The sequence below is a fragment of the Sinohyriopsis cumingii genome, unplaced genomic scaffold (assembly GCF_028554795.1).
Source record: "Sinohyriopsis cumingii isolate HCF-2022 unplaced genomic scaffold, ASM2855479v2 utg001437l, whole genome shotgun sequence".
NCBI lineage: Eukaryota > Metazoa > Mollusca > Bivalvia > Unionida > Unionidae > Sinohyriopsis > Sinohyriopsis cumingii.
Window position 1 is genome coordinate 1,681,303 of NW_028315999.1, and position 66,542 is coordinate 1,747,844.

The 66,542-nt window shown below is 33.8% G+C and overlaps 2 protein-coding genes and 1 pseudogene across 2 annotated transcripts; 1 reads left to right on the forward strand and 2 right to left on the reverse strand.

The window, feature by feature from the left end:
• Nucleotides 1-20,373: 20,373 nt before the first annotated feature.
• Nucleotides 20,374-23,217, reverse strand: LOC149772497 (putative polyketide synthase 16). The gene has a single exon (XM_089947707.1). The coding sequence runs from the start codon at nt 23,215-23,217 to the stop codon at nt 20,374-20,376; it is 2,844 nt and encodes a 947-aa protein (XP_089803833.1).
• A 134-nt stretch (nt 23,218-23,351) lies between these two features.
• Nucleotides 23,352-38,541, reverse strand: LOC149772498 (uncharacterized). Its single transcript, XM_089947708.1, has 7 exons — nt 38,441-38,541; nt 35,869-35,931; nt 29,418-29,578; nt 27,871-28,077; nt 26,633-26,814; nt 24,752-24,926; nt 23,352-24,034 (listed from the first exon to the last, which is right to left on the reverse strand). Exons 1-7 carry the CDS (start codon nt 38,539-38,541, stop codon nt 23,352-23,354), a joined length of 1,572 nt encoding a protein of 523 aa, XP_089803834.1.
• Nucleotides 38,542-47,608: 9,067 nt separating this feature from the next.
• On the forward strand, nt 47,609-51,858 carry LOC149772499 (patched domain-containing protein 3-like; annotated as a pseudogene).
• Nucleotides 51,859-66,542: the final 14,684 nt, after the last annotated feature.

Genomic DNA, 66,542 nt, shown 5'->3' on the forward strand with positions numbered 1-66,542 from the left:
CTGCTTGTTTAAAAAGAGCGCTTCTGTTTATTTTGAAACGATAACAAGTTGACAGTGTTAGACAATCCACTCTTGGGTGCGAATACTATATGTTGCTTGTTGTTGGCCAAGGTACGGAGGTTATAATCGTAGTACTTATACTATAGTGTGTTATTATGCGCGTATGTACTACTTGGTCTTACTCCGCGTCCCCACGTAAGCACACATACGCAGACCTCAACCCCCTCCGTGCGTACTTACTACATAGACAACCTTTTATCACATTGTCCATGGCAGCCTATATATAATGGCGTATAGTGAGACCACCTTATAATGAAAGACATTATACACATAATTTAATAACTATATAATTAAACGGGTTCCAATAGCTAACCTGCTATAAAATGATATTATAATATGTGATCATATAGTAAGGGATTAATTTATATCACTGATATTTCACTGACATATCAAGAATGGCTTCAAATTTGTACTCCAGACAAGTATGTTATACAGGTTGGTGTCTTTGTTTGTTTTTGTTTTTTTGTTGTTGTTTTTTCCGTGTAATTTTTATATTGAGACAGCATATGTGGCTGTGGTATATGTATTAACAACACTATCTGGTCATTATATGTAATTGGCTTGGCCAAAATGTCATTAAAATATATTCAGTAGTTTAAAAGCAAAATTCTGGACATAGATACATGACCCTAAATCACATTTTCCCTTCACATGACACGGACATACAGGACTTCCTATGGTACTTGACCAATTGTCTGGTCCTAATTTATACATCAGAAATGTTTCATCAAAATCTTTTTAAGTGTAGCAGACTTGAGCAATCCACAAGAAAACATTTACATTTGGATGGAAGGATTGACAAACAGTGCAAAAACACAATATACTGGAATATACAAATTAGCTAATTCCTCCCTTTTTAATGCCAGCGTGTGTTTTACTTGCCTCAACAACTGGTGTGATCGTACACAATGCTTAGTATTTAATTTCTCTATTATTTCATCATTGTGAATTGTCAATGCACTGGTTCCTAACCAAATCAATATTTTGGGCATGTATTGGTAAATTGGCATTTCTAAATACCCCGTCCTGTGATGAAACAATGTTCAAGTCCAACTTTAACACAGTGCTTATACAACAGATGTATTTCCTATAGAGCAAGGTAAATATATATATATATATATATATATATATATATATATATATATATATATATATATATATATATATATATATATATATATTGCTTAAATTCAAAGCCTTCATTGTCCACACCAACATCACACTGCCATATGGCTTCATCAATAGCCCTATGTTTTGATTAGGATATGCACAGACCGATTGGGCCAATTATCAATATCATTGTCGCTACACAAATTCCAGTGCGTCCCTGTTCTGCCTAACCACCAACCGTCTGTGGCACAAAGGGTAAATCTAAAATGTGATACCAAATTTAGTTGCATATATCTGGAGTAATCTCGTAAGGACCCAATAAGTAGATATGGGCGTACTATACGACCCAGGATGAAGATCCCTTCCCAATGGGTATAAGTTCTTAGGTACCAAAAATAAAAGGGCCCAAATATTTTAAAATAGAATTTCCAAAATTTCATAAATTTGTAATAAATAAAATATTGATTGGTTTAGAAAAATACATTATACATCTAGTACCAGTTTATGACAATTCAGCACAAAGATGACTATGTGATGCCCATTAAAGATAAAGGTTAAACAATGCAAAAATTCACAGCACACAAATATAGGAAGATACGCCCTTCCAAATAAATGTAAATATTAGAACAATAAGGTAAATATTAAAATATAAAGATGTTAAAAATGTACAAAAAATTACAGACAACGGTTAAAAATAACATCCTTTAAACATTAATAAAGTTTGTTGTATAAAAAGTCAAAGATTTTCTTTCTCAGTCTACGTTTAGCATCTGAGGACATGGCCCCCGGAGGGTTGGGAATTGTATTTTAATGGCTCATATATATATATATATATATATATATATATATATATATATATATATATATATATATATATATATATATATATATATATATATATATAGTTTTGTTGGTATGAGTGGTGATATTCTAGGCGAAATAGTCTTCCCCCAAATCAATTTTATTGTCTGAGAAAGAACAATGATGATTTCAACTATTTATAAATCCTAAAGAGTTATGTATACAACAATTGCTACAGAAAAAGCAACATAAATCGATTATCTGCAAACATTAATAAAAACTGAGATTATTACGAGTATTGATTCAAAACAATTCACTCATATGCAGTCAGGAATTCCGTTGAAAGTGCTCATAATTGACATGAGTTTAACTAATTCGTAAGAATAAAGGAAAATATATTTAGATTAAGAAGCAACTATCAAATGTGAAAACATATTTTGGCTACATGTTTCCGCGTAAATGGGAACTAAGCCTTTATTAAGGGCACATAACACATTGTCTTCGCTGGGAAGGTATCGGACCAGAGGTGTAATGATGAGCCTGACGCTCTATGAGCTGAGGTATCGAGGCTGTCTTATATGATAATACAATATAGATCTTTCTCAAAAAATGGATTCGAGATGATATAAACCGCGTAGTCACTCAAAGTTAACGATTCGATCAAGTTGCCTTATTTTACTCTGGCAGTAAGAAAGAACACAATGCAGCATTATAATAGAACTGGTCTGATCGATTCTACGATATGCATACTGTATCATTAACAAATTATAAACAGGAGCATACACTCACTGCGCACTTTGTTGCTGGTTTAAAGCCAGGAACATTATCCCTGATATACCCCAGAGAGTTTATTTGGCCTTACTAATCATCCTACGCTAATTTTAGAAACTGCATTTATACCGTACCATGGGGACCAAGATAACACGATCAATCTGTCAACACATTTCAATTCTAGAGCCAAGAACGAAAGCCTCAACTTACCTGTAAATCAATAATGAATCAAACATGTAGGCGAATAGACCACCACTTCTCTATGGTGCAATAAACACATAATGTACACCTGAGACACTACTATTTCTGCATTGGAAAAGATTCACAATGTGTAACTGTCACCGTCTGGACTTGGAACCAGATTGTCTCTTTCTATTATTTGACTTCAAGCGCCGAACTCGGAAAGCGGGAGAATACATGGTTGACAAACAACACCCGCTACATTACTCCGACGATTTCATTTTAAACATTTCCTATTGGTTTATTTCAAATCAAACACCGGGAACCAAACCCAATCAAACAAGGACATACAAATCATTTATGATTTTCTCAATAAACCGCAGCATATGAAATGTATATGGTAGTGAAATAAATATGATGAACGTAGAAGCAAATAAGGTCAATCTACAAGAATGAAATATTATCTGCATAGACATTGAAAGTGTAGCTTTTATCACATGTTTCTTGATCTTCCTATTTTTGCCATTCTTCCATTTAATACATGTATCTCTGTTCGTACTAACTTGTATTTCTTTGGTACTTATTTGATCTCTTCTCTATCGTTGTTTTTCTTTCATTGGATATCTCTGTTGGCATTACTTGTATTTGTCTGATATTTCATTTCCATGTACAGGTTCAGGATCACGATTTATGAATTTCAATAAGTAAACATTTATGAAACAAAAAAACACTCGAATATATTGTCTTATTCGAAAAAGAAATGATAAATAAAACTACACTCTGAGAAATATCAAATAACTGAATGGATCAAAGTCATTTATTGAAAACCGCCAGTTTTGACTTTCAATTTCATCATTTGGTAAAATAAGTCAAATGCAGGGAGGAATATAATTTTTAGTAATTAGAAAAAGCCATATATGTTCACCGAGCGCCAATCTATTTGGACAGTAATTCTTATAGTATGTTTCTTAGAGAAAACGTACTTGATCAGATTAACGTTAGGAATAGGTATACCTGCCTAATCTAGCCATCATAGAAGGATGAAAATGTCTATACTTCATTTACAGAACTCTTGTTTGTTTACCAGCATAAGCTAAGCAAAACATCAAAACATCTGTAGAAAGGTTTGAGAGGGTTTAATAGTAATATGACTGTAAAAACGTTTGCAGAAACATAATTTCCTAAATAAAATTGAGTAGCAAGTAACCATCCCCCAGTCGCTTCATAGTATTATAGTTTTAACAGCACAATACTTGCCCTATATACACTGTGGCAGAGAACAAAAGTAAGGACTGCTCTGGTAATCAAGAAACTGAGTAGTCCGTCTGATTGTTTATATAGAGAGCTACTAAGTATTGTGAAACGCCAGTACGTTGACAGTGTGAGCTCCCCGCTCCCCCCGCCTTTGCGGGAAGACAATCGGTTTATAAATTATAAATTGATAAATGAAAAGACTAAGTTAATGCATTTATTTGTATGATTGATTTTTCGTTCTTAAATTCGGTAGTGGGGTACAAACAATCGAGAACGTGCGCGAATACTAAATGCTGTTTGTTGTCGGATAAGGCTCAGATGTTATACTCGTAGTACTAAATAATACAGTGTTATTATGTGTATTAGTACTACTTGGTCTTACTCCGTCTCCCCACGTAAGCACACATACGCAGACCTCAACCCCCTCCGTACGTACATACTACATAGACGACCTTTTATCACATTGTCCATGGCAGCCTACGTATAATGTCTTATAGTGAGACCACCATATAATGAAAGACATTATACACAGAATTTAATTACTATATAATTAAACGGGATCCAATAGCTAACCTGCTATAAAATGATGTCATAATATGTGACCTTATGGTAAGAGATTTATTTATATAAATGTCTGATATTTCAGTGAAATATCAAGAGTGGTTTCAAATTTGTACTCCAGACAAGTATGTTTTACAGGTTGGTGACTTATACTGAGACAGGGGTGTGACTCGTATGCACTACACTATCTAGTCGTTATACATAATTGGCTTGGCCAAATGTTTATTTAAATATATTCAGTGATTCAAAAGTACTATTTTGGACATAGATACAGGTAACTAAAATACATTTTCCCTTTGCATGAGACAGACATACAAGACTTCCATGGTACTTGACCAACTGTTTGGTCTTAATTTATACCTGTGTAAGGTTTCATCAAAATGTCTTTAAGTGTGGCAGACTAAGCTTTCCATAAGAAAAGAGTGATTAAAATTACTGATCGCACAGGTGCTCTACCTGTAAACACCGCCGCGCTGACCGAAACAGAAGCGTCTGACCCTATCGTTTATCGATCCGCAGAATCTGGAGCCACTGCATACCTGATTGAGTCGATGACCGCAGTTTCTGCAGGATCTGTCAATGTGAGGAACGCCAGAACATCCACGTTAGCACAGGCACGTACTGGAAATTTCAATCAGGGATTTGACACGTGGAGAAATCTAATTGATTCAGGCAGTGAAAATTACATGATTATTTATCTAAGCAGGGTTTCAGAGTGTAGAGCGATACCCGTACCATATTCGAAAGCGTCAAGCATACTCTGATCCTGGAAAGAGATTCTCCCATGATACACAAAGCGTCTGGAAATGGTCAATGGGCTGTTTACCATAACGTAACTCGCACTGTGGGTGCTTTAAATCACCCCATCGACGTACCATGCACTCGAGTTAGAAACCACGCTCGCTCGATTAAACAAAAAGCATTATTTCGAGCAACACCGGATTACGTGTCCAAAACGTACCAACCTATCATTAGAATAAGACAGATTATCTCAGATACTATGCATGTTTCCTTAGATGTACATGCATTAATCTGAAAAATAAAGGGATCTAAGTGTATACAAAAGCACAAAAAAACAACAAGAGCATCACAAGATTTGCCAGTGCCTTTCCTACTTAAACTCCTGGAGCTAGTGTGAAAAATCTGTAACTTTGCATTCAGTGAAGAACCCTACCAACAGTAATAGAAGCGCAATGGATATTAAAATGGCCTATGCTAATATTTTCATGGAAAACCTGGAGGATTAACTTTTAGCATCAGTAGAACTTGCACTATATCAGTGTAACATGAAAGAGAAAATCTCAGTGACTGAACATGAAAAGCAAAGAACGTCATCCTTCAGTAAAAATCATGTTCTCAGTTTCTAACTAAACGTGATGTTTTGGAGCCAACATCCAGACTGGTAGTAAACAAACTTCATAACAATATTTACTATAAACCAAATAACAAACACCAGCTATCTTTTCCCACGCAGCTGTGATCCAGATATTATCTCCGGAATATCCAGGATACCAAGACATTTAGGATACGCGAAATTTGCTCCGACAATGAAACAGTCCAGAAAGAGGTGTGACGGCTTGGCTGGGGAAAACATCAGACGTTACAACAAATACCTTTTAGCAATAGCAACACAAAGATCTAAAAACACATCCAAATGACCTACTAAAATATATAGAACAGAGTTTATCGGTTACCATTTATTATGACATAACATCAATACAACCCCAAAGTACTTATAAATCATCCAAAGATACTAACGCATCATTGAATCTTGTGACACGCACAAGTTAATCAAACAAAAACTAGTACATGTGTTATTCTGCCGCATACAGATAACCTCAAAGACATCACAACCAACACAAAAGGTGAATCACAAGCCAAGACCATGTTAGTACAGCTGGTGATAAAAACAAATCGCGTGGACTATGTAATTGCTTCGAAGTTCAAGAGCCGTGCGACGCGAAAGTGTTTTGTGTATTATCATGTTTTACTATGAGAAAATGCGTTAAATCACATAATTGTGGACAACTTAATTCTTGTACCCAAGATTTGGGGGTAGGGGTGGAGACGGACACATATAATCTGCTGCTTATTTCACATTCGGTAACAATAAGAAACAATTAGCCTTTTCTTCTTACATATTAAGATTTGGAAGTACTCATGTAAGACTGAGAGGATTGTTTACCAAAGAACTCTTATTGACAAATGATGCTTTGTGAGTCAAAGAATTGTATTTTTATAAAGTTTCTACATTAGATCATCAACATAGGTCTTGACGTCACTCTGGACGTACACGTACATCTACGTCTTTTCTATGTGTTTCTCATTCATAAAATCAAAAATTGAAAATGTGTTAGCATGTAAGGCTGAAATGATTAATTACGAAACTTAGAGGCTCCTGAGATATTTTTTCACCGACAATATTGATGTTCATCCTCTTCTTTACGGAAGTAAAAAATCTTCCTTCATTTGCAACAGTTTCCCTTAATTTCGTGGCAGTAGACACGCAAGACCGTATTTATTCCAGGCAGTTCTTATTTGTAGCTTTTGGAAAGAGAAAAAAGAGAGGTTACATGTCACATCTAATCTGTATCTTCAGTTACCTGACGAATGTGATCTTCCTCACGTACGAGGACCCTACTATATTCTATTGTCAATTAACACCTCTAAATCAACGATTCATTCTTGTCCTAATTACGATATACGTTGTCACAACAACTACATGTCTATGCCATATTATTTAAATATTCTTGGAGCTTTGGTCCCGTTATTCCAGTTGAAACAAATAGAGGGCAAGATTCGACAGAAGAGGTGAAATCAGCGAGGCAACCAATCGTTAAATGAGGCTATCTTTAGGGGACTGAAAATCGGTTAATGTGCTATCAAGGCCATTATCCATATAGGTGTTGTAAGGATATGCGATCACTTATTCGTACTCGCCAATAAAGATAACAATGGAGAGAAGTATGGTAGAATGGATTCGCAATAAAATATTAATTATGTCCGAGACAAAACAGTACAAGCACTTAGTAAATAGTACATATATCGATTTAACGGAGACAATGACTTTCAAATTCGCGATAGAAAATTACAAAGTTTTTATATTTTATGTTTGTTTGACCATGATAAAACAATAAGACTAGTTGACCAATTATATGTGGTCTTCAAATTTTGCATGTCCTGAGATATATTTTTTTTCAGATATGAAAAAATCAAAAAGCGTCTGAACTCATTTTCAGATGCACGTGGTATTTTGTTACAGTGACGGACTTAATAAAGAGAACTAATTAATGATAATATTTAACGATATGCTCTGTAAAAGCATTTGCCCAGTTGTAAAATAGAACACCAGTAGCTGTTGTAATAACAATAATAGAGCTTATGCATCAATCATTGTATTTTCTCACCAGTAAAAAAGACAAATAAAGGTGGATCGATGAATCAGAATTGCCATTCCAACGAGAAATTATTAAATGCCTTTCTTAACAATTATAAGTTGTGATTATTTCTTTATTTCTTCGTATTTCGTTTCATTATTCAGTGTGATATGCAAAAATATTTAAAAAAATAGGTCGAGTCAGTTTTATTTTGAGCAACAAATAGTTATGTTTTTCATTTTGTATTATATTAAACGTATTCTCTGCAAAAATCTATTCGTAGTTTGACGTATCTATATGTACATCGGTACTTTTTCAAAGCCATTTGAAATGTGAACTTTTTGAGTCAAATAAAAGTCAAAATATGTGGTTAAAAAGTAACAAAAGAATGAAATGTCCAGTGAACTGTTTGCACATAATAGTTTGACGTATCTTTATCTTGCATCGGTATTTTTGCAAGCCATTTGAAATGCGAACTTCTCTTCTTGATTCAAATTAAGAAAACTTCAAAAGATGTGGTTAAAAGGTAATACAAGAATTAAATGAATTATAAATGCTGATTATTTGATTGCTTCATCTCCTTTTCTAATATTCGCTGCCTCGATTAAAAATTTACGGGAAGTTATGGAACAGTCGAATAAGTTTTAATTGAGGCAACAAATAGTTGCTTTTCATTCGGAATTATATCAAACATATGCTCAGAAAAAATACATTGGTAGTTTGAAGTAGCTCTATCATACATCAATATGTTTTCAAACTCTTTGGAAACATGAATATCTGTTCTTGATTCAAGTAAAAACAAAAAATAAGAGGTTACAATTTAATAAATAAAATGATTCTTTTATATCTTAATCACTTGTTTCATTATTCATTTGCTTGCCTCACTTAAAAACTTACCCAGAGTAAAACACTATTTATACACTATTTATATCATACACTTAACAAAACAATACTTTCGTCATTGGACGTAATCAAATCGTACCTTGAGATATGGGAATCTTCCCAATTTTAACATATCAAAATACGAGGTTAAAAATAATAATAAATAAAATAACCATAAAACTCACCTTAAGTTTATACGATCATGTTTATGTTCTCGTTAATTGTTGTAAAAACAAAATGGCAATACGGTATTTTCAATCCTTCTTGCAAACGTAAGTCGTCTTTGTAGAACTTTTATGTGCAATAATTTAAAGGATTATCCGACATACACAAAGTGATATGTACTTCAAAATATGATGCAGTTAAATAATTATTATCTTACAGATGGATTATATACAAAAAATTTAAGGGTACAAATAAATCCACGAAATACGGAATAGTGATCAATATAAAATTGTTTAGACTTGTATTAATTATATTACTTGTATGTATCAGTTCATTATCACAGAACATTTAGATGCATCCGTACTATTTGATCTAATCTATTCTATTTTGAATAAAATATGTTAGATAATCTTCCTAAAGTGATCATTATTCTATTCTGCTGTAAGACTCATTATAAAACATTCATTATTGGTAAATAAAGTATAAGATTTTTTACGGTCATATCAACAGCAATACAAATAATTCTCTCCTTGTAAAACAATCATAAGAATTAAATTAACTTTTTGTTAATATTGCTCACAAAATTAGCAATATATCAGAATCAACCTTATCTGACTGGAGATAAATATGTTCCCATTCAAAATTTTAGCGTGTACCTTTATTAATTCAAACGTTTTGTTTTCGAGGCAATCATAAATCTCAAATTCTGAACTACATCAAACGGAATGCAGTGGTCAACCATTTCCTAGCATGCAAAACTTGAGAGGCAGTCTCAGTATGTTTAAGTATGCAATCAAGTGAACAGTTTCTATACCCGTGATTTGTTTATTAGCTGTTCCTGGTTCTAACTTTCTTTATTTGATACTTTCTCTATTGTATTTGTTACATAAGACGTGGCCACAAGTCATTAAACATCATAAAATGTTGCAATCATTCGGCACTTCAAAACATCATCAATGCCGTAAGAATCTGAATTCTAAAATCTTGTTTTCTTTCACTATAGTATTTGCATCTCATTTAAACTTTACATGGAACGCATAGAATAATATACCAGTTACATTAAAACAGTTGTCCCTAGCCTAGATATCACACCTTGCACATATTATTCAGGTTTTCTAGTACTTGGGGTGTGTAATGATTTCTTTTGGTATTGTTTTAAGAAATGTTCAATACCCTGTGGTGTTAATTTTCATGCTCGTTTATTTAATTCTATTTTTAGGATAATTGTTATAATTTATTAACAAACTTCTTAGCTCACATTACATAGTTTGAGCGACTTTTGCCATGAAAAAATGAAAATTATTATTCTGTCCCCACTTTGTAAACATAGATGTAAACCATCATGAATAGTATCTGCAACTTAAATTATACCATATTGACAGCTTCTTCCTAAAATGTTTTGTTGGTTGTAGTATAACGTTTAATCTGTAAGACTATGATGTCTCAAGTTAAAGAAAACTCCGTATATATAAATTAGATACATTGATTTCAATAAACATAATAATCATCAAATACAAAAGCATTTATGTGATCTTCTATTACATAAATCTATAAGTAATAATTTAATTTTTTGGTGTAATATCAACATTAAATAAATACAACAAAAATCATTGTGTTCCACTATTTGTGTTATCATATACAATATAAGTAGATACTTGTGTCTAAGGTGATATATAAAATCGTTACCAAAAAATAATAATAATATTTTGCAATCCATTTCAGATCATAAATTTATTGTCTAGATCTAATAATGTTAATGTTGTATATATTTCTTCTAAAGATGTTCTAAGTAAACCGATATTTTCACTCGGTGCTAAAAATGCTAAAAATGTATATGTGTTTGAATCTTAAGTTACAATGCTTTTGTTGTTATCAGTTGCTCGTTATAATTAATCATTCATTCTTTAAATTTAGTGTAGTTAATCGTTTAGATCCTCCTGGAATACTTCATGCAGTAACTTCTCTGATTTCTTTTATAAATGTGGTCTTTATTACAGTATAATTTCGCCCTATTGAAAAATATTTGGAACCAATGCACTTCTATGCCTTGTCGCTTTCCTCATCTTTGTTGGAGAGACCCTAGCTACATGACTTGTAATATGACTTGTATAATAAATTCAAACATTTCTCAAAAAGTAAAACAAGTAAAATTGAAAAGAAGCTGTGGTATGGGAGAATTTTTCTCAACGGAAAAAGGCATTTTCGTCATCTTGGTTTATTTTTCTTGACCCATCGACCCAATGGGAGCTACTGGCATGCTTTCTTCCATATCCACATTGGCCGAATTCGAGACTCGGACCCACTCAGATAGAGGTGAGATGGCAGTTATCGGTAAAGTTTAGGTCTTTCGACCACTCAGTTCCTTGGCTCTGGGACTCCTAGTTTCACCTAAAACCTGTCTTCTTTACATTTGTTTCGAATTTAGTGCTTGTACTGACTTGTACAATGAACAGTCTCTGAGACAGCTAACCCATAGCTTTAATAAGCATTTTTATGAGTTTTAAATAGACTCTAAAGAGTACAATTTATATTCTGAATCATATGATTTGCGAATCGTTATAAACCTGTTTGCTAAATAATTGGTTGAGTGATCAGAATGATATTTTCAAAACTGTCGTACAGCATAAATCAGTGGAGTACAGAAAAATACTACACTATCTTAACATATAAAATTAAATGAGGCAAAATAAGTTTACATTAATTAAATTTATAAGTCTTGAAATAATTCCGACTTATTTCTTGTAATAACAGGAAACTGCTAAGAAAACTCTGTAACGTACAACTTGTACTCAGTAAAATGCTAAAAAGCCTAGTTGTAAGTTGTGCTTAATGTCTGTGGTTTCTGATAACAGAAAGTGTTCTAACTTTCAATGCACTTCTTCCATGTTATTATTTTGTTGTTGTTGTTATGAAAGATTATTCTTGACAATTGTCACTTGTAACATTCTCGCACCAACTTTAAAATGTTCCAGATGTTTTTACGTCTGACATTTCAACCTTTCTCATTTGTCAAACTCGTTGAAAGCATTGCTGTATGTTTTCTACAGGCTTTATGTTCGATGTCACTGTAAAAGTTTGGATAACTTAACTTATAAATCGTTTGATAAAGTGATTGAATCTTAAGCATCTCAAATATTTTTCTTGTTATCATCCACCAGTTTTTACAGTTCTAATATATTAATAGATTTTTATTTGACACTCTGAGCCAAAGATGTTAATTTATTTTATTAACTTATTCTCTTTTCGACTCTGATCAAATTTGTACTTTGTCATTCTCTAATCGATGAATTTGAAAACTATGATTCGTTCTCGACCTGTCCCCCTTGAAAAATACAAATAGAAACTATTTCGTAATTTGGTTTTGCCATTTAAATAACTATAGTTATTTATGTTAACTTCTTCCCACTATTTGTTGCATTCACGAATTATCATGATAATTTCATTCTGACATGGACCATTATCGCTTTTATGATACTATATCAATAGCATTTAACTTTGTTGTGGCAAAAGTCATAATCTTATCATGTTTGAAAAATTTCTTGCGTGCCAGATTGTCTTTTAAAGCTTTTGCAGCAAATACTACTAACTTTACACGGTATAATAATTCCATGATCAGTGATAGATGCAACAAATATCACATTGAAAATATTACTTCGAGTAAATTATTTTTTCCATTAAATTATATAAATCTAAATTTAAATTATATGGTCATAAAACAACGAGAAACATGAAATATTGAAGAATTTTAGTGTTGGTTGCATAATTGGCTGAAATGAAGGTTCTGTTCATTTTAAACGGGCAGCACAAATTTGAATAATATACTCGATTGTCTTTTGCACCTACTATATAGAACACTATTGTGAGCTAATTTGACTTACCGAGGACGTCTTTGTCAATGAACAAAAACACGCTTTTCTTAACAGTCGTATTAATCAGGTTACATTTTTCCCAACGTGTTGTAATACCATCAATTCCTTGCATCGTGTCAATACCAGTATAATTTCCACATATAAATATTAAGTGTATAAATTGCATGGTAGAATAATGACCGAAGAAGCATCATTGTTTATCAGTGTGTGAGTATTTACTGATGTGGTTATAAGAATTACTATCCATATTAAATCAACGTCTAAGTTATTCTAAGTTTGTATTGAATTAAGTCAAGAAATGGGGATTTCCATTAAATATGAAAACTTAAAATTAATGAAAATGTTATTTATGAACTTTCTACAGTTATTGCAATACCCATATTCTTTATCATTGTATGTATCTAGTTATTCGAGCATTCCATAATCTGTCTAATGAACCCCCAAAAGTGGAAATGCAAGTTTGATGCATGTATTTATACAGGTTTTTCTACGGTACATATACGATTCCAATTACTATCGGATTTTCAAATAAATTGTATAGCCATCCATAAACAACATATACACCTCTGCAATACATAGTTTTGTATTGGTGTGAATTAATTGAATTCAATAAATTAACGTAATGATATGACGAAGTGGTGATTACGGGAGGAAAATAAATTCAGATAAATGAGTGAGAGAGACTTATGCAATAATGTTTACGGTTGTCAGGATGTTGGGGTTCGGACCAAGACAAGGAAATCCCAGTCAAGAGGTTGTATTATTTGTCTCCCCACGAGGTTATGTAACCCCACGACTGGGTGTTCCTTGTCTTCTTACAAAGGCCGACATAGATTATTTTTCTCACCCAAATATTTTAAATTAAAAGAAATAATTCAGCACTTTTGCAAGTTATTTGACAGATTCATGACAAATTATTCATCAGGTACTATTTTTGCTTCTCACTCTATATAAAGGTCATAAGGTTTTGTACTCTGTGATGAAAATCTGAATAATTATCTAAGCAGAATCTAGCTATATATACACTGTAGGAAAGACAAAATCAAGAATAAAAGGTTATAATTGTTAGGTGTTGGAAGTATTGCGCAACAAGTGTCTCGAACCACGTATTATAGTTGTTCAAAATATAGCACTGCTCATTTATATGCAATAGGGTGACATGTCGACCCTAAGTAAAAAAAAGTCTTATGCATGAGAAAATAGAAACATAAATACCATTTGATTTTATTACTGTATTATCACATTTAATCGATGAATGTCATATAAAAGTAATAAATAATTAATATCTTTTAATCGAATAACCTGTAACTTTGATCAGCTCTCATTTGGAGAAAGGTCTATGGTAGGCACAGGTACGATCCATTACTGGGTACAAACTGCCGTACAAAAAGTTCCAGGTTTTTTATGACGGAGGAGATATATAAAATATGGATGATTTATTTGTCACAAATTAGCGACGAGTAAATTTGTCCTAGTTAACTTTCGCATATACCGTACATTATATAATTATTTTCTTAAAGAAAAAATACTTATTAAAACTATTGTCACAGTTGTATTGCTGAGTTGGGCCGAATTGTCTTTCTAGTTGGGCTTTATTGTCTTCAAGTTCGGCCGAATTTGTTTTTCTTCAGTTCTTCAGAAGTCTAAGTTGGGCCGAATTGTTTCGGCCGAATAGCCTCCATACCCGTTTGACAAGAAAACAATTATCAGGAAGAAGATCGATCAGTCATCGTTTCATTTGAAAAAAGCAAACGGGGAAGTTAAGCTTAGTGAAATACATGATACAGGGGTAACTAGACATTTGCGGAATTGAATGTTGTGACTTAGTTGCGTTTGAACCGCTGAATGACATCATGGTAATCACTTTAAAAAGAGACAGATAAATTTTAAATATTATGATATGACCAAAACTTTCGATTATATGGTTCAAGAAACTGTTGCCACACTTTTTAAGTTAATATTCATGTGTTGGGTATATACTAGTCAAAATTCCTGAGTACCCACCCAAGAATATGTCAATAATATTCTCACTGTTTACACATCTTTATATCCATAACTCAATTGCGTTTAAATGCATGTTCATATGATAGTGTTGCTGACAATCTACTGTTATTTTGAAATGGCATGGGTTTGTCTATCTGTCTTTTCGTCCAAATACAATTGCGCATTCCGTACGAGAACTTCATTATTGTTCATCTAGAGTATATCTGGTTGATATAAAAGTCAAAATTGACAGTACTGAGGGGCCATCAGTTTATTACAATCGGAAGAATCTGGTAAAGCTTCGCGCCTCCCCTTCCCTGTAAACATGCGTACTTTTTTACACCCCCGCCTGCGTACGTACGCTTTACACACCACTCCCGCCAATTCTATAGAACGATTGATTATTAATAACATTAATGTGCTTAATAAAACAGATAGTCCATCAAAGTTGAATGTCTGGATGCATCAAATAAATAAGCTGCGTAACTTTAAACCAGACTGAGATAAGAAAAGTAAGGTTAGCAAAACAGCTAAATTTCCCTATGGCATGAGAATATAAGATATGTATGCAAGTAAAATCAACATACTGACAAGAGAAGGAAGGAACTTCAAATTCTTGTACGTATGGTGAAGAACTTTATTTATAAATGAATACAAATAATATTATGGAAAATGTGAATGGATGAAACCACATGAGCAAAATAAAGGAAGGGTAGTCAGAGAGAGAGACTTTAATGCCATGTTGCAACTCATGATGATTATATATGGCGGCCATTATATTTTAGTAGAAGACTAACCCGTTAAAACCGCGTGAAGAATCACCTACCCATGGGAAGCTACTGACAAGCTTTCTAACATACCCATGTTCGCCATGCCCAGACTCGAACCCTCTCAGAAAGAGGTGAGATGTCATTGATATTTATATGCAAGTGTCTTAGACCACTCGATTGCCCAGTCTCAGAGAGAGAGAGAGAGAGAGAGAGAGAGGGAGAGAGAGAGAGAGAGAGAGAGAGAGATAGAAAGAGAGAGAGAGAGAGAGGAATGTGTTTTAGGTATAAAGTCAAAACATCACTCATGGGAACTCTGTTTTGAAAGCCATGCACTATTCTACACTGGTTCGTTAGGATAACAGGACAATATAAATATAAATCTTTAAATGGTAATTTTTTTAATTAAATTTAGTATCAAAGCAATTTCAGTGTGTTATGATACATATATAATAACAATAAAAACTACCATATTTGTATAAATATATACCATATTTTTTTAAACTACTACATAAGTATATTTTCAGACAATCATTCTGTTTATATTTGCAAAATAATTCATTAATTCAGTTCATTAGTGTTTATACAAATATATTTCCATATTCTGTCCGAATAAATTAATATCCTGTTATATTTTTGATTAAAGCCTTTTACTATATAGGAGTACCAACATTAATAAACTAAACCATACAATACCCTGCTTTATCAACAACGAAATTGAAGGAAAGCGAGAATTGTATCACAAGAAGTTGAGGTTCTATCAGAAACACAACAAATACTTCCCAAATGGGATAGATATTTCAACATATTTGCATTTTACAAAAATGTCATTTCACATCTATCTCAAAATCTGTTTATTGAATATAGTTCAATGGAAGACATGAAAATTGCTCGTTGGAAAATCAAATAATTAATATGGAAATATCGTTTTCCATTCTCTGTTGGACTCTCCATACCAGCTTAAAAGTACAGAGTTTGAACAATCCGTTTTGGTGTATCGAATTATTTGATTCATTTCAAGAAATATTCACATGCGATGGACGCTAAAGATGAAACCACCCTCCGTATTATGCTAAATAAATTACTGTGTATATTAATGACGTATCTACCGTGGAAAAATATCCACATTGGAAAGTATATTGTCAAATATCTAATCAAAAATTCGAGATTGTGCAGGAAAATTTACATATTGTTACCTAAAATGTGACATGGTATTTTTATCTAAAATATATTCTCACATAAAATAATGATTACACTCTTATGATACGGAAATAGTTCTAATTAGGAAAGTCTTAAATATATACTGAATATAATGAGTTTGCTATGCAAATGTACATTTAAAATTCGAGAACATAGGCAATATCTATCAACTTATTTATTAAGTGATAGAATATACCTATGTATAATGAAAAGTTTTCCATCAATCAGATGAACATGATGAAAGAATGCAGTATAAAGTATATTATCAAATGATTTGTTTGATTATTCAAGGATATTTCATAGTGAAGGAAATATTAAAATTGACAGTAGCAAATGTAAAATTGTTTCTTCAAATAGAAACAAACTTAATTTTACCAAGAATTGTCTTTACTTTTTTGCAACAATTTGCATAGAAACTAAACTTGTTTTGTACGTACGTCTTTCACGAGGTCTTGCTTTTTATAAAGTTACCGTGCATTACGAGTATTAAATACTCAGTTTTGTTTAAAGCTCAGTCCAATACCTGTGTAATATATCATTAAAAGGAAACAATTCCTTTCTGCAAACTCTACGTAGATAATCTCTTTCAGAATCTTTATATATTCATTATGGATTTTAAGCTAGATCAATAATTTCCTCCGGTAATTACTTTCAAAATGTTCTGCGCTAATATGTGAAAAACATGTTTAAATATTTTGTCTGCTTGAAATTTAACGAAACTGGTGATGCCATTAATTCAATGCATTAAGGTAATATATGAAAGTGAATAATTCAAGCCTACAGTTTACATCTCCAAAACGTCGATTCTTCTATGTATGCTTGTTATTTCTAAACATAAAGCTAATACAAAAGTCATTTCAGCTGAACTTTAAGCAATCTGTCCTTTTAGGTATGTTCATTTTAACCATGTTTAGAATCATTTATAACAGCTAGGAGAATGCAGTTATAACAGATAATCACTGTGCTACAGTGGAGTTGATATTACGCAGATCGTTTTAGTTAACGAAATACAGCTCTTCCAGACAAATATGTATCACATTATTCTGTCCTTTTCCATGCAAAGTTCAGAGCAAAATGTCATAGAGAACTTGAAATCTTCTTTTCGAAGTCTTGCAATCATTGCTCCTATCATGTAAGGTCCATCCTGCAAATATCAAGGTAATGAAAATAAGTATAGTTTTATAAATTATAAAAAACTATAACAATCTGTAAAACAAACTATGCAAATGCAAAATATTGTATGCATATATAGGATAGTTTAAATAAATAACTAACCAACTTAGTATCTAATGATAAAATTAGTTTCTGAAAAAGATTATAGCGCAACATACAATAGTGAATTTGGCAATGTTGTGCTAAAACTAATACATATAAACAATATAATGAAAAATTCACATCGTATCACATGGTCTTCAACACTTTGATTAGAGGCATTTAGACGTCTTGTCAGAAAGTTTACAGTTACCAGATTGCCAAGACTTTTTATCTTAGTGCCTGTCAAACGTTCCATAAAACTATTTTCACTTACACATCAAAGTCTGGTGAAGACACCATCAGTTTCTGTTGAAACACAATAGACCGTATATTTTGGTCCATTTTGCTCCGACACTTCTTCTGTGTTTGCTGTTTGCTGTTTGACATGTGGCAAATATTCCGATTCCGAATCAAGAATCTTCTCGATATCCATGTTTCCCAGCAGGAACTCTGCAAGAACTTTAATTGTTTTATTTGGGGACATTGTTAAAGCTGTGGGAACCCTGCATTTGAATATATCAGAGAGAATATTTGTGAAATGAATTGCCGCCAGGGAATCAATGCCGCCATCTGATAGAACTGTACTTGGTTCAAGATCTGACAAGTCTACGTTTGAAACTTTTGATACCACCACACAAACAATATCTGTCAAAACCCTGAGTTTTTCTAGCTGTTCAGCTTTCCAAGATAGTTGCCAGTCTATCAATGGAGCTTCATCCGTCTCTGTGGTCTCCTCAGAAATTGTAAAATTCTTGCTTCGCAAAATTGGCTCAATTTCGTATGCAAGTCTATTTACGACCGCCTTTCGATGGTCGAGGGCAATGAGATCCCAGCTTACTTTCGTGTACACCACATGCGGAAGATTCTGCATTAGAGCATGCACAAAGCATTCCCTAATCTGCTCTTCATCGAGACGTAGATATCCTTTTGATTCAAAATTTTTCGCAAACTGATCCCCAGCTGCCATACCAACAACCAATCCACCCCAAGCGATGCTTTGCCCAGGAAGACCTTTCTTACGTCTGTAGAAAGCTAATGTATCCAGGAATTTATTTGCAGCACCATAGTTGCTATCACCACCTGTTCCTAGCACACCGGCTATAGATGAATGAAGTACAAAGTAGTTTAAAGGAAGATTTATCGAAAGAAGATGAAGGTTCCAAGATCCGGCGACTTTTGGAAGCATAACTGTCTCCAAATTCTTGTCCGTTAGGTTCAGAAATAATGTACTGTCAATGACTCCAGCTCCTTGAAATACTCCCTTCACTGGATGCCTCGGAAAGAGAACATTTAGTTCCCCAAGAGCCTGTCTTAAAGATTTCATGTCGGATACGTCGGCTTTAAGACAAATAATTTTACAACCTGTGTTTTCCTCGAGCTCCTTTATCAGGCTTTGCTTTTGTATCAAATTTCCTCTCCTTGAAAAAGTGGCTATCACACCTGCACCCATCTCGGCAATACGTTTCAAAAGAACCCAACCAAGTCCAGTCAATCCGCCCACAACTATGTAGGAAGACATTTTGTCAAAAAGTTGGGATTTTTCTAATTCCAATTTTAACAGGCCTTTGTCCGACTTCATTTTAATAACTGGGTCTTGTGTTGAATGCCCTATGGAAAGTTTGCATATCTTCTGTTTTATCCCATCTTGAAGCCACGTGATCACTTTAGGTACAATGTGAAGTCGATTGTCATTGCTGAATATGTTATTCCATTTCAGATAGGTGCATTTTGTATTAGTCTGAAGCTCTATCACGTCTTTAATTGTTTCACGCACATGGTATCCTATGAAAATGAGGTGTCTGCATTGTTTTAAGTGTGATAGAAAGGTCTGCTCGTGTTTCGGTTTTAGAACATCCAGGAGATCTGCTGTTGTTGTCGTGTCGATATTATGGTTTTGCATGTCAGAATGACTGATATCAAAATGTTCAATACTGCGCCCGCTGCACCCAAGAAGACTCAACATAAATGCGACTTTCGTATCATTGTGAGTTATAAAGGCCACAGTTTTCTGATGCTTTGGAAGATGTTGAACAAGCGTCCACGCTTGAACTGCAACAATCAGCATCCCTAGAAAATAGTTTGGAACTTCATCTTTTGTTGCCACACAAGATATTGGGACAGTCACAACTGACCCGATTTTCATCGGGTAACAGACGACAACATTTGCATTGCCATGATAATTATCGTTATCTGGAATGATCTCTGACTGACAACGACGGAAGAATTTTCTAATGAATGAAGACTTACGTATGTCAGCATATTGAACGTATCCAGTGATCTCAAGTGACACAACTTGGCGATCCTCTTTGCTGAAAATATCAAAATCAGAACCGCTTTTACCACCAGAAATGGAATATTTATCTTCCACATCTTGAAATAAATTGTGTCTACTTCAACATTGACCCAACCAGATATAGGCTCAACTGAAATTGTTTTGTTTGGAATTAGATAAAGATCCAGACAATTAATTCTGTTGCGTGTTTGCAGCAGAACCTGCTCAACTGATCTATACAATGTTGTCAGTATCTTTTTTTGTTTTTCAGTGGTAGGAGCGCACTGAAGCTGAGGTACAAACAGTTTAGCTTTATGTAGGATCATCTCTAAAGGAAAGGTCTTGAAATAATCTGTGGATTGAGACAAAAGACTTTGCAGAAGTGCCTCGTTCTCTGTCCAGGAGACTATGTCAAGCAGATATACATTCATGTATATCATCTCTCTAAGAAAACACCTTATCAGGCCCCACATCTCTGACCCATAAATGCTAATGGGCATTGTCATTGAGTCTACATGTCCTTGTGAGTTTTCTGTAATTACAAACATTGGTGGCTGTTGTGGTAGATCTTTTACAACCTTAACGATTTTTTTGAAGATAAGACAGTTTCTTTTCATTTTAGCCATTATGTGCATACCATCTCGTCTCTCATCTTCTTGGCTGGAGGAACCTGGCATAAAAATTATTTTTGAAACATCATACATTCCACCCCATTTATATATCGCTGTTTTCAGAAGAATGTCAGAAAAGTTGGTGTCAATCGACTTTGCCTGGATTGATGCAATGCTTGCAAGGTCTGAAATGATGTCTTTGGTCACATTGTCACCCTGCACGAAAATGATGTTTCCCACACCATTAGTTTTCCAAGCTTCGGTATGATGATGATACAGATTTGTTGTCATTACATATTTTAGTTCCTTTGGTATGAGAATGTCCTGTAATTTTCCAAAGACAGTGAAGTTTTCCACTTCAACCAGAGGATATCCGTCTTTGTCCAGAAGATAAATATTGGAATGATGCTCGATCACCGTTTCTGATACGATGGTGTCGGTCATGCGTAGGTATGAAAAGAGTACTTGATCACGAGGAGATTTCATTACCCTCAGCCTACCAATTCCTATTGGAAAGACTTGTATGGCTTCAGGTCTTGATGTGTTTATCTCATTTAAAGCAAACGCACTTGTTTGTAGCATGCAATCTAGTATGACTGGGTGAAGGTGCGTTTTAGATAGCGTTGACATAATGCTGCTGGTGACGTTTAGTTTCGCTAAACATTCACCAGATTTTGCCCAACATTCTTCCAACAATGCAAAATTGTCTCCATAGGTGAATCCAAATTCTCTCAGTTTTCTGTAGCAATCGTCTTTAGTAAGACGAAATGCAAATTTGGATTTTATATCCAAAATATCCAGCCGATTGTAGAACGCCTCATAACGAAGTTGGACCTGCCCTATGGCTCGAATTTTCCCATGACTTATTGCTTCAAAATGATAAGAACTGTCTCCAAGAGGATTTGAACTTTTTTCAACCGATATTAAAACTTCTGTAGTAGATGATGCACTTACTGGAAGAACTTTGATAAACTCCAATTCCACTTCTAAATCTTGCACTGGTTTATCAAAGTGACATTTGCCTACTTCAAATCCAACATCAGCATACATTGCACCAGGAACTATTACATTTCCTCTAACAAAATGTTCAAAAACAAATGAAGCTTCTTGTCCATCAATCTTTATTTTATATTGATGATTTATATTTTCTCCTTTTTGCTGCTTTATGTACAAGTGAGATGTTTCACTTTTCTGAGAGGTAGCAACCGTAAAACCACCTGGAGGCATCGCAACTTTCCCTGCAAATTGGTATTGTGGGATATCTGTGAGGCAGTTTGTCCTTTGAGAGACACATTCCCACTGGGGATTTAATCCTGCTACGAAAAGATCAACGAGCATTTGTCTCCAAGATATTGTATCATCGTTTGCCTTCATCGATGGAAGACATAACGTCTGGTGCTTAGGCAAGATATGTTTCAGATGTGGCGCCAAAACTGGTCGTGGCCCGATTTCTAAAAATATTGTTGTGCTATTTTCTTCTGCTGATGTTTGTATAGCCTTGGAAAACTGTACTTTTTCTCTTATGTTTCTTCCCCAATAAGAAGCCTTGGCAAATTCTTCATTTTTGACATAATCTCCGGTAACGGTGGAAACTACTGGTATTGATGGCCTACTTCCATGAATCATTGAAATAGATTCTAAGAAGTTTACTTTTGCATTTTCTACATGACAGCTATGATATGCGCAAGAGGTTTCCAATTCTTTCACCACAACAGTGTTTCCATTTTTCTGAAGGAGTGCTACTTCTCGTTTGATTGCTTCAATGCATTTAGTGTTCCCTGATACTGTAGCTGATACTGGGCTGTTGTGTACGGCGATGGCAACATTGTTTGCTTGGCACATATTTTCTAGACTGGTAATGTCTAATCCACTGACAACCATCATTTTGCCGCTGGTTACTTTAGAAAGATGAAATGATCGTTTGTAAATTATCTCTACGGCTGTCTCCATGCTGATAGCACCACAAGCATACGCTGCAGCTACTTCTCCTACCGACTGACCAACGATGAACTCTGCTGCAACACCAAAGGATTTCCACATCTCAAATAGGCACACCTGACAAGTGAAAATGGAGATATGACCAATCGAAGGGTCGGTCATAATTTCGTTGCTCATCATCTTTTCCACAATTGACCACCCAGTATGCAATTTTAAAAGCCTGTCAATTTCATTGAGAGTAGAGGCAAAAGCTCCATTCTTTGAAAGCTTATAGCACATTCCTGGCCATACGGTACCTACACTGCAAAAAAAACAAATACAACCTTCTTTTTCAATTTCTTTTCCGAGTCTTTACTTCTTGTGGCATTGAACAGTTTGCATTTTTCAGCCAAATCAGTTTGATCTCTAGCAACAAATCCAGCCCTCACAGGAAAGTGCTCTCGCTTGCACATGGATGTAAAAGAAAGTGCGTGTAGGTCATACCTTTCTACTTGTAACCTTTCAAGCATTTTGCTGATATTATCATGCAATCCATCTAAGGTGATGTCTGTTATCAAAACTATGACCGGTTCATTCTTTATTACCCCTGGTAGTTTGTCAGTAGGTTTCTGTTCGACGTAATCACAAATAATTGCATGAGCATTTGTTCCACCAAAGCCAAAGCTATTTACGCATGCCACTTTTGGTTTAGCTCCCAGAGATGACCATTCGACAGGTTCTGTTGGAACAATCAACCTATTCTTTTCTAAATTGTTCTTCATATTCAAACCTTCCTCTTTGACATGTAGGGATGGAACAATAATTGCCTTTTTCATCATAAGAAGAACCTTGATCAGTCCTGCAACACCAGCAGCAGATTCTAAATGCCCGATGTTTGACTTAACAGAACCAATGTATTTTCTTGGCGATGATGAATCGTCATTGAAAAATATTCCAAGTGAATTGGCCTCTACTGGATCCCCAACAGATGTGCCTGTACCTGCAATATATATGATTCTCATATCTGACAACGTATTTAACTTTTAAATTACATACGCATACAAATTAGAGAAAGCTAGCCTGAAGCTTTAGTCTTCATTCTAATGACTCCATCAGCAGACTTCTGTCGTCTCTACTGTCTGTCATAAGTCTCGCTGAAATTGCTTGAATAAACTTTCTGTGGTGATGAACTCATCTTAACATGAAGCAAACCTTTGCCAATCGTACATAATAAAGCCATATCTATGATTTTCGCTTTTCACAGACTGATCTAGTTCGTTTGTTGCAAGCTGATTCCCAAATCTCCATATATCTATAATCATCTACCGACAGACTGTTGCCTATTCGAGATTCAAATGAGTCACTGGATGATCTAGTTCAAAGAATTTTTTTTATCTGCTATGCAAATAACTCCAATAAAGAGATACAGTTTGACTTTGAAGAAAATACATTATCATGAGTTTTGGCTATGTGCCTCCTATGTAGAATTAATAAATGTGAATCTTGAACAGTGAAAATGATGTACTATATATACATCCATAGATTTAAAGCAAAATATTATTAACATATTATATTATATTATATTATATTATATTTTATATATATATGTATATATATATATATATATATATATATATATATATATATATATATATATATATATATATATATATATAACTGAACAAAAATGAAAATAACAAAACAATCGGTTTCTCACCGTGCGCTTCAGTAACTTGCACCGTTGATGCCGAAACGTTATATTCTGGGTAAATACGACGAAGAAGGGCCAACTGCTGCTCTCCTGATGGTGCTGTGATAGGCGTTGCCATATGGCCATCTTGATTGACACAGGTCCCTATAAGTCCCCATATTTTATTTCCATCTCTTATAGCCTTAAGAAAAAATATATTTATATAAAGTGCAAAGTTAAGGATTCGTGTCGCTAGAAAATAATTTGTCCATGATTTTGCTCTACAATGTTTATTACAGCATCCACAGATTACAGATCATATGAAATACCAGAAAAGATACTGGCACTATACAATATGTTTGCTGAGTCCAGGTTGCAAGCTTAACTTATTCTATCTTTAGAACAGATCTTATCAATCCATGTACTCTAGTTATGACATTGCTTTATATACATATACAAAGAATTGTGCTGGGCACACCCATACTGACACCATCCAAAAATGCTTACTTCGATTACACTGGCTTAGATTTAATTCATGATGTAGATATCATTCTGCTAAAGTAGTTTATAAGGCTCCCATTAATCTGATACAAATTTAAAAGAAACTTATTGCTAATGTTGTCCTATTTTGGTGCATATTAAGTATTATCTAGGACAAATAAGGAAACATACAATGTATCCTTCTAATAATACATTGCTTAAAGTGGGAGTCATCCAGCTGTATTTCCTTTTTCAGAGAAAAGGAAGCAAACAAAGAAAAAAGAAGACAAAGTAGATGTACACGAGATGAGTCGTTTAGAAGCTTCCCTTTGATAATTCTCATATGAGAGCGTTATGTTAATGATATAGTATATCGGGCATACAAGTCAATATCGAAAGGGAAATTTCCTACCCAGGAAATGCTGAATATATTCCTTGTCCTATATTATGAAGGAAGACATCTAAACGATTGTCCAGTTTATTTATGTGTCTTTGTCGCACAATTCTTTGACATCAATGCATGCATTATTACATATGTAGAAGATCAATTGCAATCTTTACAAACTTTCATCGTATTAATTGTATCGGAATGTTTACAAGGGATGTAAGTTAATGTAAATGTCTTGCTGTATTTGGAGTTTGCCATTAAATTGAGGGTTTTATAAAAGTAGGATATTGCTTAGTCTTTTGCAGGACATGTTAGTAAGGTACAAGTCTGTAATGTTTTCATACTTATGAGTAATATGCTTTATTGTTTCCATTTCATTTTCCTGGAAATATTTTGCTTCTAACAAAACTGTTAATAAATTCATAAAAGAATATTCATGCAAAACGTTAGATGTATAGGAAATAAAAAAACAATCCTTAGCAAAATACAAATGATACTTTCTCACAAAAATTAAATTTAGTTTTATGAATAAGGAAGCATGGGGACAAAAAGGTTGACAATAAATATAAGAGGAAAGAAATAACCCTGTATGATCTTTAGACATAACATAAAGTTAGAATGAACTAAAAGAAGCTGCAAGCTAAATCCAAATGCATTAAAATACATTTTGATATTTCTGATGTTTTGATATAGGCAGAGATAACAGGTCTTGTAGCTGAAATTCTAAATTATCCCTGACAATCTACTGAGGTCATATACGAGTAATACTAGAACTTATTAAATTGTATGCCTTTTCCAGATACTTGTATGTGAAGGTTGACCATAACAATCATACGGCTGGTGGTTATATCCAAAGTTTAGTTGTCAGAGATTATATCATATGTTGATAGATGTCCGATTATATAATATGGAAAGGCCAATCGGTAGGCCAATCTTTGTCTCTGTGCTTTATCTGAAAATATGTTTTCTGTATGCTTTCTGCAGTTTCATATCACTGATTCCATAATAGAGAACTGAATTAAACTGATATTCGATCTTACATCATGTAATCGCTTAAGAAGAACTATTCCACAACCCTCTCCTCTCGTATAACCATCAGCCTTCGAAGAGAATGAATGACATTGTCCACTGGGTGACAACATTCTTGCGTTTGCTAAGGTTACAAATACTCTTGGATCTAGGAGAAGGTTCACTCCACCGCAAATGGCCATTGAGCAATCTCCTGTTAAACAAATAAATGTGTAATCATGGCAAGATTTATCGCAAATTATAAAAACAATTGAATTATTTTTATATAAGTTACGTGTGATTGGCATACAAAAGTTACATCATTGATCTTCAATATTAACAATATTTTACTGTAAATTAATCTTCTAGAAACCAATGAACTGAGACAGTTTTCAATGTAATTTGCTTGAGGAATATTAATGCTCACCGACATATGCAATAACCATTTGTGTTCTATTAATAAACAACAAGAATACAGATTGATTTATTTCTGCACAAATTTTAAACAGTAGATCATGAAAATCAATCATATAGTTGTACTTCAAGATTTTAGATTTAAAACATAAATGCACAGTTAAAAAGTATCCAGTGGAACATTTATCCCTAAACAGGTGATGCACAGGGTTAATGTGAAGTGCAGTTGAGCAGCAAGTTCACTCGCATGAATGATGAGAGAGAGAAAAATACCATCCTCTACTCCAAATCATATCGAACACTCGAACAACCATAATTTCTCAACCTAGTGGCTAAGATCCATCAGAAACTTTAAACCATTTAACACTTGCAGACCGGACAACAACTGTGAATCTCTCTTAGGGAATGAGAGGTACTCAATCATGTTTCATCAAACGTTCATGCAGAGTCTTATTTGATCAGTGACATACAATAAATATATTGACATACTGACAGCGAGAATGTCAACTCTTGAATATGTGTAAACTAATTAGGAAAAAAGGGGAACAATGTTAAAAGTTTGGATGCAACACCTATCGCTTGACTGGAATACCTTTCAACTCGTATCTTTACTACATGTGTAAAGAAGTATATTATTGCATTTTGGAGAAGGCAATGTATCGGGAAGGTCCTATCAAATGTTATTTAAAGGAAATCATTATATAAGGTAACACAATACATTGACGAAAACTAGAGTAACATTCAAAAAGTAGCATTTGCCATGGGTATAAAGTTAACAACCATTTAAAATAACATCGAGGCATGAAACAAATGTTTACTTATCTAAGTAAAATCAAGTCAGAATAATTTACAGTACCTGCTCTAAGTGCTAGAGAACCTTGGTGTATCGCCACAAGGCTTGAAGAACAAGCGGTATCTATTGTCATCGAGGGGCCGAGTAAGTTATAAATGTAAGACACTCTTGCACTGATGATACTAAGGCTAAGTCCAGTGACCATATAACTACTTTCTTCACTATCTACGTCTTGTAAAATCGCATATTTGAAGTCGTCGTTCATCGCTCCTGCAAATATAAATGTTTGAAACATTATTCATTATTGGCTATTTTGTTTGTATTTACCAGCTCATTCTGCTATATATTACTGTAACAAAATTATATGCGCTCATTTAACTTCTGGAAGAAACAAACACCATTGTTTAACCATGCAGCATACGTGAGTCAATACAACCAATTAGGGCGTATTGCAGTTAGTTATGAATATTTCTATAAAACCCAAATTCTTTATGTAACACTTTTCTCCTAAATTAAATTTCGATTTCTGATTTAATATTCCTGATGTTTGTCACGTGTATACAATAAATTATAAAACTATTCTGAATATATGTACATGCCATAACAATGTCCTAAGTACTGTTTTATATTTTAATTTCAATTAATAGTAAAATTAGTGAACTTTTTAAGATGTCATCATATAATTACTGAAATAAAATTGAAAAAATCAAGACAAGTTTAGTTTCCATCATAACAAAGTGACAATTCCTGCACAACATTACAAGCAATTACATGAGGGAAATGAGATTGTGACAATTACTCGCTTTCTTTTGTTTGCTGTTAATGTTGTATGAAGGATATTGAAAAGGATGTGTGTGTGTGTGTGTGTGTGTGTGAGAGAGAGAGAGAGAGAGAGAGAGAGAGAGAGAGAGAGAGAAAGAGTGAGAGAGAAAGCTGCTTCCAAATGAAATCTTCTATGTAATTCCATATAACGATTTCAAATAAATTTTTCATCTACATGTAACATACTTTGCAAAATATGTGGAATGAAAACTGTGCAAATACTTTAATACACGTATGAGCGTAACTGTATGCATATATATATATATATATATATATATATATATATATATATATATATATATATATATATATATATATATATATATATATGGGGGCCTTAGTACTTTGGGGGTGCTTATGTGAATGAATATGTACTAATAAGTTCCAGAAAACCCAATTTGTTATTTGAAAGGATTATTTTCGCACAGAAGACATTATAAAGATATGGTTTGTTTGCCGACTTCACAATGATTCATCAATACCTACTGAAGGGTGAACCTAAAGCGCAGTGCATACCATGTCAGTGTGTACTGACAAAGGAACGAATCATCTTATATGCCTTTGAAGGATTTTACCAACTTCTCCTGTTATCTGTTAGTAAATTTCACATTTATTTGGAAGCTTCATCTTCATTCAATTTGTTTGAAATTATTTTACATTCTTTAGACTGTTACTTTTATCCAGAATCAGATAGTCAAGATTATGCTGGCATGCCATTAAATTCTAATGCATACATGCATAAAGCACCTTTAACTAAAGCTATGTTTAAATATTTGAAGTAGATTTACCAATATATACTCCCGTGTTTGTGCCACTGAGTTCTTTTCTCGTGATTCCTGCATCTTCTAGTGCCATATGCACACAGTCTAGTACAAACCGTTGTTGCGGATCGACCCATTTCGCTTCTTGATCTGTTATTCCAAATACTTTATTTTCCCATTGCGAAAATCTTTATTAATCAAAAGAAATGAAAAATAACAGACAAATGAGCATATAAATTAGTTCTAACTTAATTATATCACCAACACATACCATTCTGGTACAATCTATTTCAATCACCAATGTTCCATCCAAATTTGTGGAAGTCAAACTTTTTGGGCGTCTATATTGCAATGAACAACAGGCAAGGAAAATACTATTCAATGCACCGTGTAAATACAATGCTGTAAATCAAGGGGAAAGGTGCTTTCAAAAGGAAAAGAAAAGAACTGACACAACTGGCTGTTCTTGTCAGACACTATGCACGTCCTCCCCGTGAAAATATATGATAACAAGTAATACGATTAACCATACATGTGCAATTACTGGAATAAAAATTGCTAGCTGATTCATCATCTGATTATTCTCAAAATGCTACTCTTTAAAAAGTATCTCAAGACATGTAAATGAAATGATTTATACTATCGGAAATGATGAAAGAATCGTATCAGAAAGAGAAAATGTGAAAAATACTCTAAAATTTTAGTTTCTTTTTAAAACAACCTGTTTTGGTGATTGCATGCCGAAGTTTGTCAAAGAAACCAGAGAAACATAACAATACAGAACATCAAATCCAGTCACTGTTTTCTACAACTGCATCTAATTGTATAGAAGATAACAAAATCCATACTCTCAGTGATATTAAGGAAATAAGTATGTTTTCTAAAATTAAAAAATATTCAAAGGAAACAAAACCTAAAAATAATTCCTGAACATCAATTACATTTCAGCATATTAAGTTTCGATTTTTTAAATACTTTTTTCTTTCTTTAGTTTTCTTTGTAAATCTTTTGAAACTGTCTGAATACATGTATAAAACGTCCTGCAAAGCTAAGGTAACCATTGACACAGGTAACCGTTGACACAAAAGACAAGGTCGTAAACTCAGTATTACTAATTTCAATCTTTTGGTCAGATTTTATTTTTCAAAACTTCATCATTTTAACCTTTATAAGCAGATGTCGCTTGCCATAAAATAGTCAGAAAAAAACAGAAGAAAACTTATTACACATATCCATCACCCGTTTAGTTACATATTAAAAAATTCAGAAAGATTACAGAGGTAAACTCTGATTGCTTGGACTTTGATCAAGCAACGATTTAATCTATTTCCCTTTTCATATTGGCTGATAGGAAATGCAATGGCAAGAGTTCACTCATTGCTGGACTAACGGCGGAGTGCTGTCCTGGCGGCTACCAATATGTCCCCGCTTTATGATAATGTGCTACATTAACAATCTTGTAAGCTTTATAAATAATGCAATTTACAATTACTAACACAACCGAAAATACACGGCACTATCGTTTCGTGTCACTACCAATATGTTATACAAGTTAGTCGATAATGGCCGCTAAGTGTTTGCACATGACCATCATTGTTACTATTAGAAATAGTATTATTTTGTTCCTGACATGTATGTATTCATTACCCAAATATAAAGGCAGATTAGAATTGAGTGAAAATTACATTTCAATGGGGCCCGCTTTATACGCTTGTCTGAAATTAGGGTCATTTGGCTCAGTGATAAAATATGAATCAAATCCAGGGCGTTGTTTTCTTATTTCCGTAATATGATTTTCACCCTTTCAGAGAAGCTCCCAAAATTCTTCCTTGTTATTTGCGCCGGCAAATCGGCAGCCTATGCCGATAACGGCCACTGCCTTGTCTTTATCCATTATGTTACATCTGAAAATAGAGCAAATCACAGGCAGTCACTATAATTAATGCACAATTAACAAAAATTAAGGTACACTATCGTTTCAACTAAATCCTTTAGACTTAAAGGCACAGTAGTGCAGCTGAGAGTGAATTTCAAATGACCATATTGTGACATTTATGTATATTAATTGATTCAATATTGTGTTAAAGGCAATCTATGAATATTATTAAGTATATAGAGTTTCTCATTATGACATACGGGCACGAAGATATCGTCATACATAGCATAATAAATCCACCGTCTCCATCTTCAAACTCGCACTCGGCATTGTTTGTCAGATCCTAGGAAGAACGCAACCATATTACCAGATCGCACAACATGTCAGTAACAGTTGAGAAGGATATTCTTCTGTTTCTGATCCCTTTTTTCATTTATTTTTACTTTGAGAGGAAACGTTTAAATTTACTTAGAACTACTTTTTATAATTACATTTAAATAATTAATGTTGTACGATAATGATTCAAATCCGCGTGCTTTATAAACGATTCAAAAAATAGACTGATACTCGATTTGTTATAGCCTTATATAAAAAGGTACATTTCAGCTATGTCAGCGAATTTGTACGATATAAAAAACAAAATAATAATAATAAAAAACAATACACATCAGATGTAGGTGTTTTTACCATCTATCTATAGCAGCATGAAATGAAAGAGATACAAGCTGATTATGCACTAATAACGCTTATATGTCTATGTATATATATATATATATATATATATATATATATATATATATATATATATATATATATATATATATATATATATATATATGTGTGTGTGTGTGTGTGTGTGTGTGTGTGTTGCCCTGCTTCCTCAAGTTAATATGTTACAGACACAAGTACATTTTGAATATGTGGAAGTAGGCAAGGATTTGAGTTATTAAAATCTGGAGCTGGAGTAGGGAATCCAGGTCCAAAACTTCCATCAAAAAGGAACATTGAGTGTATTAATTTGTGACCGTCCATCAGCACTATATTATCAAAGATTTGAAACATACTTATGAATACACCAGTTAATATCGAAATTAATTACCATCACAAGCGGCACACACATGCAGTTATAATGGGCAATAGAGAAGATTCCCACACTAAAATAAACTCGAATGACGAAAATATGTCCAGTATGAAGAAATCAACTTGCTCGGAACTCCAGAATTACCTTTAAGAGTGAGAGAAAATTTGTTAAATGGCACAGATTCTAATATCTTGTATCAATAGTTTTGCATCAGTTAGTGAATGCATACTTCCACTGAAGTACTGTATATTTTAAAATATGTGCATGTTTAAACTGCTTTACTTTTTGTAGCCACTCACCCCCATAGCACTTAAAAAATGAATAATATTCACACAGATAACTTAGAAAAGTCAAGAGGCCACCTCTTGTATACAGCCACCTTTTCTGACACCAAATATAATGCATGGAATCAATTTTGTATTCGTCATGGAAGGCTACCCTTTATATATGATGCACAAATGATTTCCTTATAATCTGGGAATCACTGTATTTAATGACGTAGGACTTTTGGCTTAACAATTAAAGCAACCATACTTAACAAAATACATACAATGATGTAAATAAATGCTAGTGGCTGAATTTCTATTTCATGTGACAATCTAAACTTAATAAAATCATTATTAAGGTCGATTTATTCTTTCTACAATTTAAGTAAAAAGTGTAAAATTTTATTCAAAATACAAAATGATAACAAAGAAGCCATACTAGCTTGCTTTGGAGTCTAACAATTAGACCACGCTATGTAGACTGGCAATATTGATAAGAAGAAAACATACGCTTGTACACAACTAGTGTATCTAAAAAAAATGATATTAGTCTTGCAAAATAATGAATATACTTTTATTCTTCTGTTTAGAGCTTCATGCATGCCTTAAGGAATATTTAGATAAACCCTCAAAATATGTCACGTTAATACTATATATATATATATATATATATATATATATATATATATATATATATATATATATATATATATATATATATATATATATATATATATATATATATATATATATATGATATCATGGTAGTTATCAAGACTTTAAGAATCATAAAATGTATTACTTACCCAGAATTTAGAATGACATGAAGGCATAAAAGAAGAATAAATTTCCTTCATATTTCATAATACAATTTGGGTAATAATTTTAATTGCCCAGGTTGCTGTGCATTCAATTTTTCCACCTCTTAACATGTGATTACTGCAAATAACTTGTGTAATGATAATCTTATTTGATGCAATGAAAATTTTGAAACTTCTTTAATTGTTTCAAGACCTTGTATGTATTCCTTGAGCTTGTGCATGCCTAAGCTTACAGCTTTTATGTACACAGTGTTTCACAAAAAGGTACTGAATGACTTGTCAGGAATATGGGCTACATTACACAAAACTTACTTTTATGATATGTGTAACAGCTGAATGAGAAGCTTTCCCTCGGTAAAGATAAAATCAAAATACTGCACACGTTTACACACAGAATTAAAACTTTGGCAGTTAATAGTATAACACAACATTTACAAGCACTGAAGCATCTATATCCAAGGTGGAGTTGCGAAGATAGATACCTGATGTCATTATATGGTGTGGTAAGTGTTGAAGTTTCCATGGTATTGTGATTTAACTTTAAAGCTATCTGTACCACATGCATATAGGGGTTTTGTATGCATAATATCTGAAACAAATTCCAGATCATAAATATGTGAAGACAGGCAGAGGGATCGTTTCCTACAGATTTTCCAGTTATATCCCAGCCTTGTCTTTTATGTGTTGGAGCCATGTTCAAGGCAGAGTGGTGTTTATCACCCAGCCCCAGACACAGCATGTATGCAAGATGTAGGGAGATGCCTCCAGATCTGAAAATGGTGTGTTGTGAGAGTCAGCACTGAATGTCACTTCTGCTGATAATGAATATATAGCCTTTTGTGTTGAATTCGTAAAATCTCTTAATGGGTTGTGCACAATATGCTAAAGAGGGTATTTAACGTAAGCAATTTGATGACCAAATGAATCGGCTATTTCTTTGCAAACACTAAAATGAATTTTAAAATTATCAGCCATCCAAACACACATTCATATGCAAATGATACGGACTGATCTTAATCTAGTACATTCTTTTCACTAACCAGTTTCAATGTAGGTACTGCACGATGCTAAACAAATCTACGCTGACACTGATAGAATAACAAGCTTCTTTGTTGTTTAAATATCTTCATATCAAATCAGGGATTTCTTTCTGATCCAATTGCAGTAGTTTCTAACTTCTTGAAATGCTCGAAAAATACCGTTACAAATCCATTGTCTTCAACTAAGTATCATAAAAAATCAAAAACAAAGAAGTCTTGTAAAATTATAGATCTGAATAATGTTGATAAGCTAATAGTCTTGATGTATTACACTCACATAGTCCAAAAACATCTTTAAATGAATTCACAATAATTGTCAAATAGTCCTACGTTTATGTGTACCTTGTAATTCCAGTGAGTAATTGAAATAAATAAATCATTTTAAATAATGACTGAACACAACTGAATGACTGTCTCCACTACAGATGTTTAATACAGGAATAATACTTCTGTTATTCACTAATATAAAAGCCTAAGGCATAATTTCTAAACTAGGATGAGGGTCAAATGTTCATTTCCAAAACATTCCACTTGTCATCAAGCTCGGGTCCTTTAACAGTCAGCCAATCATACATCATATCAGCCAACATTTCTCCGGGGTGGGGGGGGACCCCAAAACCTGAACTTAGATTCCATCAAATGCATCAACAGTATTACATTTTACACCTTGAAAGGACAAAAGGCCACAAAAAAAACATGTTTACTAAGATGAAATTACCTCATCCCAAAATAACCCCTCCCTAATGGACAAAATTAGCTATTTAATACGTTGTCTACTAAATGACCTACATTCTATACTATAAAATTAATGTACATTATGGGCATGCATAACAGTACTTGTAACTGTCCATCTTAAATAAATATACTTAATATCAGTTACAGTCGTGATGGAACTCTCAGTGCTCTTATCAAAATAAAAAGCTAGAGCAATTTTAATCCCATACTGATCCATGTTTATTTTACAACGAAGCCTGGTTACGTAACATGAATATAATTTGAATATGTGCTTCTTTCTATTTGGTTTTTATTCATATTCTTTTACATTGTAGAAAATTCAAATTCTGGATGAGACTGACCTTGCCTTGGCCAGTATGTATAGATGACATATTCTAGTCCTTCACGATGACTTTTATCTGGTGAGCACCAATAGCCATGCTGCCTATAGGCAGTTCATACTATTGCATCATGGTTGGCTGTTGTCCGGACAGAGACCTGTAATTCCCTCTTGCTGTGCCTGGTGGATATGGGACAAATATCTTGACTCTTTTGGACAGTACACTGGCTTCATCTCCGCTTGACTCGCATGATCATTGACACTTTCTGGTGTTTAGGAATTTGTATATAAATGAATTCAAGTGACTTCTTTGTTTCGTTGTAACTGCAGATAATATTACCTTTTTTCTGCATCATACAATAATGTTTTATTCAGATTTATAAAACATTTGTCTATTTCTGCCCTATAAGCAATGTTATCAACAAAGTCAGAAATAATCATATAGAAAGAAAGTTTTCATAAATTGTGTATACTGTTATATTTTCATTTCTTTTCAACTGCTTTTATTTGCATAATATTATGTAACGTATAACCTGCCACAGCAGACAATTCATATTGTACATAGCTAATACAAAAATCAAATGATCTTCTTCACCAAAATTTAAGTTGATGGCTGTTCTTGAGGATCCAGGTTTCTACTTCTTGTTCCTGGGATCATCCTCCTTGAGTTCTCTCATCCATCCCATGACCTGAATGTCCCCAAGTAGAGAGATAAGACCTTTCTGCATAATCTCCCTGATGGGGGATGCTTTCTTCTCCTTGCATGGAAAGAAGGATCATCTGCTATATTTCTTGTTGTAGCATTGATGAAACCTGTTTTAACGAGAATAGTACTTACTTAACTTGTGTGATGAATATCCCCATGCCAACCCATACTGCGTTTTCACCCAATATTAGAGCAATGTTCTTTTAATATTCTACGTTATTTTACATCTCAAATAGATTTCTTCTCATCGATTACAAATGTATATCTATAAGACTGGGTGATGTATGAACATGAATAAGATACATATTAACAGAAATCAGAAGGTAATGATTGTGAAATGCAACTTGTTTTTCATAAAAAGATATATCATTATACCGTTGCAAGTGTTTACATTTATCTTTATATAAGGACGGAAATCTCATCAAAATTTTTTCATTGCTGCTGGCAGTCTTGCAAACCAAAAATAGTTTGTGATGTCTTTGAACCATTGTAACAAAATTACATTTTCCTTTTGTTTGGAAACCTTGAACAGAAGGCAGATACAATAAAGTAAAAAGTGCATGAACAACAATGCTCAAAACCGATATAGTCTTCAAATTTCAAAAGTTGTATCACAGGAATAATTGCCATTCTATAAACTAATCGTTTTGCTCAGTTTACCAATTGCCTGCAATAGTTGCCAAATATGATCCTAAAGTGGTCAACAAAAAGGTCAGATAGTTACTTCTTTTCTACAGGATAAGAGAGGCTGAACATGTTTTACATCTCATGTTCTCTAACTTTTTATTCCAATTTAAACTGGACTGGTACGTAGACGTGTGGGTCCAAATAATTATCTTCTTCAGTCACATCAAACATGTAGTTCAGTATGCATGATGTAACCTAAGCTGGGTCGAAATAATTAACTGAAGTCGTACCAAATATTTTGTACAGTATCTATGATACAACATACTAAGAAAATACACTAAAAGTTAAATTTCAATGTTTAATTTCTTATCTCTCTCTCTCTCTTTCTCTCTCTCTCTGACTTCGATTAAATTACAATGTAATTGGTATAATTGAGTAATTAATTACAATTACAACTGTGTTTGTAATTGTAATTGAACATCACTTATATATTCTTATTGTATTTGTAACTGCGGGTATAATTTGCACAATTGTTCAATTAGAAGTCAAGCACACAGCAAAGATAAATATATATTTTTACTATTCCAAAGAAATTATAAAAATTGAGAAATTATGTATATTTTCTTAACTGACAAGTGTTAGGTTAGCAGTATAAGAATTAATATAGAAAAAGCATTAAGGCTACGTTTTAGATAATAAAACTGTATACATAAATGAGCAAATATGTATTGAAATTTTGTTTTAGAAACATCATCAATACATGTAGCTAAAAGTTGATTCCGTTGAAATACTGAATCAGATGAAAATTGTTCCAGTTAGTAACAACAGCAAAGATAAATATAACTTGAATTCGAAACAAAATTATAAAATTGGGAATATATATATATATATATATATATATATATATATATATATATATATATATATATATATGTGTGTGTGTGTGTGTGTGTGTGTGTGTGTGTGTTAACCGGAGGTGTTTTTAGGCTAAAAATATAGGATTAATGTTGAACAAGCAGTAAGGTTAAGTTCTTATATAAGAAAACTTTGTATATAAATGATTTTATTTTACTGGTTTGCGTATAGGTACTACTTATAAAATATTTATTATAAATTATGTCAAATATGGATGGATGGGAGGAGGGTGTTAACGGGGTTTGAACATGGGACATAGCTACAAAGGGAAACTATGCAAAGAAACCATATTTAGGCATGAAACACAATTTCAAATTATCACTTATCACTGTTCCTCTAAGCATCGACTTACCAGAAGTGACACATGTGGGGGAAGTAGAGGGTGGGGGAAAATAGCTGTGAATACAAGATTAGCCAGCATAGTATACAGTATATCTAACTTAAACAGTAATACAATTTGTATGCATCATGTTCAGAGAAAGAAAACTTCATGGTATGTTTTTTCTTTCATAAAGAAAAGCAGTATGTGTGGACTAAACCTACTTGCACATAAACGTTATCAGCATTGCATTTGTTACGTTATTGTTTGCTGTGGAATGACGGTTGTAGCAATCAACAAAAAATAAAATAAATTAAAATGGTACAAGAAACGTCTAATTATTACCCTCCTTGCTCAATAGCTGACACATTAGGTGTCTTCCTCTCTGTGCATTGCAAAAAGTACTGGGCTAGTATTGATGCTGAGCATGGTGGTGTAGTCGCCATTGCTCCTGCTTTCTTGGGTAGATATGTTGCTACTTTTTAGTCAGTTTTTCACTGAAAAGAATGTATTAGAAAATTCATTTATATTATAATTTATAATTTAAATATGTTTCTTTGTGCTGTATAAGGCAAGTCAAGACTCACAATTGAAATACTTATCTTCCGTAATAGTACATTATGGTAGCAAATCTGAAATTTTTTACATTTATAAAACTACAGGTTAAAATAAGAACTAATGAAATATCAATGGCAGCCTTCAGCCCAATATGCTCTGGTAGCTGAGCACTATAACATCCTTTCGTATCATGACTAGGGATCCCTTCATGACTAATTTAATTTCAGTGCTGTATAATGAATTTACCATAGTAAAAGTCACACAGGTCATGTATATACATTTAGTCACTTTAAATCAAATATAAGTTTTTTAAAATTTAACACTAATTTTCTTTAACCAAAGTATATTTAACCCTGTTTATTGAATTCTCTCCATCTTAACTTTTAACTTTCATCAATGAAGTTCCAGATGAAAATTTTCTATCGCAATGAATTTTGCAATGGTGGCCATGTACTAGACTTGGGTCAAGAAAAGAACACATTTAATCCGGATTGTACTGGATCACACCATTAGGTTCATTTCGTCCAAAACTGACTAGGTATTTTAACATTGATTTTGCCGTATGCATTTTTGTCAGGGTGTCTAAATAATGACCTTGTAAAGGAATAGGTATGTATAAGAATTCAAATAAAGTAACTAATTACCACTTAAAAATATGCAGAATCAAATTCTAAAACCAAAAATGACACTGATATAGTGAGTGTTGAAGGATTTCGTGACCCTATGACTTTTACTACAGCAGCTGAAATATGTTGAATAAATCTTAGCATTCATCCTAAGCATGAGAGATGAAACATCTACAGAATCAGTTTTACAACCAGATCTAGAAAACCCCATGAACAATTCAAAATCAAAACTATATTATTTGTTCTACACATTTTCGTGCACATATAACTATGCAGCCTAGATTGGTAAGCTTTTGTGCAAGCAATGCACTTGTCCCATTGTTCCAAGGTCGGTTACTAAAAACACCGAAATGCACTGAAAAAACGAAATATACATGTATTTACCTGTTCTTGGTGTATATATCGGTGTACACACAGGAATTATGGTTTGGTTTTGTATGAATAGTAATGCGAAGTAAAATAAAATATGACTGGAGCGACTTTGATAATAAGTATTTACTTTATTCCAAGTTATAGCATTCGTCAGTCGGTCGTACTGGATTGGACACGTATTATAAATAGCTGATTATTTCGTTCGGAAAGGAGGTGCTATGATAAAGACTCCTCGTTCTGGAAAGGAGGTTATATCCGGAATGGATTTTGTAAGTCGGTTTAATTCATATTTATTTCTCAAAAGCTGTAGCATTAAAAATGAAAGAAAATATATAATATAATGTCGGCGTATTCTTTTGATTCTTTTCACTTTCCTGCTGTGTATGTATTACTACGTTTCTCTGTTGATCATATATGTCGAATCAAGTACGACTGAGTGACGCCATTACATGAATTTATCTATAAAATAGGAACAAATTAAGCTCTAAATAATTCATATCAAAATCACATAAAGTATATTTTGTTTTGTTTTATAGTATTGTCCAAGCAAAACCAAGTTATAATTCCTGTGTGTACACCGATAAATACGCAGAATATGTAAATACATGTGTATTTCAGTGCCTATTTCGTTTTTCAGTGTGTTTTGGTGTTTCTAGTAACCCTCTCTAAGGTGCGTGTCTGTGTGTGTGTGAGACGGGGAAGGGGGAAGAACATAAATATTAAGAAAAATTGCATATATACTTAAGTTATCCAACTTAATTTAAAGATCCGGTCTCACGAAGGTGATGTACATGTACACAAATGACCTTTATGATAATGCTCTGCACCCCTCACATAAGAACCGAGTGAAATATCGATCGGCGGATCATAGCGAGTTTTGGAATCTTACAAATCAAATATAATCATTGCCCAATGATAATAATAATACAAATGAACTTTGAAACAATATAACAAGATATATGACAAGTGGAGAACACTTTCTATGTAGACATAGTCCTACCTTGTCAAACAACAACTTCGGCATTTCAGAGTCGAATGACGTTATAACTCCTCCATCAGTGCTCTCCATCGAATAAACCGGTCCCCAAAACGAGTCCTTTATAGGCTCCGCTTGGTTTTTCTGACAACTCTTCGACGGCTTCTTTCGGAACGCGACCAAGACGGGCGACCTTCATGGTGTTACCCCTCGTGCGTACGCCATTTTAGTTTACTTTATATATGGCCATATAACACAATTAATTGTATTATATGTTATCTACATTTGTTTCTCAGTATTGACTTTTCCACTGTGTGACAATCAATACAAATCATATCTTAATCTAAAATACCTTCAAAGATGACTTCACGGTGAAGTTCTTGTCAAAGGTTGACTGTCAACAGAGCAGCATTTAAACAGAACACAGATTTCACTTCCGATCATCACCAAGGCCTTATTGCTCACTATGCACTGTCGCCGAAATACACACGGACAACCACACCCTGAGCTCATATTCTCAAGAATAAACAATTACCTTTAAATCCCTGTCCAACATGCATAAATAAAACTCTTATATCACCACTAAAATGAGAGAAAAACAAATGTTCTGAAAATAGACTATAACTACATTCGTTGGGTACTGAACTGGAAGTATTAATTGTGACCCGATTCCATATTTAAATTACAACCACGTGACTCGCAACCCTCCCCACTAGATGAAGATGGCATAGCCTATGTATGTGGTCACTTGTGTTTTTTCCGTAGCAGCTAGTGATCTATAAGTTTCAATTAAATCGGCCTCCCTCTTAAAAATATACTTTAACAATGAAGTTGTCGAATCTTCACAAACCCTAGCTTATACGATATGCACTAGTGTGCCTTTAAACGAATTCAACGGCATTAGACACGACGATATTTTTGACAAATCTTATAAGAACTCAGAACAAACAAGAAAGACGAAAAGACAACAGAATATCGTCGAAATACATAATTGTTGCCAATATATATATATATATATATATATATATATATATATATATATATATATATATATATATATATATATATATAATTTAATTTTAAAATAATATATGTCTATATTCTCCTTAACTCACATCTATTTCTACTCCTTTAAACTTTAAAATCTCAGTATCTTGTCAGTATAAACATGCATCATAATTTTGTCTTCAATTTGCAATTACGTTTACTTGTATAGTTCTCAAACTGATTTTTATCTGAATATAAATCATTTATACTAAACAGGCTTGAACCGTAATGATTCAATTTGATTGTGTTGGGCACAGCTTTGTAATAATGGTATATGATGCGTTTTTTAAAACAAAAAAGACTATTTAAATCATATGATGTCTATTAATTATAAAGAGTCAATTGGCTTTATTTTACAATAAAGTAAATTTGATACGAAAGATATTTAGTAGGGGGTAAATAGATCTGAATATTAGTAAACTCATTTGCGCGTACGTTCCACGGCATTATCAAGCGGTAGTAACATCTGCTTTAAACATCGATAAATGTTTATCAACAAGTGATCTTCCTGACTTGTTCAGATTCATTCTGTACAAATTTAAATTGAAGTCCTGAGGAATAAACGTATATAATTTCGTCAAAGCATATATTATAAAGTTTTAAAAGGAGGCAAGGGCATACAAAATTGCACAAACAAATCCAAATAACCACGTCATTTGTATTTTTGCATAGAAGCTGCAAAGGTCTGATAGTGTACATATATAATTCTTATCATTTTATTACTTTATCCTGCTGAGAGAATTTAATTTTCTCTTCGGCCTAGCGCATTTTTATCGACAGTGACGAGAATATACATTGGCTATATATTTTAATCAGGAACAAATTTAATATAGAACTCCTGATCAAAGATTACAGAATTAAGAGATATTTCAATCAAGGAGATAAATGCAATGCTGGTGTGACTGTCTATAAAAAAGTAAGCAACCTGACTCATGAGCATTTAGCTTCAATATCTGACTCTGATGTTCTGACTCTACTAAAGTCAGATAGCTCTCTTGTTCTACATCAACGATGTGGGACTCTTTACCTTCAGATAATTGAAATCCCTTTTCAAACGTTATTGAGAAGGGTAATGTTGATATCAAACATATTATTACTAGTAGTAGTAGTAGCTGTTGTTGTTAACCAAACCAAGCTTATTAAATAGAGAAAATGCTAAACGTGTTGATTTCAGATTACTATATATAAGATTTGTTCAGTAAAATGCAGTCAACACTATATTAACTTAATTTTTTTATAGTTCTATAATCAGGAAAATAAAGTGTCAAAAGTGTGTAGTTTTCAGCAGTTGTTAAACTAAAGTTTGTCTAAATACACTAAACCAGTCTTGGTTATTAGATTCATTTTGTTTTTAAACAATATTATTCAAACTTTTCGATCTCTAAAATTTCATTATACTATCACTTTCAAAATTTGAACAAAAGCAAAATTAACAAACCGAGATATTTATATCACCAGCATCTGAAATGTTCAACTTAACTCGTACTTTCAGAAGGTCATAACAATGTGTCTTCTCTGTTATTTCTTTATGTAAATGCTGAAGAGTTTCCGTTTATGTTTTGATTTATAATTTTTATAAGATGTAAAAGTTGCATTTACTCAAGAAGATACATCAAATTGCCGAATGTTTTGAATGCATTGCACATCCCAGTTTATACAAATATAATTGGGGTTGTTCACCAACAACATTTATTTCTCTTAAGGAACCTTTGTTAATTTCTCTCTCCTTTTTCATGTCGTACTGGATAAAATGAATGTTATAATTAATGTTATTATGCCTTTTATAAAAAAAATAGATCAATTGTTGAGCAGTTATATTTATTTCTATAAGCAAACAAATTGATACCTTCAACAATATCTTTCCTTATGTGCTCATTATTTATTTATTTATTTGTTTATTTATCTATCTATTTATTTATTTTGACCCGAGATGAATATAACGATTTCAATCAACGTTTAGGTCAAATGAGTATTCCACTATGCTTTAGCAGTGTCTTAGTTTTCTGAGATACAAATTTTATGAAAGACAAATATGTGTAGTTTATTATTTATGAACAAATCTTTCTTCAAAACATTTTCATGATGTAATTTGCATTTCGTTTAGTAAGTAAATGCACAATCATACAACCATATTGTTAGCGTTGTCTTGTTGTGCTTATCCCTTTCTACTCCGATATAACTGTATCATATTAACATTACATTTCACAGCATACTGCGTTAAAAACCGTTTAACAGTACATGCAAAGTTTGATATCCTCCAGCATTTATTGAGTTATTCCATTCTGAATTAGTAGCGTTTATTGTCTTTTAAGTACAAAATTGTCATTGCCTTACTTTTTTCAAATCTTAACATTGCAATAGAGTTACAAATTTTGATATGCTTTTGAATATGATAGATAGCACTGCGAAAATAAATCTGACCAACAGATATCGTATATTGCATCTCAGTCTTTGTTTATTGTATGTTTCCTGACGAATATATGTTTTCTTACAATTGCATCTCCTATGTAATTGAATACATTTATATGAACGCAATCTCAACTTAATCTAGATATCTATTCTTTGTTTCTTCGCTTACTGTTTTTAGTAAGTTTAAGAGAAAAGTATCTTTAGAACAAATTAAAATTGTATTTCTGGGCAACACTCTTGTATAGTGGAACTGATTTGAATAAATAAATAAATACGGTTTGGGTACCATTTGGTCACTAGGAACACACACACACACACACACACACAAACACACACACACACATATATATATATATATATATATATATATATATATATATATATATATATATATATATATATATATATATATATATATATATATATAGCACTAATTAAATTTATTAAACCATCATCATGGCCATCATCAAATTATAATAGGTATTGTTATTATTAACTGATGATGATATAATCTACTAATCCGAGTTCTAACTGCCAAATACTTCAATCATTTCAAATTATTAAAATAAAACTGTATGCGGTCGAACTCTACGGGTAGGTTTCTTCCTCTTTTACAGAGGTCAAATTTGTGTTTGAAAACTCTTTCATTAGTGGCATGTATATCGAGACTTTCGTTCTTTAATCTTCTACTTTGTGCTTTGTTAGCTTAATTTTATATTTCCGTAAGATATTGCTTCCATATCTGATGAGATTAAATGTATTTAATGCAAAATAATATTTATAACTGTCAACGATGATGCTCATCGTATTAGTATCTCCAATACGCCCACTGCTGCTGCTACTGCAATTACTATTACTGCGAATAATAATTATGATAAAAATAGAAAAGAGCACGCTAGTACATGATGTTAAAGTTCACTCAGTAGGTGATGATAAATAATTGTTTTCGGTTTTATAATAAATATTTGGCATATTTATAAAATGCAACTTGAATAAATGATGACAATGAAATTCAGGTGTACTCTGAAAAGTATCACTTAATGAGCAGACACCATATAATAATAGAGTGTTTCCTTTCTCAAAAAATTGCGTCACAGGAAACCCATGTTAAGAAGGAACAGGTCCAAGTTGAATTTTTCATTCCCATCAGCCGTTTATTTCGGATTCAAGAGCGGAACGTTGTGAAAATAGGTAATTTCATTTCTGATGTATTGTTCAAGATGAGCTTTGTTCCAATTTATTTATTTTCTTGTCTTCTATTTTAATTGATTATTCGTTTATAAAAATGGAAAATTGGTTCTCGCATAAGCTGAATTGCATTTTTATACTTGCTGATTTTCTTTGTGAGGGTTAAGAGAGGTTGATTGATAATGGACTGGATAGTATTCATTAGACTGATGGAAATATGTAATTGGTGATATTATATAGCACAGTTGTATGGAAAGTATATTTGAGATACTGAACGACTTACCTTCATATTCTGCAGCACGTCCTGTCTTTAGATTTTTCATAATTCTCGATAGTGTGTGGTGTCCCAAACATTCCATGTTTTCATTAGACAGAATTATCTCGGTATAGCGATGTGGTAGAGACGGAATACAGTGTAAGAATTTTATATTCTTTTCTTTTATTGCAACGGCGGCCATTTTCAAGGCAATATAAGAGAGAGAGAGAGAGAGAGAGAGAGAGAGAGAGAGAAGTTCCACAAATCTTAGACAAAAATATAATTTTCATTCCGAATTCGCTCTACATACGTAATTTGACTTCGAATAATATACACACTAGTACTTAGTTCACTTTAAAGTATAATTATAAAAGAAATGTTTACTATTTCTTTAAGCTAATGAAAGTTTTCACCAACGTATGCACATCGACATAGTTTCGGTTATTTATGAATTCCTCAAAATCTCATTGAAAATTTGAAACATCCTGTAAATCATGTTTATGATAAGATAGAGAAAATAACGATAATTTTGAAGTCTTCGAAAATATGAGTTAGATGAAACATTCCTCAGAATAATCCTTAAACTATCTGAAGCTGAAAAGGCAAAACAATTTCGCAACAGTAATTGTGCCAGCTTCCTAGCTCACAGTCTATATAATGAAGCATTAGAGTGGGTGCTTGAAGTGTTACACTTTTAATATGCATGGAAATATGTTGTTGCAAATATTAAAAATATTCAGCAATCTACTTTAGAATTGAATATAATATGATGCTACTTGTTGTTATGTACGTATTAGTCAGGCACACCACTCAGTCTTTGAAAAGAATATTTTATGAGACATTTGTTTTTGATTATATATTCCCAACCTCTTTTAACAGTTCAGACCACCAGCATCCCGACTGTTTTTCTTGTTCTTTTTCACTATCCGAATCTTATTTAAATCTGTTTTCGGAAACAGTGTATTTTCCGTGCATCAATGGGCTTTGGAAAACAGACAAATTGATGTTTAATGATAAAATGATTGACAAAATGACAAAAAATTGGCATATGGTATGTAGTAAATTAAATTTTAAAGTGTGTATTTGCCCTATAGTTATATTATATATATATTCATTTGAAATGTGACGAAGCCAATTAAACAAAGTTTTTATGATTATGTTCATAATCTCTTCTTTTTTTTTCTTCACCCTGAACTGCTACTGCTACTACTACCATGATTTCTACTAATAACTTATAGTTCGACAATCGTAATCACTATGATGATGCATTTGTTTTTCCTTGTGTCTGTTGATGTGAATCATGCTCATGAAAAAGGAAGGGATTTCGTTTCTTAAAACAACTTAAAACAAATTCCGATTTTAATACTGTAAAACGTATTTTGGATACATTTGCTTAACTGGCATTGTGCATATCAGGTGACATACTTTTAACTATTGTTATTAATATCTAGATAATTTATATCTGGAAAATATCAATGTTAATCAGAAAAGAATATTATGGTCTTAATATTCTGAAGATATAAATTAAAAACTGGATTTCGAATTCATTGCAATACAATGACACATACTGCTGTTAAGTAGTGGATACATACATTCGGTGCAGTTGGTAGAATATTGCTGTATTCAATCGGCATGTTTCCATATTTTAAACATATTTTATCATGCAAGACAATTATGTGACTTAAAATAATGTGTGCTAGACTTACTACGTCTTCAGGTAGTCTATAGTGTTTTATTGTGCCTCGGATGCTTATTATTTTCAAAGCGACAACAAATGATGTGGTATGTATGCTCATGTTTAAAAAAAATAGCCCAAAGTGACCTAGCTTACAGAAAAATCACAATAGTTACACTTTGCACACTTCGTCGAGTTCTTCTAGGAAGGTTATATCATTGAGATGAAACATGAAAAGTTCCCTGTCCCTGAATTATTTGCAAAGCAGACTTATTTAATAATTAAGTACGAAATGGAAGCATTTATAGATTACAAACTCATCATTAAAGGTGTTTGCAATATTTTCAGCACTTTGAGTTTGCATAAAGCATATGTTCTGATTTTCATTACAGTTTCTTCAGGACAAATGGGAGGAAGCACGTGTTACAACTGTTATGAGAAGGTGGAAAGAAAGTTTGGATCTGTGTTTGCTAGATACGGAAGTTTGGTTGCCAGACATCCTTGGAAGTTTATAATGGTTACCATCTTACTGAATGGGCTACTGTCTATTGGAATGATCCGGATGCAGGTGGAAACTGTCTATACCCCAATCAACAGCGAAGCAAAGAAGGACAGTGAACGTGTCAAAGCCTTATTTCCAGATCTATCTGGGTCAGACTTTGTCGGTTTACAACAAATGTCTGATCTGGGTCGCCAAGCCGAAATAATTATTCGAGCGATATCAGGTAACGTTCTCGATCGCATCATCCTCGGTGAAGTGGAGAGGATATATAAATACGTCAGAGAAATCAGCATTGATAAGAATGGTGTTAGCATAAATTATACGGATATTTGCGCCAGAAATAGATTCGGTTGTGCAGTTGAGGGGGACTTCTTCTTTTCTCCTGAGTTTCTGTCGGCAGTTGGAGCTGATAATATCACATTTCCATATTTCTACCACCAGACGTTTGGCCCTATTTACTATGAGACTTTGGTGGGAGCTTTAACTTGTAATAGAACCCACTTGACGTCGGCACAAATGTTGCGTCTTCGGTTCAACATAAGAACAGATAGATCAAATTCGGACACCATTTCATCCTGGGAAAATGAATTTGTTTCCAGAATAAAATCGTTTCCTTCCAGCACTGTTGAAATCACGTATATGCATTCTAAATCTATGGAGCAGGAACTTGATAAAAACATTTCTGGAGACATTATCCTTTTTTCTATTACATATACCCTCATGATTACATACTCCTGTGTTGCCACATTTACAGCGAGATGTGATGAAGTTGGCCAAAGAGCAAATCTTGGATATCCTGAGGTTATTGCTGCTGGTATTTCAATAGCGTCATTGTCTGGAATTGTCAGCGCATGTGGAGTGAGTTTTTTCAGAAATATTGGCGTGGTTCCATTTTTAATAATAGGTAACGTATGTATTATTTAATATATATCCATACCCAAAGTCTTTTGCAATTTCAAGACAAGCACAACATTTGTTAGCCAACAATATACAGGACTACCTATTTATTTTGAGGAAAATTTGTAAATATGGTAAGATATTGCTAAAACAGTGAAACAGTAAAACAGTTAACAAAGAAAAATAAGTAAATATGTTAGACATTTGTCTAACATATTTACTTATTTTTCTTTATTAACTTAAACACCCAATTTATTTTTTGTTAAAGCAAATTGCATATTGCATGTGATTGTTGCCAAGAGATTTTTAAAAAAAAAATTCCTTTGGTTTATGATATTGAAGTTTTTACTCGCTTTAGAATTCTATTGAAACGACATAAAACAAATTATCTGGCAATGTAATCGCAGTTTAATGTCAAATATTTATAAGATTTTATAAGTTTTTTTTAAAACTCTTTCTGGATCAAATGAATAAATTCGATAATATGATTGGCTAAGTTAGAAATCCCGAGTCTAACTCCTACATTAGAGGACCTTCGAGTTAACATTTTCGAGTTACAAAATACGTTGGCATTTCAAAATGGCCTTTAAGTTAATTTAAATATTCATATATAAGCATTTTGGCGAAATTGTATTAATTAGTTGTTGTACGTTACTCCATTCTTGTATATTTCCATTCTACTGATATTATTTTCTTCCGTTTTTTATTTTTCATTGACACGGAGACTGCTTGGCTAAACCTATACATTCTGCACCTTCCATTAATCTTTCTGACGTTTCATTTGCAAAGTTTGAGAGCTACTTAATTAAAATACGAAGAGGGTAGAAAATAAACCGTACTTTTTCCTCCTATGACCAAAACTGTTGTTTATATATATATATATATATATATATATATATATATATATATATATATATATATATACTTTATCATAATAGCCTTTCACCACCTCTTCCATTGCAACTTTGTATAATGGTTCAAAGAATGACATTTACAGGTGTGCCTGAACGTTGCATCGGGTTCTTAATGCTTGTGTGTTTTTTAACGGATGGAGAGTGCTAATGAATATATCATCCCTAAAGAAGACTCCAAATTAAGTATAGAAATCTATATAAAATAGGTTTGCCATTTAAAAGCAGATACAAGACACCAGTGACTATATTGTAGTAAATTTATATCAATTTTATAGTTTTCTTATTAGAGACGTGCGTAAAGTGCCTTTTTTGAATGAATATGTTTTCCAGGCTGATAGCTATAACATTCGTTGTTAGACACATCATACTGAAATAAAAAATAAAGATCTGAAGACAGTGTACGATGCAAATAATAGTTATGAGAATGGTCTACAGAAATTAAAATTGTTACTTCACTCATTGTCAAGAGGCATTCTTTTCTCATATGCAGGTATTGGGGTGGATGATATGTTTATCCTACTCTCAGGACTTGCCGGAGTTCAGGACAAATAAAACGTGGAGGAAAAGATTGCCGAAACTATGCGAACAAGTGGGGTTGCCATCACCATTACTTCTGTTACAGATCTACTGGCTTTTGCCGCTGGAGCTTCCTCGGTCTTCCTGAGCGTCAGAAATTTTTGCATCTACACAGGTAAGAATTATTTTGTATATATCTAAATGAATGATTGCTAGTCTGTCATTATTAACAAACTACCACTCCATTATTTATGATTTAGGTATTGAATTCTAAAGAGGGAGGTAGCTTTAACTGTCAAGGTTCAATCGCTTTTGCAAACGTCATTATACTATGATTGCATGATAGTTTGGCATAAACAATGACAAACTACTAATGGTTATAAAAGGGAAAATGAGAATGTTCCTAGTCTTAGTGATACTGATTTGCATTTATATTTCAGGTGTTGCTGTGATAATTTGTTACTTGAACCAAGCAACACTTTTTGTGGCATGCATAACATTACATGAGCAACGTGTAGAATCCAAGAGGCATTGTATGACATGCTTACGCGTGCTGACCAAGAACGAAGCAAAGGAAAAAGGAAACAGTGGACTTCACATTTTCTGCTGCACTGGATCTCCCCCCAAGTCACGAACAGAGGCAGAAAGCTTTCTAGACAAATTTCCTGGTTGGCTAATTCCAAAAATTGTTCTTAAACGCCCTCTAAAAATTTTCATACTTCTGATGTTTGCTGGATATCTTGGTGTATCAATATATGGTGTCACAACAATGAAGCAGGGTCTTGAGTTAAAAAATTTGGTGTCTGAAATGTCATACTTTTATAAATATAGACAATTGCTTGATGACAATTTTAGAGAACTTACACCTGTGTCATTCGTTATTCCCGACACTTTTCTATATTCTAGCACTGCTACGCAAGATGCAGTTGGTACTCTCTTGAAAAAGGCTCAGTCTAACCCCAGTGTTAATGATATTTTTCAGATTAGTTGGTTATCTGCTTTTAAGGAATCACAATTTTATGATGACTCTTCTAAAGATAATTTTGTAACCAATCTAGAATCACGATTCTTGACATATCCAGTTTATCAGCGGTTTAGAAATGATGTAAAAATAAACTCTCTATCTAAAAGAATCACAGCATCCAGGTTTTATATCATGTCTGAGAACCTTAAATGAACAACCTATCAAGGACAACTAATGTTGGATATGCGTGATGTCGCTAAGTCTTCGTCGTTGTCATCATTTGTTTTTCCCCCCTTTTATTTTCTATGAACAGTACGTGGCAGTTCTTCCACAAACTTTACAGACGGTAGGGATTGCAGTTGCAATAGTTTTCTTTGTTACCGTTTTGTTTATGACACATCCTCTCTTACTGATTTACGTGACGATCACTGTAGTTATGATAATGGTTGGAATCATAGGCTTTCTTTCGTTTCTTGGGTTAACATTAAGTACAATTACTATGATCACATAATAATGAGTGTAGGTTTTTCAGTGGATTATGCTACACACATTTGTCATGGTTACATGATTGCTGATGGCAGTACTAGAGACGTTAGGGTAAAGGAAGCTGTGATAAGATCGGGAGCTCCCATTTTTATGGGGCAGCATCATCTCCCCATGGCGTTATAACCCTTGCTGCTGCTGCATCTTACATATTCCGCTCCTTTTTTAGAGTAATGATCCTTGTTATTGTCTTTGGCTTGGCTCATGCCGTATTTTTCCTTCCCGTTGTACTATCATTCATTGGCCCTCACAGAGCAAAAGATGCGAATCAGATACAGAGAAATACGCAATCCAGTAATAATGCAGGAAGGGCATTTTAATTAACTTAGAAACATCAACTGTAATAAGGATAGATGGGGCGTTAAAAAGAGTGATTTAGTTTTAGATCATTTATTTGTCACATTTCAATTTTCCTAAAACGCAAAACCCCTGCGTAAGGTATCAAAAATATGAATGCATTGTGAAAGGTTGCAAACGTCTTAATCCATGAATACATGCATATTATGTATACATTTGTATATAATCCTTTATACTATTGTTGTGTATATTACTCCTATCAAACTTTGATCCGTTATATAGGAATAGAAACGTCTGAATATATGGACTTTTGAGTGGTAGATACACTGCAAAACAACTATATGTCTGTTATATTACCTTTCATCCGTGCTTTTACAAAGCATTCTTGTTACTACTTAAAGATAGGATCTCTCACAGCTCATTATCATCCAATCAGATAGAACGTGCAAGGATTCTAAATGAAAAACACTGATTTATTGATTCTATTCACTCATTTTTTGTATAATTGTAGCTGAAATCGACGTGATCCATGACCAAATAAATAGGTGGACTAGATGTGTTGTTAAAGACTATTTTACAAATACACAATTCCTTTGAAAGATGATATATTATGAACAAAACAAAATCTTCACCTGGCTTTTATTCCTTTCTTAATTAGTTTCTACTATAGTAGAAAATGCAGGATGAGATACACACACATACACTCACACATACACACATATAAAATTATTGCATTGTTGATACTCATATATATATATATATATATATATATATATATATATATATATATATATATATATATATCAGTTGTGCTTGTCATATATGATTTTGTTGATGCTATTTAATGTGTGATAGATTGAGTATTTATCTTAATCTGACAGTATTATTCGAAATAAAGACTCGCATATAAAGTCATATTTTTCTACTGTCTTTTCTTCATTTATCTTTAATACACTGAGATAAAGTATGCAAGAAGTATCCATCTTGTCTCTTGACACTGGTCATACAAAATGATTTCTTGTCTGGAAGTTCAAGCGATATTTCTTGCGTGTTTTTATGTTTCGTTACAGAAGTGCGTTCTTAAATGTTTCAAGTGTATTTCTCTAAATAGGTTTTTCTTACATACTTTTTTAAAGAAAGTTTAAGTCGATGCTTGATGCGTGCTATATGTGTTGAATATTTTAGGTTTATTATGCACAGTTTTATGACCGCTCCGGTGGCCTAGTAGTTAGAGCCTCAGATGCGGGAGGTCGTGGGTTAGATCCCCGTCCGAGTCATACCAAAGACTTACAAAAATGGTACTAACAGTTGCCTCGCTTGGCGCTCAGCATTAAGAGGTTATTGTTTGGACTGGTCGGCCTGGTGTCAGGATAATGTGTCTGGGTGGGACATCATGCTACATGTCTGTTGAATGATGCCTCAGTGCTAGAAATCACTGTAAACTGCCACACTGCATACATCTGCACACACACTTGTATGTACAGATATGCAATTACTATAAAATAGATATGGTGAGAGAAAGAACGGAAGCCAGAGATTAACTCTTAATAGAGCAAAACATTTGTATTGTTGCAATATGTGGTGGCTCTTCTATTAAAACTACAAGTTTTTTAATCTGATCTTCATCCTCTATTGTGTTGATACGTTTGCCATAAGGTACAAATTGATGCGTAGTACATTTTTAACATATTGCTTTTCTTTTGATTATATATACGTAATTTAACCACCAACTTGTTTATGTACTTATCCTTCAAGAAAGAAGTAACAACTCTTTATTCATGAAAAGTGGAATAAAATAGAAAATAGAAATACAACTGGGCAATATTTAATAACATCCTTAGAATAATTTAATAAAAATTTGGCTTAAGTAGCAAACTGATTATGAGGTCCAAACTTTCATTTATCTTTTCCAGAAACGTGACAAGGGCTGACATGCTAGAAAAGCAACATGCTAAAATTGTACTACACATCAATATGTACACGAAGGCGAACTTATTAACACATTAAAGCATTCTTTATTAATAAATCAACCGAAATAAAACTTAATTTTAATTGGTTTCTCCATTTATATTGTATTTGCTGCAAAATATTAGACTGTACATATGAAGTCACATAATCGGAATAATACAGTTGTTAACGTTGGAATGGCGAGCATGAATATGTTGGAAATTCGTTTGTTTTGTCATATTTGCTCATAGTCGTAGTTTGAAGCCTTCGAGAGAAAATCGTTAACACTAATTATACGCTCCATGTCTCGAGTATAATATGGAACAAATCTGGGCCTAATTAAGATTATAAATAAACCTTGTCAACAAGTTAGCTAAGCAATAAATCGTTTTGAGTATGGGAAACGTCCAAGTTAAAATTAATCTCTCTCTCTCTCTCTCTCTCTCTCTCTCTATATATATATATATATATATATATATATATATATATATATATATATATATATATATATAAACACGACGCAAAAAAATATTGTTTCTTGCTTAAAATGGAATTTATTAGAAGCTGAAATTGCTATGGACGACCTCAGACCCTCTTTTCTAAAGAATGTGAAAATATTACAATATTTTAAATACTCATACAAACGCAGAACACTCTTGAGATAGAATGCGATTTGAAGCGACTTTGATACAGTTGCAAGCACAGCCTCTTCTCACAGAGAATGCGTTTTCCTTTTATGTATCTCTATTACGTATTTTCCGATCATAAATGTCCGTCGGGTTCTTTCAAAGCCGTGTCTGTAATGTTCTGTACGCAGGACTGGCAGGACTTTATTTTGGAGGGAAACGTCCTTGTTCGTTTTGACTGCTTTATTCACTTTTCAAAGCCTGATGAGAGGCCTAAGGTTATTGACAGCTATAAGAAATTAGTATTCACAACACATGCCATTTCTGTTTGTTTTTTATGTTATGGGTGTATTAAAAAATGATTTGGTTACCAGAAATAAAGGAACCAAGGTCAACCTATGCAAAGTAAATATAAATAAATATACTTTAATCCTTTTTAATGTTGTCGTTTGATCTGGGGAATTAAATATGTCTGTTGAGCCGTTCTACAGCTCGTGTTTGTGACAAATGAATGCATTTCGCATTGGGATGTTTTACGTCATGATGTTTACTCTTAAAAGATCCTCTTCCTTTGCATCGTTTGTTTCAAAGGATTTTGCACTTTTGGATTGTATCTCTGTTTTTACGCCTTTTTATGATTAAGCAGCTTATAGCTACTTAGAGACAATGAATCTGCGGGTAAATCCAAGCACGCACGGGGATCTTGTCAGACTCAGCCAGTTAACCGGATTAAACACGACCTTAAGTCTTCTTATGAGTGTTTCAGGTGGCAAACCTGAATCGCTCAGCGTGAAAAAAGTACATTCATATCCTGACTGAGCATCTCCTGAAACTTGAAGTGTTATTTCAGAACTTTGTAGACTCATTATCGATTTTAACCACATCAACGAGAATGTGTTAGACGATGACCGGAGAGCGCTATTACTGATATTACCATCACAATGTCTATTTGTATAGACCCGCGCATCAGCATTATCGATGTTTGCTGAAAATTGCCGCATCGGTACCCCTCGCAATGACCGGGGCCGGGATCATCTCCACCGGCCGAACGGCCGATCGGTTCATGCTGATTTTATCCGGAACCGGACTGGGTTTTCAAACGATGGTCAAGCGGTTGGAGTCCGCAGTTTAATCTAAAACAATAATACCAATAAGGTCTTGTTGGCGTTCAAATATGTATCAGCAAAATCCAATCGTACCTTCGTGGTGGTAAATTCGACATTCACCTGCTACGAACAGTAAACGACACCCATCTGACACCGATGTCGGTGAGTCGCTTCGAAAAGGCCTACAAAAAAATTGTCACACACACCAACGAAAAGAGAAACCAACGGCTCTGTCTGCTTTACGGATCGTATTTTCTCTTGAACACGCGAGAGAGCCTGGTCGATCATGTCGCGATAATTTTCCTAAGGTTGTATTCATGTTTCCGTATCAACACCAGCTTCGATTTATATTTATTAATATGTGGAATGTTCTAATTTTACACTAAATAAATTTCTGAGATACAATTTATAACACTATAAATTATTGTGACCCATTTGTGTTCAAAATTAAATATATACGCAATATTTAAGGTAAAAAGTCAATGTTCCTTTATTCTTTTATTATTGTGCAAGCACCTTTATAAGGGTGGAAACGATTTTCGGTGCACAACGATCTTCAGTACGAGATAAAATTACTTCGTGAAAAAGGTAGCCCGACTTATGAGATCAATTAATAAGTATTTTCACGGAACGTGACTTAAAATTGTCACGGTACCTCACTTAAAATTAGACAGGTACTGATAACATTTCGCTCGGAAGCCAAAATAAATCCACATGAATCATAATGGGTTTGAATTGCTCAAAGCCTTAGGTCTTGTGTTGGTGTACGTGTTTATGTGTGTACTCGCGCGTGAGTGCCTGCTGCCACGAAATTAAGGGAAACTGTTGCAAATGAAGGAAGATTGTTTACTTCCGTAAAGAAGAGGACGAATATCAATCTTGTCGGTGAAAAAGATATCTCAGGAGCCTCTAAGCCTTGTAATCAATCATTTCAGCCTTACATACTAACAAATTTTAATTTTTTTTATTTTCTGAATGATAAACACATAGAAAAGACGTAGATGTACGTGTACGTCCAGAGTGACGTCAAGACCTATGTTGATGATCTAATGTAGAAACTTTATAAAAATATAATTCTTTGACTCACAAAGCATCATTTGTCAATAAGAGTTCTTTGGTAAACAATCCTCTCAGTCTTACATAAGTACTTCCAAATCTTAATATGTAAGAAGAAAAGGCTAATCGTTTCTTATTGCTACCGATTGTGAAATAAGCAGCAGATTATGTGTCCGTCTCCACCCCCAAATCTTGGGTACAAGAATTAAGTTGTCCAAGATTATGTGATTTAACGCATTTTCTCACAGTAAAACATGATAATACACAAAACACATTCGCGTCGCACGGCTCTTGAACTTCGAAGCAATTATATAGTCCACACGATTTGTTTTTATCACCAGCTGTATTAGCATGGTCTTGGCTTGTGATTCTCCTTTTGTGTTGGTTGTGATGTCTTTGGGGTTATCTGTATGCGGTAAAATAACACATGTACTAGTTTTTGTTTGATTAACTTACGTGTGTCACAAGATTCAATGATGCGTTAGTATCTTTGGATGATTTATAAGTTCTTTGGGGTTGTATTGATGTTATGTCATAATAAATGGTAACCGATAAACTCTGTTCTATATATTTTGGTAGGTTATTAGGATGTGTTTTTAGACCTTTGTGTTGCTATTGCTATAAGGTATTTGTTGTAACGTTTGATGTTTTTTCCCAGCCAAGCTGTCGCACCTTTTCTGGACTGTTTCATTGTCGGAGCAAATTCCGCGTATCCTCAGTGTCTCGGTATCCTGGATATTCCGGAGATAATATCTGGATCACAGCTGCGTGGGAAAAGATAGCTGGTGTTTGTTATTTGGTTTATAGTAGAAATTGTTATAAAGTTTGTTTACTACCAGTCTAGATGTTATCTCCAAAACATCACATTTAGTTAGAGACTGCGTCCGTGATTTTTACTGAAAGATGACGTTCTTTCCTTTTCATGTTCAGTCATTCAGATTTTCTCTTTCATGTTACACTGATATAGTGCAAGTTCTACTGAAGCTAAAAGTTAACCCTCCAGGTTTTCCATGAAAATATTAGCATAGGCCATTTTAATATCCATTGCGCTTCTATTACCGTTGGTAGGTTTCTTCACTGAATGCAAAGTTACAGATTTTTCACACTAACTTCAGGAATTTAAGTAGGAAATGCATTGGCGAATCTTGTCATGCTCGTGTTTTTCGTGCTTTTGTATACACTTAGATCCCTTTATTTTTCGGATTAATGCATGTACATCTAAGGAAACATGCATATTATCGGAGATAATCTGTCATCATCTAATGACAGGTTGGTAATTTGTGGACATGTAATCCAGAAATTATAATATCGTATACGTGAGATGCCCATTTCCGAAAATTAAATATATACCCGGGTTTCGTAGTTTATCGATTTTATGTAGATCGTTACATTTTCCCATCTCGGGGTTTCGCAAGTTTAGACAGTCTTTTGATATATATATATATATATATATATATATATATATATATATATATATATATATATATATATATGCTTGCGATTTTAATTTTGTACCTCTTGTTGTAAATCTTTATGTGATTCTAGCATGTAGGGAACAGGAGAAATTGGTTTTAGATAGGACAATCAACACTTTACAAAGAGCTATTAGTACACGCTGTGCAAGAAAACTAAGCTACAAGTGAATTGTACTTCGTGTATAGTTCGCACATTTACGTTCTGAAAAATATCTGCAGCCCTAAGGTGACGCTGAGATCAAAGATATGAATGGGTGAGCCTTGTGTTCATCTTAAACTGCTTGAATTTATCAGCAGAATTAAATATCACCTAATTATAGAAGAGATTGGTTGCATAGGCCCCAAATGTTTTCGGAATAAATATAGGAGACTGCAATATCCATTTCATGTTTAATGTATGTATGTATGTATGTATGTATGTATGTATGTGTTGCAATTCTGCTTCTAAAAGCAGGATCTTTAAATAATGTTTTCAAAAGATCAAGTTTTCCTCTAATGGATTTGACTGCAAACAATTTATAGGAATCTAAGATAAGATCATTTTTCTGTTATTTTAGCTGCTAGTATTGAAATATTGATGTTCGTGACAAACTCTACCCACAAATTTGGCACCAAAAGTATATTCTTACTGTTTGAAAATATACTTGTGAGTAGAGTACATAATATTTAAAACTTCATCTAGCTCATGTGGTTTGTAAAATGCAGATCTGATTTTCAAACGCTTGACAAATTTCAAGTTTTATAAATTTTCTTTATTTATATCTTTAGCTTAGTTTCATTGTTGTTCTATAAATCGTATATGTATCTGGTTTCAGGGGGAGGGGGCTAGTGCCTATGGGATACTCTTGTTTGAAATTTAATAATGATCCGCTAGTTAACAGTATTCGAACAAAATACATAATTTTAACCAGAGTTTAAAGAAGATTATTTTCTTTGGCATTGTGTTCACGTTCATCAGGTTCTAGAGTAACTTTAATTCAAATCAGGTGAGTGTTAATCACTCCCACATTTTAAATGTGAGAAACACATTTCTAGATTATACACAACCAGTTAACAGATCGTCAAAAACCTCCATATTTTCCCTTTAAGATCTGATTGATATTCATGTCCGTAATGTACCCGTCCACATAATTTATACAAGTTTGCATGCATGCATGTTCATGCAATATATAAAATAATGAATATGATTATATGAGTAACAGCTTCATTAATCTTCCAAAACAATTATAAAATAGTAAAGAACCCCGAATAATAAAACAGAATATGAAATTCATGGATAGAATAAAGTCTGAGCAGATATAAAGGTCATAAAGATAGAGGTCGGATCAGAAAAAAAGAAGGTACTTCAAAATTGCATTAAATTTGAACAAATGTAAGGAAGTTTAACTCACACATAAGAATAAAAGAAGGTATATTTAAAAAACAAAGCATCTCGCAAACGTGTAAACCCCATGAATAAATAATAATGACACATATTGCAATATCTTAGTTTCTCATAAAGTTACGTATGACAACATAAGTCTGTAGAAATGTACATAGAAAATTCACTCTGAGCTATTCATTTGATGAGTTTGCCATATTTGATGCTGGCCGTTAGAAACAACAAAATGAATCATTATAAGGAATCTGATCTGAGTGATTCTATGATATTCATATTCTCAAACTAATAAGCTATAAACAGTTACATGCATAATCTCTGAATAGTTGTTGAAGGGTTTAACGCCATATGCAGCACAAGATAGGTTATTCATGGCGGTCAGTATAACTGGTGGAGGAAGAACCCTGGAAAACCCCGGGAAGAACCACTGAGCCACGAGAAGCTACTGGTAGGCTTTCTCACGTTCCCACGTTAGCCGAGCCTGAGACTCGAACCCACGCAAACAGAGGTGAGATGTCAGTGATCCGGAACGGTGCGCGCTTTAGACCACTCGGCCACTCGGGCCCCCCACCTAACAGTTAGCTACTGGTTTGAAGGCTTCAACGCTACCCATGATATAACTTTGAGAAATGACTTTTTGTCTTCATTTTAGTAACTGTACATTTATTGAGTGCCATAATATCAAAGACTACACGAACAATTTGTAAATACATCTAAATTATCGGGGAGGGCTAGGCAAAATACGACATTTGACCTGCTTTTGTACGTTGATTTGCATCATAGGGTGTTATTAAGACTCTATGCTCTTAAATTAAGTAACAGAAAGAGCAAACCCATCAAGTTTAGTAAAATTCAACAAATAATTCTTTTCCTTGGAGTTCAAAATAGTATTGTGAATTAAACCCCACGTAATGAAGGACGTACATAAATACAAAGGTATTGAATGCTCCGAATAAAATCCAGTATAGAAATTTCTAATGCTGAAAGAGTCTTGGATGAGGGAATATTAGAACAGTCTTGATATTTCTGTATGGCCTCCATGAGCATCATGTACGCGCGGGTGTAATTTCTCGTACAGACATCAAAATTACAGAAGTTTTCGTTCTGGATACTGCCTGGAATTGATACGAACGAGACTGCGAGATGAATTAAGATGGTCAAACATGTGCTTGTTTCTTTCCTAATTTTCACGTCTAGCCGCTAATTGAAACGCCACAAACACGTGCCTGGGAAGCTCGCTCCATGGATTGATAGCCACTCTCCACGGTGTGCTCGGCTGCACAGATACAAACTGTTGAATGCAAATTCGGTGTTGCTCGAAATAATGCTTTTTGTTTAATCGAGCGAGAGTGGTTTCTAACTCGAGTGCATGGTACGTCGATGGGGTGATTTAAAGCACCCACAGTGCGAGTTACGTTATGGTAAACAGCCAATTGACCAGTAGCCAGACGCTTTGTGTATCATGGGAGAATCTCTTTCCAGGATCAGAGTATGCATGACGCCTTCGAATATGGTGTGGTTATCGTTGCACACTCTGAAATTCTGATTAGATAAATAATCATGTAAATTTCACTGCCTGAATCGGTTAGATTTCTCCACGTGTCAAATCCCTGATTGAAATTTCCTGTACGTGCCTGTGCTAACGTGGATGTTCTGGCGTTCCTCACATTGACAGATCAATCAGGTATGCATTAGGTCCAGATTCTGCGGATCGATAAACGATAGGGTCAGATGCTTCTGTTTCGGTAAGCGCAGCGGTGTTTGCAGGTAGTGCACCTGTGCGAAACTCATTAGTCTCTTTCGTATCTATGTTAGTGTCTCAGCACCACCACATTCTGGTGGCGCACGATCTCATGTTGTAGTCGTTGAAAATGATCAAATTTAGGATCGTGCTGGCCTGTGTAAGTAGCCGTTCATCACTTCCACGATCGGATTGCTCAGCTGATACTTGCCGATTTGGACAGCGACCATTCATTATCCTGAAGTGTGATCTGAGATTCAGCGGAATAATCTCCTCCGAAGACAGGCTGGATTTTCCAACGGACTTCCAGGAAAGCTTTGTGTGGAAGCAGGTACATATCATCGTCATGCAGATCGATTTTTCGATGAGGACTCGCATTGAGGTTGATGACTTTTGTGTCCTAGTATTCGACGTACGTGTACTCGATCGTTGAGACCTTGATGTGTATATTATCGTGCTGCCTCAGATAATCAGGTGGAAATGTCGAGTACATGGTTTTTATACTATGGCATTATGATTAAATTCGCACAATGGTCACCATAATCTCTTCAGGCCGAATCCAAGCATGATACGACTGGCTCCTGGCATACAAACGTTGCAAACTTTCATAAATCTGCTTGGACTGAGCACTCAGTCTCGTTTTATACTTTAATTTATCGCTGTTTTGGCAACTCCGTTGCCCGCTTGCGTCTTGCGCCTCACGTACGGGTAATACATGATTCTATCGTTGTTGTTATTCCCGACGTTTCCGGGCTGATCAGTGAGCCACACAGTGATTTCAGAGATCGCATTAGTGTTCAAGACGGGGTAATAAATAAAAGGATTAGTCCGAATCTCCATCAATGTTCCTTGAGACACGTTAATAGCTGTTGAGTAAATGACGTTTGAAACCGAACCGACCCAGGAGAGCGACCCCTGGGTGATCAAGAAGTTGATGAGTAAACTGTACATGTCGATGATGCTCACTGGTAAATCTCCTTTGTACACACCATTACCTGATAATACATTTCCAGTGCAGAAACCCATTAGGGCTCCGATCATGTGGGAAATGTCAAATCTTACACGACATTCCACCTGATAATGTGATTCTGGTAAGCAGCGTTAACTAATTTGGCTTTATTTTGATGTGTGTGGCAGGTGTCGGTTGGCCCTTTTCAGCCTTGAAAATTCCGTGGCAATGTCTGTAATATTGTAACCGCCTGAAGAGTTCGTGATCTTTTGGCGTTGTGAGCTGGCACAGTATGACAAATGATTGTTGTTTGCGGTGACGTTGAAAAAGCTGTTCCAGGTCTCGGCGGAAAGAAGACAATCTGAAATCTCGACCATCGCGTTATCTATTTATATACCAACATTACCTGCTTTCTTAGACGCGATCAGTAATTTTAATACTCACCGAACTTCGCTGTAGTTGTGTAGTCATCTTTTCTTCCTCCTTTTTCATAAACCACGATGTTAATCTACCTAGTCTAACAGCCTGCTGACTTGTTCTAGGGACTGCTGGATATGAATCAGATCTGTGCTATTTTTCTTTTTTATCCATGACTTCGTGCAGATCGCTGTTTAATTCTTTAAACATGTTGATTTTTGTTCTCAATTATCTGGCATATTTGCAATAATTATGCCGTAACTATTGTTTATTCTAGTTCACATGGTACGCAGTACCGAAGTATTAAAGTAATCATCATGAGGTTTCAATGGACGCGCTAAAAGGTTTTTAAATAACTTTCAATTTTTTATCAACAGGAAGTTCTGCATTGTTTAACCTTAATCTTTAACTGGCACCACACAGCCACCTTTGTGATGAGGTGTCATAAAATGCTACTACTTTTATATTATATCTTTCTAAACCAATCAATGTTTAATTTATTCCAAATCTATGCAGTTTTCGACATTCTCTTTACAAAATATTTAGGCCCTTTTATTATTGGTACATAAGAACCTTTGCCCAAGGGGAAAGGAACTTCAGGTTAGGTCATAATTTACGCCCGTATATACATATTGGGTCCTAAAGAGATTATTCCTGATACGTGCAAACAAACTTGGTATCCGGATCAAGTCTTACATATGGACCACAGAAGGTGGGTGGCAAGACAAAACAGGCAAGCAGTGGAATTTGTGTAGTTGCAATTAAATTCATAACTGGCCCATACGGTCCGTGCACATCTTAATCACAGCAGAGGCCTTATTGATGACTCCATATGGGAGTGTGATATTGGTATGGACAATGAAGGATTTGAATTTCGGTTTATTTCAGATTAACAAGGTTAATATTTAATTCAGCATATTTTCAAAAAGCAAGGCATATATGATTACTTTGGTTTATAGGAAAAACATCAGTTGTATTTTGTCTGTTTCACAGTTGGACTTGAACATTGTTTCATCACAGGACGGGACATGTAGAAATGCCAATTTGCTAATATATGCCCAAAATATTGATCTGGTAAGAAACCAGTGCATTTGACAAATCCCAAAGATATAAGATATAGAAATTAAGTATTAAGCATAGCATAAGATCTCAACCAGTTGGCTGAGGCAAGAAAAACACAAGCTGGCAACAAAAAGATAAGAAACGGCAAATTTGTATTTCCCAACCTATGTTTTAGCACTGTTTGTCAATCCATCTATCCAAATGTAAATATTTTCTTATGGAAAACTTAAGTCTGCCACACTTAAAGACATTTTGATGAAACCTTACACAGGTATAAATTAAGACCAAACAATTGGTCAAGTACCACATAGGAAGCCCTGTATGTCTGTCTCATGCAAAGGGAAAATGTATTTTAGTTACCTGTATCTATGTCCAGAATAGTACTTTTGAATCACTGAATATATTTAAATAAACATTTGGCCAAGTCAGTTATGTATAATGACTAGATAGTGTAGTGCATACGAGTCACACCCCTGTCTCAGTATAAGTCACCAACCTGTAAAACATACTTGTCTGAAGTACAAATTTGAAACCACTCTTGATATTTCACTGAAATATCAGACATTGATATAAATTAATCTCTTACCATAAAGTCACATATTATAACATCATTTTATAGCAGGTTAGCTATTGGAACCCGTTTAATTATATAGTAATTAAATTATGTGTATAATGTCTTTCATTATAAGGTGGTCTCACTATAAGGCATTATATATAGGCTGCCATGGACAATGTGATAAAAGGTCGTCTATGTAGTATGTACGTACGGAGGGGGTTGAGGTCTGCGTATGTTGTGCTTACGTGGGGAGGCGGAGTAAGACCAAGTAGTACTAACGCACATCAATCCACTATATTATAAGTAATACGAGTATAACATCTGAGCCTTAACCAACAACAAACAGCATTTAGTATTCGCGCGCGTTCTCGTTTGTTTGTAACACACTACCGAATTTAAGAACGAAAAATCAATCATACAAATAAATGCATTAACTTAGTCATTTCATTTATCAATTTATACTTTATAAAGGCGGGGGGGGGGGGGTGGCTCACACTGTCAACTTACTGGCGTTTCACAATACTTAGTAGCTCTCTATATAAACAAGCAGACAGACTGCTCAGTGTCCTTGTCATGTTTCCAGAGCAGTCCTTACTTTAGTTCTCTGCCACAGAGTGCAGGGCAAGTATCGTGCTGTTAAAACTATAAAACTATGAAGCGACTGGAGGATGGTTATGTGCTACTCAATTTTGTTTAGGAAATTATGTTTCTGCAAACGTTTTTACAGTCATGTTACTATTAAACCCTCTCAAACCTTTCTACAGATGTGAGTATCCTCACTGATATTTTGCTCAACTTATGCTGGTAAACAAACAAGAGTTTCTATAAATGATGTATTTACATTTTCATCCTCCTATGAGGGCTTGATTAGATAGGTAGACCCTATTCCTAACGTTAATCTGATCAAGTACGTTTTCTCGAAGAAACATACTATAAAATCGGAATAACTTTCCAAATAGATTGGAGCTCAGTGTACATATATGGCATTTTCTAATTACTAGAAATTATATTCCTCCCTACATTTCACTTATTTTACCAAATGATGAAATTGAAAGTCAAAACTGGCGGTTTTCAATAAATGACTCTGATCCATTCAATTATTTGATATTTCTCAGAGTGTATTTTTATTTATCATTTCTGTTTCGAATAAGACAATATAGTTGAGTGCTTTTTTCTTTCATAAATGTTTACTTATTGGAATTCATAAATCGTGATCCTGAACCTGTACATGGAAAAGAAAGACAAGACAAATACAAGTAATGCCAACAAAGATATCCAATAAAATCAAAGCCACAATTGATACGTTAGTACGAACAAGGGATACATGTATCAAATGAAAGAAAGGCAAGAATAGGAAGATCATGAAACATTTGATAAAAGCTACACTTTCAATGTCTATGCAGCTAATATTTCATTCTTGTAGATTGACCTTATTTGCTTCTACTTTCATCATATTTATTTCACTACCATATTCATTTCATATGCTGCATTTTTTTTAGAAAATCATAAATGATTTGTATGTCCTTGTTTGATTGGGTTTGGTCCCCGGTGTTTGATTTGAAATATGCCAATAGGAAATGTTTAAAATGAAATCGTAGGAGTAATGTAGCGGGTATTGTTTGTCAACCATTTACTCTCCCTCTTGACGAGTTCGGCGCTTGAAGTCAAGTAATAGAAAGAGACAATCTGGTTCCAAGTCCCGACGGTGACAGTTACACATTGTGAATCTTTTCCAATGCAGAAATAGTATTGTCTAAGGTGTATATTATGTATTTATTGCACCATAGAGAAGTGGTGGTCTATGTTTGATTCGTTATTGATTTACAGGTAAGTTGAGGCTTTCGTTCTTGGCTCTAGAATTGAAATGTATTGACAGATTGATCGTGTTATCTTGGTCCCCATGGTGTGGTATAAATACAGTTTCTAAAATTAGCGTAGGATGATTAGTAAGGCCAAATAAACTCTCAGGTGTATATCAGGGATAATGTTCCTGGCTTTAAACCAGCAACAAAGTGCGCAGTGAGTGTATGCTCCTGTTTATGATTTGTTAATGATACAGTATGCATATCGTAGAATCAATCAGACCAGTTTTATTATAATGCTGCATTGTGTTCTTTCTTACTGCCAGAGTAAAATAAGACAACTCTGTTTATGTCGTCTAGAATCCATTTTTTGAGAAAGATCTGTATTGTATTATCATACAAGACAGCCTCGATACCTCAGCTCATAGAGCGTCAGGCTCATCATTACACTTCTGGTCCGATACCTTCCCAGCGAAGACAATGTGTGATGTGCCCTTAGGAAAGGCTTAGTTCCCATTTACGCGGAAACATGTAGCCAAAAATGTTTTCACATTTGATAGTTGCTTCTTTATCTAAATATATTTTCCTTCAT

Excerpts from the sequence above, each read along its gene's own strand:
- LOC149772498 (XM_089947708.1), bottom strand. The coding sequence starts at position 38,541 with ATGGCGACTACACCACCATGCTCAGCATCAATACTAGCCCAGTACTTT. Across the intron at positions 26,815-27,870 it reads TTCTCTAGCACTTAGAGCAG|GAGATTGCTCAATGGCCATT; the intron begins GTACTGTAAATT and ends TTTGTTTAACAG. Across the intron at positions 24,927-26,632 it reads TTCTTAAGCGATTACATGAT|GCTATAAGAGATGGAAATAA; the intron begins GTAAGATCGAAT and ends TTTTTTCTTAAG.
- LOC149772497 (XM_089947707.1), bottom strand. The coding sequence starts at position 23,217 with ATGACCGACCCTTCGATTGGTCATATCTCCATTTTCACTTGTCAGGTG.